The sequence below is a fragment of the Uloborus diversus genome, chromosome 1, assembly GCF_026930045.1.
Source record: "Uloborus diversus isolate 005 chromosome 1, Udiv.v.3.1, whole genome shotgun sequence".
In the NCBI taxonomy this organism is placed as follows: Eukaryota; Metazoa; Arthropoda; class Arachnida; order Araneae; family Uloboridae; genus Uloborus; species Uloborus diversus.
Genome location: NC_072731.1, coordinates 243398753 through 243470841, shown reverse-complemented (window position 1 = coordinate 243470841; position 72089 = coordinate 243398753). Strand labels below are relative to the sequence as shown.

General features: G+C 32.8%; 1 protein-coding gene across 1 annotated transcript; it reads left to right on the top strand.

Moving 5' to 3' along the window:
- The first annotated feature begins 37376 nt into the window (after window positions 1-37376).
- On the top strand, window positions 37377-71537 carry LOC129226331 (elongation of very long chain fatty acids protein 4-like). Its single transcript, XM_054860935.1, has 10 exons — window positions 37377-37536; window positions 46594-46678; window positions 48606-48700; window positions 51780-51967; window positions 55323-55403; window positions 55516-55687; window positions 55774-55901; window positions 58525-58683; window positions 60555-60624; window positions 70154-71537. The coding sequence occupies exons 2-9, from the start codon at window positions 46674-46676 to the stop codon at window positions 60567-60569; spliced, it is 843 nt and encodes a 280-aa protein (XP_054716910.1). The 5' UTR covers window positions 37377-37536; window positions 46594-46673; the 3' UTR covers window positions 60570-60624; window positions 70154-71537.
- The last annotated feature ends 552 nt before the right edge of the window (window positions 71538-72089 follow it).

Sequence of the window (72089 nt, the reverse complement as noted above, 5' to 3'; positions counted from 1 at the left end):
TGCCACCACCGAAACATAAAATGGTTCATTGCTCGAAATGTTTGTCCAAGAGGTTCATTTGGTACTGTCCTTATTTGAGAATTTTTCCAGATTTTTTGCTTGAAGTTATCTTAGTAAAAAATACTACGTTCACATGTGCCCCCTTTTCCCCTACACCCAGCCGATGGACCATTGCACGGAAAACGGTCTCGCACGTGACGCCTCATAAATTTCATAAAAAATAATACTTTAAAATATTAATGGACAAATTTCTTCTACTTAACAAATTTCAAACTTATGTGTGATTTCTATCGCAAAAAATTTCGTCATTATCCTTTCAAATTATTCCATTTTAATGAAATACAGTGGTGATAAAAAAAAATGCATCACCCACGCCGCAAAGGAGAGGAATATCATCTCGACTGCATTCAACACACAGGCAAGCATCCGTATCCCAGATGATTTGGGGATGTATTTCCGATCAAAGAGTTAGTGGGCTTCACTTTGTGCAAGGAACAGTAAACGCTCAGGTGTATATTGGCATTTTGGAGGAGAAATTGCTTCCTACTATCCGGAATCACTTTACTTCAGTTCCAAACGTCATTTTCCAGGATGATTCTGCTCCGTACCATAGGGCAAAACTGGTAAGTAAGAATTTAAAAACCTTTATCCTGCCATTAGACTTAAATAGACATGGGGTTTAGTAATTTTTTTTCTCTAAACTCATACGCAGGTTCAGAAGTGGAAAAAAGAGCATGGGGTCAGCAGTTTGCCTTGGCCCGGAAAAAAACCCCGATCTATGTAAACAATTATCGGATTCCTGCTGTTAAATGTTTATTTCATAAGTTTTGCAGAATTTCACATACATTCATCGTTAATTGATCGACCAAAACTTCTCACATAATCCCATTGTTGTGAAAATGCGAGGGTGATGCAATTTTTTTTACCAGAACTGTATATGAACCGTCACGTGCGGGACAAAAGGTTGACTTTTTCGAAAGATTACCGAATTCAGTTCTGCATAATAAGATGCAGAGCTGCATTATACGATGTATTTAAATATTTGCCTAAAGTTGATATGATCAAAAAACTAACTTGGTTATTGAATCATGGTTACTGATTTTTCCTTTTTTAGCCTACTTTCCCAGTAAAAGTCAGAAAAAGAAGAAAAAAGCATGAAAGAAGGCTTAATGCATCTTAAAAATATCCCGAAAAACAAAAAAAAGTCAAAAATAAAAAAAATAATTAAATAAATATCGAAAAATTAAAAATTGGAAAGTAGGGTATTGAGATGGGGAAAAATGTCTGTCGGTCTGTCTGTCTGTCGGTCTGTCTGTCGGTCTGTCTGTCGGTCTGTCTGTCTGTCCCCCCCTAATAACTTTTGAATGAATAGTCCGATTCGAACAAACTTTTTTTTGTTCGAAAGATCTCGGCAAGGACACCTCATTCCCATATTTCACTTTTTGATTTGAACCATTTTTTGTTCAATTTTGAACAGTTCAAAAAAACTTAACATTAGCTCCTACGGGGAAATTCAAGGCAATTCCGAACTGTGAGGCGAATTTGCTTCAAACAATCTTTGTAGGAAAAAGCTTTTGATGAAAAACTTGTATATAAAATATCTTTTTGATTTGAACAATTTTCTGTTCAATTTTGAACAGTTCAAATCCCTTAACATTAGCGCCTACGGGGAAACTGAAAGTCAATGTAGATTCCGTACTTGAAGGCGGATTTACTTCAAACAAATTTTGTTGGAAATAGCTCTTGACGCCGAACTCCAGACTCCGACTCCGAGAATTTAGGGGCACCTGAATCCGAATCCGACTCCTGTGCCCGACAATTAATCGGACTCCGACTCCCCGACTTCGACTATGACTTCCTAGCTTTGGCAAAAATTTATACACGGACAAATGACTGACTCCGATTCTTGGATATTCGACTCCGACTCCTTCATCCCAAAATTAGATTGACTCCGACTCCGACGCTATGGTTTTAACTGTGAAATAATTATTGTTGATGGGATTTGTTTTTATTTCAACGCTAAAGTTTTTATTTAGGTATTCAGTTTTCGGTGAATAAACTCGAAGTCATTTATGTTTCTAGAAAAAGATACGCGCAGACGATTTTTTTTTTTTTTTTGACAATGAAAAGTATTTCTTTACGTTGACATTTTATTGTTTTTATTTATCTTGATAAGTGCATTAATTCATTTAAAAAATTATTTTTGGCAACAGGGGAAAAGAAACGATTTTTTTTTTTTTTGATAGGATGTATTTATTTTAATGAGCTTATTAATTTTTATTATTTTTTTTTCGTTTTGAAAGCTGTTGAAGAATTTTTTTTTAAATGAAAAAAAGTGTATTAGCTGCTTTGTTTAAAAGTTGCAGCTATTTTATTTGTTCGTTTTGTTTTTTTTTCTTTTTTTTACGCATCTAATTTTTTTAGATGAGTGAGGAATATTTTATTCCTAGAAAGTAGCTTAAAATATTGGAAAAATATGTTTGAAACAATTTGCGATGTTAGCTATTTTGAGAACATTGATCAGGTACTAGAAAGTAGTATGGGTATACGGGAAAGTAGGCTCGTCTAGTTCTAGACAGAACTTCTTGTTCAAATCTTAATTTTAGACCTTCACTTCATAAACTGATCGGATTCTTCGTAGTTTCGAATCTCCGGGAGTACTAGATGTCTGAAGTTCTATTGTTATTTTAAAACTGTTGAGAGCAGTTGGGCTACAGACGATACATTGCAGGATTAAGTAAGATTTCCTGCCAAACAACTGACAATTTATTTGTCAGCATTTTTATTAACCAGAAGTAATTTTCAAGTTCTGAAGTACAATATTTCTTATTAACTTAGACAAAAATTACTGAGTTTTTTTAAAGTGAGTATTGGACATATTCATTTGTTTCTCCTCAATTCTATTCTTATGATACAGTAGAATACCTTTACAACGCCGACCTGTATAATGCAATTCTCTATAAACTGCACAACTTTTCAGAAGTAAACAATAGATTTTGAAGTTTAAGAAATCTCTCTCTTTTGCCATGCAAGCATAAAAATCATTAGGAAAACAAAATTAAATTTTGAAGCAGTTTTTCATCTTTCCACATTAATTCAAAGCTTTTAAATGAAAACTAGCATTCTCGGTAAAAAGAAAATACCAGATGGCTATTGAAAATGCAGCTGTTATGCAAACGATGAAGCTAGCAGAAGTTCAGGTCAATTGACATTCTTTTATTGTGAAACATATTTATTTGTGAAAGACTAATTTTATAATTAGTGCTTCAATATTCATTGCAGATAAAACTCATTCTGAAGTGCTAATATACATATAGATATATTCTGAGTATTAGCTTCAAAATTTGTGAAATGATCTATAATAATGCAAAAACCTGTATAACGCAAAAGCTCTGGTCCCAAGGTGTGCGTTGTAACGGTCTTCTACTGTATAGTTATTTTTATAAAAGAGCAATGAATTTCTCTTAAATCATTTTACGTTCTAGTGAGGAAATCAGACTTCTTTATAGCAAATAGCATTTTTGCGACAGCAAATAGTAAATCAAATGAGACCAGATATATTTTGGAAACTGGAAATAACTTTAAACAGCAAAACACTTCATAAGCTTTATACGTTCAATATTCTTTCTTATATAATTTAGTCATTCCGATAAATAATTGGAATAAAAAGTAGAAATAGGAAAGTTTTATAGGTAACTGTCTATGAACAAAAAATAACAAAAAATAAATAAATAAATAAATAAAAATAAATAAATAAATAAAAAATACTAATACAAATGTGACGATCAGCAACAGGTTCTGGGCCCAACTAGGCTAGTCCTAGTCAATTTATTAGTCCTCAATGAAGATCAATGGTCCTCTTAAAGTTATCCACCCCTTTGCTCATTACCACCTCTTCCGGTAAGCTGTTCCAAGTGCCCACAACCCTACTAAAGTAGTAGTTTTTCCTAATTTCCAAATTTGCTTGATATTTGAATAGATTAAAACAATGACCCCTCGTCCTGCTTTCAGTGAAAAAATTTAATCCATCAATATCTTTCATTTGGATAAATTTAAACAACTGAATCATGTCCCCTCTGACTCTCCTTTGCTCCAGGCTATACATATTAAGCCTATTAAGTCTGGTATCATAATCTAAATCTGAAAGTCCCCTTACTAGTATAGTTACCCTTTTTCGAACCCTTTCAATACAGAAATATCTTTCTTCAGGTAAGGCGACCAAAGCTGAACAGCATACTCCAAATGAGGTCTTACTAAACTCCTATATGAAGGCAGAAGAATCTTCTCAGATTTGTTTGAAATAGATCTAATGATAAAGTCAAGCATTCTGTAATAAAATCTCCTCCTTGAAAAACACAAAATCATCGTCTTGAAAATTTTTGAGGTGATAACAAATTGAATTGTAAAATTGAAATTTTGGGGGGATCTCGGTAAAAACTATGTTATAAAAAAAATGTGCAGACATGTTTAACATGCATGTGCACATTTGAGGCAACAAGGGATAATAAGGATAGGTAAAAGTAAAAAAGTTTCTTTCAGCTTCGAAACACGTGCATGCAGTACATTTTTGTTTGTATTGTACGTCGTACTGTTGTTATCGCACATTTAGTACACGCACAAAGACAAACGTTTTTTTTTTTAAATTTAAAAGCTAGTTTCTTTTTTTTTTCATCTAATAACTACTATATTAACAAGTCCGTCTCCCTCTCTCTCTCTCCCCCCTCCTTATCCTTATCCCTCCATCGCCACAAACATACATGCATGGATAATGCACACATACATACACACAAACGTCCAACATTCATAAGTTTAATGAAAAATAGTTGAAACAGAAGTTTACTGAATTACTCAATCTTATAAGAATATTTTCTTAGCATTTATATTTCAATTACAAACCAAGAAATACTGTTCTCATTTCATAATAACATATTAGAGCCTAACAAACAGAATTGTCTTCCAAAGATTTTTATTTAAAAAAGTTAACTCATTAATTTAAAAAATATTCTTACGTGAAACAGGATTCTCCTTCACAATCCTTAATCTTTTGTTGACATATTTGCAGTCCTGGAATTAAAAAAAAAATTGGTCATCAAGCAATTGTTGGACAACCTAAAAATTAATTCAATAGTTCCGGGCTTGACTGATTCATCCCTTTCTATTAATAAATATTTTAAGGCATTTTGGCAGAGTATATATGGACGCAAAGTTTACTTGTCTCATGGCCTTGCGTCTTGAGAGCCTTAATCACGGATTTGAAGTATAAAAGTTGCTAAATTATTATTTATTATTTTTATTATTATATAGACTAATAAAATAATAGAGTAAATAATATAGAATAATATTTTTTACATTGCAAGCATAACGGTCCTTTAACAATATTAGATCCCCCATTTAATTTCTTCTACCTCATGAGTTGTGTCGAATGAGCCCACGTTTTTCCTACATTTTTGGCCTTTTCCCCCCCATTTCTCTAGTTTTTGTGTCTTCTTATAAAATTTGTTTTCCAGGAGTATCACTTTTAATGGTGCTTTTACCCTTTTTATGCTCTTTCTTTATTACTCAACTTTTTCTCTCTTTGGTTTTTGGATATCCTCTGAAACTCTAAGAACCCAAGAAAACACTCACTGCTACACTATAGCAAGAGGGCTTTTTTGTATCTCTTTTATCTATAATTTACAGATTATTATGATCTACTTTTCTTAAATGTCACTTGGAATCAGAACGTAAGTTTCAAATGAATTTATCATGGAATCGTCAGAAAATGTTCTTATTTTCGCCTTACGTGGTTAGTCATCATTTTTGATGAAGTAAAAGTACCTGCAAAGTGAAAGTGCGACTGTCTCACTCTGCCCCAACTACGACTGTCTCACTGTACCCCACTCCGTCTTTTTCTTCTAATTCAACATTTTAAGAAGTTCATTTAAAGTTCAGCCTAAATGTTTTAATGATAATTAGTTAGAACATGAAAGGTAGAACAATGAAAGTGATCAAATGGCTAATTTTTATTCATAAAAGAAAATGTTATAAATTGATGCATGCGAGATTTAAAAGTAAAACATCGCTTACCTGAAATCAAAAAAAATAACGATCATTTGGTAGCAAACATTAGCAACAACTTCATATCCCAGAATCCACCCGGTCAATTGCTGCAGATTCATGGGTACCTAGCATCATTTCCTGATTATAATTTAAAAAAAAAAAAAAACAAAAAATAGCTTTGTCTCACTGTATCCCTCGCATCACTGTGCCTTACCCTCCCCTAATGAGTTTAGTTTTCATGTTTTTTTTTGTTTTTTTTTTGTTTTTTTAATACCAACTGATCTTTCTGAAAGTCTTAATAGCTTTTGTAGAACAAAATAGGTAGGGCAAATTCTGTTAAAGGGAGTCAGCAGTACCCCCTATACCGTCAATGTTAATTTCCACAGGTTCATGTACCTTTTTCTGAAAATCTATTAAAGATACAATTATGAAATTTTTTTCTGTACCTTAAGTACTCTTTTATCTATACTGAAGTAAAGTTTTGCAGAAAGAAAGCTTAGATTTTTTTTAAACAATTCTAATGTGTAAGCCAATGCATTTTTTTCAAAAAATGTAATTTTTCAACACGAAATCAGCTTTGTAAAAAATATTTTTGGAATATGAGAAAAATTTTACTTCAGTATATGCAATAAGATGCATGGATAGGTGGTAAAAATTTCATAGCTTTACACAGTTTAGTTTCTGAGAAAAAGGAGCATTTAGTTTCAAAAATACCATTTCGAGAAATTGCAATTTAAAGGGGAAAATCACACCTCATCAAAATAGTTTTACATTTTTTTAAGGCATATTTTAACTTACTTCTAATATGAGCACGTAAAGATTTTGTATCATTAAAAAGGTGTTGAAATGGAGTTTCAAAATACATAAAAATAAAAAAAATCGAATAGTTGATGTACGTTATCTTAAGAACTACTTTTAGTCTAAGTATTTAAATATTTTTCTGAAATTTTCAGAACATACTAATTCATTAACACACGCGAATTCATCTAGCTAACAATCATCATTGTAACGGTCATGTCAAAGTGAAAAGATCACGCCAGATGCTGGCTAATATGTAAAAATGACTGAAGTTTTGGGATTTTAACAAAAATCCAAAAAGGTCTAAATTTAAATTTTGAATCAGAAAATTGCTCTTTTCTACACATTGACGTGAAATTATACATCTTGTGTTTCGCCTTATTGCTAAACATGCGTCACTTGATGCAACTTTTATTTTTGAGGTAGACCGTGCAACTGCGGGTAATGCAACTTGTGACGTATAAATAAAAGAATTTTTTAAAAAATTTAGAAATGTTTTCTATGGGTCTTTTTAGAGTTATGTAAATTTTACGCACCTAGGAGAGGGTGGCCCAAAGCGGGTAGGTTTTCAAAGAACGCTCGAAAATTGTAGTTTTTAGATTTTTATGGTTACAATTTCGGTTTTATTTCCTAGCAGGATTCTTGAACTTCAAAATAAAAAGTGATTTTTGTATTATTTCAAACCAAATATTTATTTATTATCAATTTTTACAAACATTTGAAAACCCACTTTGCCCTACCAGAGAGCCTAAAGCTGAACTAATTGTGGTTTGGTACATTTGTCAATTAAATATGAAGTTATAAATGATTAAAATAGTTGACTAGCTATCTGCCATTTTATAAAAAAATGTAAAACAGTTGTACTTATCCAATTTAAAGCTCAGCACATTTGTTTATAAAACATAAAGAAATGACTGATTAAATTAATAGACTAACTAATTAGCATCCTAAAAAAAACTTTTTAAAGCTATACTTATCTTATTGAATTAGAAAATAGAAGTCAGCACACGAGTCAAGAAATTATAAATAAATATATAATTTAAATTTTATACCTGCTTTGCCCGACCCGCTTTGCCCAAAGGAAAGTTTTTATGTCAATAATTTTAACCTTAAATTTAAAAAAGAAACAAACGAAATGATTGTCGTAGTTTGTAGGTGGATGGTGTCAGAATAACGTAATATTATTGACAATTAAAAAAACAAGCTGGTCTTTGACTAATCACAAGTTTCAAAACTTAATTTTTTTTTTAGAAACGTATCATTTTTTTTTTTTTAATTTCTTTTATTTTAAGCCTGGTCGCGCCATGCCGCTTCACTGCTACTTCGCTGGGACTGATAAAAACTCGGAAGTGTTCATGTAAACATGACATACGTATGCATCACCACTTCAACATCACGGGGGGGGGGGAGAGATGGCGATTGGGACTGAAAAAAGGGAGGGGAGGGCAAAAAAAAACCGACAACTAAGAACCATAAGACTTTTAGCGGCAGCAAAAATAAATAAATAAATAAATAAAATGAAATAAAAAAGAGGTGAAAAATGTACAAAATTTTGCTAGACCTGGTTTTGAGAGCAGATGAGTGGCAACTGATGTCTACCCATACCCAAACCATAAGACTTTTAGCGCAGCAAAAAAATAAATAAATAAATAAATAAATAAATAAAATAAAATAAAAAAAGAGGTGAAAAATGTAAAAAAATATTGCTAGAGCTGGTTTTGAGAGCAGATGAGTGGTTGAGTGGTAACTGATGTCTAAAACCTTAATTCACGTTTTTATTGAGATTTTGATGAATTTTGAACACAATAACTTTCCATGAAGAAACACTTAGGCATGAATTAGACTTACATTATTTACCCCAAAGTATTTTGAGATGTCACAAACACTTGGTAATCATTTCATTGAACAAGTATGGCTTGTTTTTGTTGAACAATTGATTTACTAATATCTAAACAGTGAATACATAAACGAAAAATTACTACTTGTGCTAAACAATGTTTCATAAACAGATATACAATGTAAAGCAAGTAATTATGTTCTGAAACTTTTGACATTTCTGCTTATTTTATAATTTTTAGTTTTGGTTTCTATATTGGAAAAGAAGAACCATAAAAAGTGGGGGGGGGAGCGGTTGCCCCTCCTTGCCCTCCCCCCGAATCGCCACCACTGATGGGTGAAGCATACGAAAGTCTACCCGCTTTGGGCGACCTACCCACTTTGGGCCACCCTCCCCTATGCAATTACTTTTATTAAACTATTCTTCGATGCTAAGCATAATATTCAAAGAATATTTCAGAGATTATATGAGTAGGAAGTAAAAGAAACTCACGCAGGATGGAGATATAATAAACGAGAAAAATAATCTTCGGAACTCAAAATTTTTACCATTGAGCTTTATCTAGTCTGAAAAATTATCATATCCATGAGAAACGTTGCATTAGTTTAAAAATAATTATTACTATTTAAAAGTTTTAATTAATTAAAATAATGGATCAAAAAAGGTCTTTCCTCCTTCCATACATGAGGCAGTGAGAAGCAAAGGCATGTAAGTGCCAAAACTGAAACTTTAAAAATAACCAGTAAAAATGATAGGTGAACCTCCCCTCTGCTTTGATGAAAGAGATAGTTAGCCCTGGTAGATGCAGAAATAGGGTATATATACAGAATGATTTAGAAAAACTTTTCAATAAAAGCCTGCCTAGGACCGGAACTTTAAATGTGTTTTACTCAAAACTTGAAAATGTCCACTTACATCCCTTTGCTTCTCGCTGCCTCATATGTGCTCAATAAAATTTCTTTTACTTAGTATTCCTTTTAGTACAAATTGAGAACATTGCTAAGCGAAGGTGTTGCATATCTAAACAATTAAATTACAAAGTGTGCAACTCTAAGATCAGCATATATTCTGCTCTACTTTCAAACAATGTTGTGATTTTCTTTTAATAAAGCAAAAGGAAAACATGGTTTCTTCTACGATAAAAAGAAATAATCTGCCTTGTTCTAATAAATCTTCAAACGTAAATTTCCCCGAATCAATGCCTCCTACGTGCAGTGCCGAATAAATGATTTTTCAGAACCCGGGAAAAAACTTTAAACTTGCACCCTTGCTTATCTTCTTTTAAGTTTTTCTATCAAGTTTCAAAGAAAACTAACAAAAATACGGTGAATTTGCCGCCGCCTGTGGCAGGCACCCCAGCTTGCTTCCTCCGAAATCTGGCACTGCCTATGTAATTATAATAAAGTGGTGCACAGGAGCAAAAGTTCAGTGCATTACGTCTTAATACCTGTGCAACGCATATATTTATATTAAACAAAAACAAGAACCTTAAAGCCATTAAGCAGCAAATGACAACCCTTAAGTCAAGGATACGACAGAACTACATGCTATATACCGAGAGCCCAGTTATCTCATAGAGTGACTACAGTTCCGTCCAGCTTCAATAAGATGACATCTGTCTCCAGCTCAGTTATTCACTAATCCAGACTGATGAGTCCACAACATAAACGAAATTGCAGTCTCAGGATGTGATAACTAGGCTTTCGGGACACTGCATGTACCTTAAAGATAGATTAAACTGAGATTTTTTTTCAGGGCTCAACACTAAACTACATTGACAGCAAAAATATTAGTTATTTTTAAAATTTAGTTAATGAATAAAATTTTAATTTAACTTTCTACTTGAAGCTATGACATTCTTAGTTTTTCTAATCAATGTAAAAATATCCAAAAAGAGCAATTTAGCTTTTCCGCGACTCACCTTGAGCGATCACAGCAACACAAAACAGGAATACAACTTTCTTCAGCATATTTGTAATGTTGTTGTTCGAAAATTCTTCAATGTCTTCGTGACCAGTTGTTGTCTAGGCACGATGCATGTGCCCGTTTAACACTAATCGTCATTTTTTCATTCGCGGGCGTTGTCTGTGTTTAGTTGAAGATGTTACCCTGGTAGCAGAGATTTCGTGCGTGACGATCTCATGAATTTGTTAGAAGAAATTCATTATTAGCACCGTTTTAACAACTGGGGCTTGTCCTAGGATGGTGCTCAATTGCAGGAGCAGCCATTTTTTTTTTTTAATTCGATGCTTTTGCGAAAATGTATTCGAAAGGTCACTTACGTAACCTTGAAATGAAGATTGATAGTTGTTTTGGGTCTTATAATATTCTCAGTCTCAGAACAATCTACAATCTGTAATAATGTGTAGGCAACTTTTTGAGTTCCATTTTCTTATTTTTGAAAAAAGTTAGTCTGTTAGAGTAAACTAATTATTCATGTCGTAAACTATTCAAGTGGCGACACCTAATTGCAGCAAAACCTATATTTTTCCTAGTGTTGTATAGCATAAACATGCAGATCACTTTCAATCTTGAAAGGATACTGATATTTATTCTGCATTCTGGTATGGTCACAGATAAATCGAAACTGTCCGTGAATCAATACAAAAATTTTAAATTATTTTTCTAGTTTTCATCATGGTAGATCTTTAGGCGCACTTCGCTGTTCTCCCCAGGAAGCTTGTCGATGTCTTGACCAAAGGAGCTCCCCCCCCCCCTCAAGGGTGATTTCGCACCTCCTTAAATGCTGTGGGACGTTTCCCTCCCAGGATTCTCCCTCGTGGGCGCCCCTATTTTAAGTCTTTACAAGTTAAGGTGTGGTGTCTTACACACCAGAAAAATTGAACTTTTGCATTAAGAAATTTTGCATTCTTTACACATAAATGGCTACTTCTGTATGTATGTATGTATGTCCAGGGTAATCTTCAAAACTACTGGACCGATTTCAACCATTTTTTCACCATAGATAGCTACATTATCAGGGAGAAACTTAGGCGATAATTTATTTCTAAAAAACCTAGTTTAAAAACGTTATGATGGAAAACAGTAAATGTCATGTAATTTCCCCATTAAATGATTAAATATAAAACCCATTGTTACGAAAATTCGTTGCCTTACAGCGGCAATATCAAAAATAATCATAATGAAAATTTTGAATCAAGACTTCTCCGGAGCAACATGAGTTTAAAGTCATTTAAACATTTGGAAACTCTACTTTTTGCACACTTAGGGAAACATAGTAGAGAGCTTTTTTCTTTCTTTTTGTGTATGTGTACTATTTAGTTAAATAAAGAGCACGGTTTTTTTAGTGATCTTTGTTTTTGATAGTTCATTTTTGGAAATTCTTCAAATTTTTATATGCTTCAATTCGTGCTTTTGTTTCTAACTGAATATTATTTCGTTCTTTATATTTATTGCTATTTTACTTTTAAGGATAAGGAGGAAGCTCGATTTTTAATCACCTCAAAGCGGTGTGTTTTGAGTTCTTTCAGTTAAAACAGAAAACGAAAGAAAGTAGCGATTGTTTCTCACAATTATTACTGACTCAGGTAACGCCGGGTATTTTTGCTAGTGTTTGCATAAATGAGTTTTTCACTTACGGTACTGTTTCAGCTGTTCTTATGTGCACAAGAATGTAAAAATATTAGAAATTTTCATAATCTAATTTGCTAAATTTTGTGGAGTGTATGAGAAATAAAACGTTGGCGTTGCATACACTCCATATTAAATTCTTTTTTATTGAAATAGTTTGCGTTACACTGATGTTTCATGAAACTAAGCACAATGGGATTGATGTAATCTGTGACTAGCTATGGAGCGCGTTTCCTTTAAATTTATTTGGACATTTCTTCGAATCTTGAGGACACCAAATACTTAAGTGTGGGTCAACTTATTAGGAAATTTATGTCAGTTACGAAGATAATTATAGGTAATGGTCATTACAGGGATATCTTTTTAAGAAACTAAGTACAAATGTAACTAAGAAAAATGTGCAAATGTAGGAGTAAGAGAAAGAGGGAACTGGAATCTTCACTCGAGGAAGTTGCATGAAGAAAAACAGATTCTCAGAAACCTGGCACATTAAATTACGGACACGTGTTACCAAGAACTTTTTCACCAATGCTCGGTAAATTTCATAAAAGCGAATTTAATTCGTTACGTAGCACCAAATTTTCATTTCAAAAGTTTTCTCAGGAACCTGGCACATTAAATTACGGACACGTGTTACCAAGAACTTCTTCACCAGTGCTTGGTAAATTTCATGAAAGCGCATTTAATTCGTTACGTAGCAGCAAATTTCATTTCAAAAGTTTTTCCCTTTGACTTTACTCATATGAGTTTGTTCAGCAGCTCTATATACTTGTACATCGATAAAGGAAACCCTTACAACCCTTAAACCAGTGGTGTAGGACTGAGGAGGGAAAAGGTGAGACAACGCTTATTCCGAATAAAGGGTTTAATGAAATTAAGACGTAAAAAAGTGAGGAGATAAGGTCCCTATAACGAGCTCTAGGTGATGTTGAAATCCCACAGCGTCCTCTCTCCACTAACACCACTACCCATAGTTATTTTTAACACCTCTACTAGAGTGTTTCACACATTCAAACTTCGTAGAATGTCTTCAAAACTTAGTCAACCGTATTTTCATGCCTTGTATTATAAATAAAAATGTAGTGCGTAGTAAAATTCACAAAAGAACAGTCGAAGTTTTAAGCTGCTGCAGTTGTATTTTTTTTTCTTTTTGAATTTTTATAATGTATATTTTGTAAATTATAACTAGTAAAAATTCTAGGTTTTGAGAATCAAAACTGTACCCATATCATCTTCCTCTTCCATTTCCCATTTCATGATCAGATAGTTTTTTTATTTAATGAAATTGACCACTGTTATGAACTTCTCTCCTACTACTAGCCAAAAGCATTGCAAGCTTGAGAATCTTAACATTTTTACAAAATAAGGCCATAATAAAAATATTTTTGTTAATTAAATTGATCTTTCTATAGTACAAATCTAGTAGTAGAGACATTTAAAGTAGCAAAATTTAAAGTTTGGCATCATGAACATTCGAAACAAGTAAAGTAAGAAAAACAACGTTAAAAAATGCACAAATTTGCAAATTTGTGCTTTTTTTTAACGTTGTTTTTCTTACTTTACTGTTCAGCACAAAGGTATTCATTTATCTTATTCGAAACAAGTGTTGAAAAATCTTTGGGATTACATTTCTAAAACAAAGGTTGTTGCGATCAAAGCCAAAGCCGGGTCAAAATCATATGAAATGTGTTTCGGTTCATGGAACCGAACGACAACGTGAACTTTTTTTTTATGTTTTTTTTTTTCAGCAATTAAATAACTATTTTGCTCAATAACTAGACCAATGTCTTAAAGTAATTTAGTATATTGAAACAAAAAAACATAAGTTAACTTGAAAATAATCTATTGATATTACTTTTTTTATCCTTCATTTTACTCTCGAAAAACTCTTACGTATATCTCTCAATTTCTTCGCCACCCTTTTGGACAGTACTCTGCATGTATCTCTCACTTCACTAAAATGAATTTCCCTCATCTAAAAAGGTCAAGGAGCATTCTCACTCCTTGAAAAATTCTAGCGCTATCTCTGCTTCTCTGCCACTACCTGAAATACGTGCAAACAATTTAAATTGCAAATTTGTGCTATAAAATATTATTTCCTCACTTGGGTTTGGGGCACTCACAAAAGTTTTTTCTCACGTTTTCAAGCCTCAACCACACAAAGCCAAAACACAAGCCAAGCCGCAGCCGATTTTCATGAAATTTGTGACAGAATCAGTTTGCAGCATGAAAATGTGCACCTCGAAGCGATTTTTCGAAAATTCGATTTTGTTCTTTTTCCATTCCAATTTTAAGAACGTTTTACAGAGCAAATTAGCAGAACATAGACGAGTAAATTACCATAACATGGGCGAGCAAATTAACATAGCATATTGGCAAGAAATTCATCATCCATTATTTCTAAATATACAGGCGAACCAAATTACCTTTGAATTTTCTACTACAGGCAAAGCCGTGCGGGTACCGCTAGTTTACTAATGATTCCTTAATCTTTTTTTTTTTTACAATTAAAAACCGGAAGCAAAACGCGGGGATTATAACGAAAAAAGTAAACTGAGAAATTTTCATTTAAAGGAGACTGGACTAAATGCCACTTAATTTCAATTGATATAAAAGTATTAATCTCTCCTCTAAATCAGAATCTGACTTTTAATTTTCGTTACAACTCTACTCATCTGAAAGTTATAAATGGTGCGGAAAAAAAAAATCGCACAATGAAGATAGAACCTGGATTTCAGAATTTTTATGCTTCTTATTTTGTCGTAAGTATCATGTTAAATCCAATAGGTATATTTATATGAACTATATTAATTTGTGGTCCGGAAAATTAGGTTTTGCAATTCTTTTCAACTTTGAGCGAGTTTTAAGTTTTTTCAGGGGGCTCGGGAAATAAGTTGATTAGCCATTTCATGTATAGCGCCAATAATTCAATTGGTAGTAAAAAGATAGATTTTAGTTTAACTTCATATATTATTATTATTGTTTAGAATTCCTCTGACGACCATATTCTCTGAAGTAGGATGCAAAAGTTAGTGCTGTTTTCAAAAAATAAATTTTTTACTAAACAAGTAATAAGTAGGCCAGTAGTACAAGTAATGAGATGTTTATTTTGGAGATAATTTTAACTCAAGGCTTTTATTGTAATAGGAACTTTTTCTCAGTTCGTGTTGAATCAACATAATGTTTCATTTTACTAAGTTAGTTGACAGTCTTTAGTATTTATTAGCAATGTTTTACGTTCCATCAGAACTGCATTAATTACGTATGCCTTTTAGAACGAAGTTAACAGCTTTTATTGTGACTGATATTTTGTAGAAATCGTCTCGTTTAATAAAATGAAATCGTTCTGAACAATTTTTTTACGACTAGGCTTTTTACATCATTATTATTTAAAAACATAAAAATCTTCACAGTTCACCTTCATTAGCTACTTTTTTCAGCTATAAAACTTATAATAATAAGTACAAAAATTGTTTTAGTTGCGTATCTCAAAGAAAGTGAACTGTTGCAAATTTAAGCCTTGTTGGGGAAAAAAAAAAAGACAAAAAACTTGAGCGTAGATTGACGTAACCCTATATTTCAAAATTTAAATATTCAAAATTTTCTAATGTAAGGGTTTGTTCAAAAGAAACATAATTTAACTGGCTCAGTGGTTGGAAGTAGCGCGCTACTAGTAGCGACGCTACTGTAGTAGCTACATTTTTGAGTAGTTTGTAGTGTAGCGCACTACTTTTTTAAAAAAGTAGTGTAGTGAGTAGTTAACTACAAAAAAATAGTAGTTTGTTGCGATTTCTGGAAACTACTTTTAAATAAACTGAAAACAAAAAAAAAAAGGTTCAAACGAATTTGATTGGCTCAAATTTTACACAAGTACATCAGCGGATGCAATGAGAAATAAGACTTATAAAAATACGAGCTGGCCTCAGGCATTTCATTTTGACGCCATACGTTCTATCTGTTTGACGCCATTAGTTTTTTTACCGTTGTAATTTTCATATTTCACTAATATTCATATTGCAAAAAGCACTTATTTTCGCGAAAATAAAAAATATCGGTGATTTCGCGAGTTGAAAATTTGGTGAATTTTATATGAACTGACCGAAGATTAAAAAACAAAAATATTTTAGCGAGGCCTAAATTTTTGACAGTATTCACCAAATAAAAAGAAGCTACTTAAAATGTTATAGAAAAGGATGAAATTGAACTGTTCTGGAGGACTTACAATAAATACGAGCATTACAGTGTGTGAGAGTACGATAACGGACATTTTTCTTAATGTCTACTGATGAGCTAATTTATCAATCTTTTTTGTTCAATTCTCTTACGGTGTGTGTGTGTGTATCAGGATCCCGCCCCCCCCCCGCAAAAAAAAGAAGTCGAAAATTGATTTTTCAAGTCGCACACTCTCTTATATTTTATCCTTTTACATCCAAAAAAAAAAAAAAAAAACATATAATTTGAACAACGGCAGCAAGTGCCGATTATGTCTGAAAGTGTGAATCAGCATATGTGTAATGCTAGGCCAAATTGAAAAAAAATGTTTTTTTAGAAACTCAAAATTTCTGTTGATAAAACGTTGCTCCTCTACCCACATATGCGCCACAAAAATATTTATTCAAATTAAAAACCATTTAGATATCCTACACGTGCCTAACATTTATAATTTTCTTCAAAAAATTAAGTTTTTGATACATATTTTCAGAAATGTAAGATTTTACGAAATTATGAAGCTGAAAAATATAAACAGTAAAGTAGAAAGAAATTTTTGTTTTCCTGCAATTTTTAAGTCTCCCACATAGTACTCAAAGATCTGGTTTTTTTCCAGGTTGAGTTAAATTTTTCATTTAAAATATATTATTTTTTTACTATTCGTTTGTAATTGTTGATCTGTAAATGTGTTCGTTATTAATTTTTAAACTTGATATTCTATTTAAATTTATATGTAATTTTTTTAAAAGATAATTGAAAAAAAATCAATTTTTTAAATAAAATTATAAATTTTAGGTCAAGTGTGGCATATCTAAATGTTTTTTTAATTTGAATAAATATTCTTGTGGTACATGTGGGGTGTTGGGTACAGGGGCAACGTTTCCCAACAAAAATTTCGAGTTTCTAAAAAACTTTTTTTTTTTTTTTTTTTTTTTTTTTTTTTTTTTTGCGATTTGATCTAGCATACAAGTACTGTTTTACACTTTCAGGTGCAAGTCGGCACGGGTTGCCTTTGTGCAAATTATATGAAACTTTTTTTCACGACTGTTTTGACAAAAGAGGAAAAATACAAGAGTGTATGCGACTCGAAAAATTGACTTTCATTTTTTGAGGGACAACCTATTGTGTATGCTTTTTATTTGCTTATTTTTTGGAAAGCAGCGAAGTAGCGACTACATTTCAAAAGTAGTTTGTAGTTACTACATTTTAAAAAAAGTAGTTGTAGCTATAGTTAACTACATTTGTAAGAAAGTAGTTGTAGTTGTAGTTCGCTACAAAAAAAATGTAGTTTTTCCAACCACTGAACTGGCTACATTGCCGGCAGGATCACGCGTAAAAAAAATGATTTTTTAGAAAAAGGATTCGAATCAAGTAAAATTATTTTTCATACAATATTTCTGTCAGTAAAACAGACTCAATTTAATTTTTTAATTCTGTGAAAAAAGTTAAGATTTCTCGTTTAAAATGTCAGAAAAAGTAGATTCAAAAAATAATTATTTAAAAATCAGTGAATAATAAAATATTGCAAATTAGTAGATTTCGTTGTGTTTTGACACTGAAAAACCTGGCCGAAAAATTCGAAAACTTTACTTTGTGACAAAAGACTTCCTTCTTTCTTTCTTTTTGCTTTTAGAACAAGCCGAGATCACATGCTTTCGGTTACCAATCTTCCGATCTCGATGGCTCCCATAACCGACAGGAAACTGGTGACGGTTTTAGAAACGTGAAAGGATCCTAGTACGGTTACACGAGAGCTGGCATTGGAGGACCCATGGGAGCTGGCATACGAGGACCCATTGGAGCTGGTATCGGAGAACCCATGGGAGCTGGCATCGGAGAACCCATGGGAACTGGCATTGGAGAACCCATGGGAGCTGGCATCGGAGAACCCATGGCAGCTGGTATCGGAGAACCCATGGCAGCTGGCATGGGCGGCATCGGAGAAGGTATGGGTATAGACATGGATGGCATTGGAGGAGAAAAAATGAAGCAAAAAGTATAAACATAAATTTTGAAAATAAATTCGCATTGCCAAGAGAATATTTATGTACAAACGGAAAAGAGAAAACATTGCTAGTTTCACGATCAATTTTATTGAATCGTTTATTCTTAAAGACAGTCGAAGCAACAAGCAATATACAGAATCAATATTTTAATACGAAAGAGGGAAAATTCTTCGCGGCATAAGATATGTACTTGAGAACCAAAAATCAATTGATTGCTAACTTTCAACTTTTCGAGTTCTTATCTTTGCGATTTCAGTAAATCCACATATTAGTAAACTGGGACACTAAAAGTAAAAGTACGGGTGACATGGTTTTACATCCATATTTAATAGGGAATTAACGTGATGAAGAGGGAGTTAACGTGATGAAGGTCAGAGCTTAATTTCTAACGAAAGAAGTGCGAGAGTCAATGAATTCCTCAAAACTCAATTTAATGTGCAATTATTCTCACTTACGTTTAATTTCTGAAATTTCACATAAAACTCCAAAGAAGTGCATCAGCTCAGCGCCGTTAAGCTCCCGTGAAAATAATAGTCCAAGATCCCACTAGACTTTACCTACCCTCAACGAGTTTCCTAAAATTGTTACCATAGATGAAGAGTAAAAGTTGTAAATAAAACTTGAAAGTAAGAATTTCTACCTCTTACATGTGACCTAATCAGGGTTGCCAGAGGTTGAAAGGTGCTTAAAAATGAGTAATTTACCCTCATCGAGTTTCTGAAAATCGTTATCATAAATGAAGAGTAAAAGGTGGAATTAAAACGCTATAAGGATGATTACCTTTTTCCGGTCCCTAAGCAGGGTTGTCGGAGGATAAAAGGTTTTCAATGAGGAAGATAATTTACCCCTAATCGTGAAAATATTATAGCCTACTTTTTTCCGGTTCCTAAGCAGGGTTGCCAGTGTTGCAAATTATGCTAATTTCTTCAGATGGCGCTGCTACGCACAGCTATATAAGAAAGCTTGCTTCGTCTTTTGTTGGTTGTTGTTGTTATTGTAGTTCTGTTGTCGAGATAAGTATTTTAGATAAAATAAAATATGGTTAAGCCAATAAGAGTCTGGTTTCTTACAAATAAGAACTGCATCGTAAAATGATCAACAAATTTTGGTGCATACCCGGGCCGCATTCTACCACCACTGAACCACCGAAGCTTCTGTTTATCCGCTATATAATTAGAAATAGTCTCGCCACTATTTACAATTACTTCGGATTTGTTAGCACTACGAATTTTATTTTCGTTTTGACCTACCCTCTTATTTTCTTGTTGGAAACAAATAGCTTGATTATGACGTTTCCTACACAACGTGCAAACTTTCCCGCTTTTACAAAATCTAATTCGACAACCTTTTTGCAAACATAAGAAACATCGATTTGAGCTAATCAACCTATTTCTTTTTTCATATAATGTTAATAAGCTGCATTGCTCCGATTTATGATTTGAAACGTTACAAAAGACACAAGTATCAGATTCTGTCGAAACAACCAATTCCGTAGCTGAAGAGCCGTTTCTTTGAAACTTATCTACACCGTATTGTTTCGACGAAAAATTTCACCGAAATAACATTAACTCATCCAAAGAATGACTACTAACTGGGTGATTTTTACTGAATTCTTATGCTAAATCCGAAGGAAAAAGTTTCATTAGAATAGTTGATAAAAGCGTACTATAACTGTCCGATTTGATTCCTAAAGACTCAAGTGATCGGATTTTCCTAAAGACTCAAGTGATCGGATTTATGTTTGGCATTCGAAATACAAATTACGCAATCCTGCTAAATTGTTCGAGTTTTTTACTGGACCTAAATTTAATAAATTAGAAGTATGCGCACTGATTAAGACATCTTTTTGTCCCAAAATTCAATTAATCAATTTAATCGCTTCTTTGTAATTTTCACTCGAAAATGCGAATCCTTTGATACAAGCAAGTGCTCTTCCGCCTAACAAAGATTTCAAATACGAGAATTTATCAACATCCGAGAGAGACGGATTGTTGTGAATTGAACTTTCGTACTGATTCCAAAAATCTAAATAATTTGCCGGATCACCATAATACTTTGCAATTGTTAATTTTGATAATTTAGGCAAAATTCGTGGCTCTGAACTACTATTCCTCAAATTAACTGTATCGTTCGCATTTGTAAAGGATTTAATTTTATTTTGCAACTTTATTTTAACGATAATTATTTTTTCTTTATATTCATTAATACGGTGTATTTCAGAATCAATTTCGTCTAATTCTAAACTATTTTCTAATTCAACGTCTAAACCAGTTAAAATTTCATCTTTTATCAACAGTTGTTCTAATGGCCAAACATGAGTACAGAAGTCAAACATGATGTCGGAGATCTTGAGTTTCGTAAAGAGTTTGCAAGTACTGTACAAAATAGTTGTGTTGTAAATCCTCCTAAATATTTATTAGATTTAAATAAGTATAGTAGTTTGACAAAAGTGTTAAGAATAACTGTGTTTGTTAAAAGATTTATTGCTAAATTGAAAAAACATGTATTAAATACAGGACCTATTTCTGCAGTTGAAATGAAAGACGCAGAAGACTCCTGGATTAAGTTTGAACAAAATGTTGTCTATTCTTCGGAATTACAATGCATTGAAAATGATAAGCAAATTCCTAAAACTTCTAGTCTTTTTAAATTAGCTCCCTTTTTAGATGAAAATAATATTCTACGCGTAAAGGATAGACTGGAAGAAAGCCAGTATTCAATAGATGAAATTCATCCTATAATTTTACCAAAACAATCTAAATTATAACTGAATTGTTAATTATTAGGGAGCACAACAAGATATTTCATGGTGGGGTGTCTGCTACCCTTGCCAGAATTAGACGTAAATTTTGGATTCCGAAGGGTAGACAAATTGTAAAAAAGGTTATAGGGAGATGTTTAATTTGTAAAAGGTATCCTTAAAACCGGCAAAACAAATAACGGCGTAACTGCCGCAAAATCGCATTGATACTCCTCCTTTCAGTGTGACTGGAGTGGATTTCACTGGTCCAGTTTTTGTTAATTCTGAAAAAGGTAGCCCTCAGAAATCTTAACTAGCTTTATTTACTTGTAGTGTAACAAGGGCAATTCACCTTGAATTAATCACGAATATGACTACGAAAAGTTTTATTTTAGCATTAAAGAGATTTATAGCTAGAAGGGCTAGTTGTAAATTTCTAATTTCTGATAACGCGAAGACTTTTAAAAATACAAATGACATTTTAAAAGGGTTTCCTAAAATTGTAATAGCTAATGAAGTTAAAGATTTTATTGCTTTAGAAGGCATAACATGGCAATTTATAGCCCCTCATGCCCCATGGTGGGGTGGATTTTATGAAAGGTTAATGAAAAGTGTCAAAGATTCATTGCGAAAAACCCTTGGCAGAGCGCTACTTATAATTTTGAGGGAAATGTTAACTATTCTTTTGGAAATTGAATTTGTTTTAAATAACAGACCTCTTACTTACGTTACTAACCATATAAATGAACCAAAGCCCCTAACTCCAGCCCATTTTTTGTATCCAGGACAGGAAAAACCTAGTTATCCGATCTATTTTGCTGAAGTGTTTAGTGAAAAATCAAGTAGAGAAAATTTAACTATAGAAGGAAATTATTCATGGCTAGAATTCTGCGTGAAGTTTGGCGCAAAATTAAAGAACAATACCTTCTTCAATTAAGCAATGCTCATAATTTCTTAACTCCTCTGCAAGAAATTAATTTGAAGCAAAATGATACAGTATTAGTTGAAGGGTTAGAAAAATCAAAATTACTTTGGTCACTAGGTGTCATTGAAAAAATATTTATGGGTCGTGACGGAAAGGTACGTTCCTGTATGGTGCGTACTTCAAAGGGACTGTACAGAAGACCTATTCAACTGCTGTATCCTTTTGAAGTTTAAATTTGTTCAATTATATTAATTTATCATGTTTGTAAATTTATTCCATTTGAAGTATTAACAAAATTTGTTTAATTGGTTACTATTTGTTGATTTAATATGAACATTTTAATTCTATTTATAAGTTTGTAAAATTTAAGTTTGCAACACATTCAATTAGAATTAAGATTTCAGTTATTGTTTGAACTTTTATGTGTACAGTGTACAGGTGGGGTGTGTTGCAAATTATGCTAATTTCTTCAGATGCCGCTGCTACGCAGCTATATAAGAAAGCTTGCTTCGTCTTTTTGTTGGTTGTTATTGTAGTTCTGTTGTCCAGATAAATATTTTGGATAAAATAAAATAGGGTTAAGCCAATAAGAGTCTGGTTTCTTACAAATAAGAACTGCATCGTAAAATGATCAACAGCCAGAGGCTAAAAAGTGCCCAAAAATGAGTAATTTACCCTCATCGGGTTTCCAAAAATTGCTGTTATAAATGAAGAGTAAAACCTGTAAAGAAAACGTTAAAGTTTGGTTGCCTACCTGATGCGTGTGAACTAATCGGGGTTGCCAGGGGCTTAGAGGTGCCCAAAAATGAGTAATTTACCCTCATCGAGTTTCTACATAAGTTATATAAAAAAAAATGTAGGAGAAAATATTACAAAACCGATGCTATAGCGTTCGATTTCGATTCCGAGACACAACTGACTACAACTGTATTTATGTCGAGGACTGCATACTAAGTGCCTTGCCTCCATTATTTTTTATACCGATAGATGGCAGCACCATCACCGAATCGAACAGTTAATGAGAATTTAGAACTAGATCAGGAGCTAATAGCTACCTGGTGCTAGCACCCCCAGAAGTATCGTTTCACTTGGAGGACATTGAGATCACGAGCATATTTAACGTCGCCCAGTCCCCTTTAATGACGACGGTGGGTCTTCGACCATCGAGGTTCGAATTCAGGACCCTCCAGCCCCGAATCTGACACTCTATCGATCGGGCTACCAGGGCCCTATGCTATACGGTTGCCTAAGCAAAAGTGTTTCAATCAGTGTTGCCATTGGTCGAAGTTTCAATGTTGAAACTTTTACTCTTCATTTATGATAACGATTTCCGGAAACTCAATGAGGGTAAATTACTCATTTTTAGGCACCTTTCAACCCCTGGCAACCCTGATTAGTTCACTTGAAAGAGGTAGAAATTCTTACTTTCACGTTTTATTTACAACTTTTACTCTTCATCTTTAGTAACAATTTTAGGAAATTTGATGACTACAACTATGAGTCACCTCATTTTAATTTAGAAAATACATTGAAAACTTGATCTGCCCTATTGTTTTCTGAGGCTACAAATTGCCCTCTGCTGAAAATTTCATTTACGTTTTTTTTTTTTTTTTTTTTTTTTCAATTTTTTTAGATTTAATCGTCAAGTCGTCTCAAGTGATTAATAAAGTTCAACATGAAAAATGTAGGTAACTTTCTTTATTGTCTGCCTAGTTTTTGGCATAGAAACATTTGAAAACTAGAAAAATCTCACCAACTATAAAGTCAAGGTACCTATACTTAAGTCTCAGAAAATACGTTGATCTGACAAGTTTTAAACGAGATCAACAAACAATTTGAAAACTGAAATGTGAAGTTACATTTCACATTCCAAATCTCATCAAAATAAATAATTTTCAAAAATTATCTCAGTTTATATTTGATTCGGATTTCAGTCAGCACCTTCTGCAAAAACTTCTATGAATACGGGCGATAGGGCGACCCCCAAGCTTTCTTGTCTTTTCTTGCTATTATTATAATAAATAACACAAAATATGACGAAAATATCCTGCAGAGAATAAAATGAAGCCCCAAGCCACTGAGGGGTGGATACAAGGAGGGAGAGGGGGGTCATGAGGGTCTCGGCCCCTTTCCCTTTAATCTGCGACAATACTTTGTAATCATTATAAGGTTCATTGCATTTGCGTAGTGAAAATAACTGCTTGAAAAAAAAAAAGAAGTCTGAACGAAACCATTTGAAAAAGTAAATAATTTTTGAATTCCTTTTTTTTTCATGGCATTACATGCCAGTTTTCTATTGATATATAGCTTTGCTTGAGACAGTTTTTCCACGGCGCTATCTTTAGGCGCCAGGAAATGAAAAGTTACAATGAAGTGTCTGCCGCCCGATCGCTTTTTACGCAACAAATTTAAGGCTGTTGTCCCAAGAGATTGGCGCCAAGGGAAAATCAATCTACTCCCGTAATCAAAATCAACAGCAAATAGCCTCCCGATCTTTGTTGCATACGACGTGATTTTCAGTCTAGAATGGATTGAAATAATATAGTAGAAAAATTTTGCGTTTTTTCAATTTAAATTAAGTTTAAATGAAAATCTCGCTTGGCGACGGTTTCAGAATAGTAACCATACACGCACTAAAAAACTGAACAACTTTGCGTCCTACTACAAATTCTATAATAATATTAGAAAAAAAAGCAGTTATCGATATTTCATAAGACTTTGAGGGTCTTAATGATTATTTTTAAATTTCATTTTCATCAATTTTTAACCGACTTCAAAAAGGAGGCGGTTATCAGTTCATACCGTATGTATGTTTTTTTTTTTTTTGTTTGTCCACTCATAGCGTCTCACCTAGTGATCCGATTTTGATGATTCTTTTTTTAATGGATAGGGGATGGCTCAACTTAGGTCCCATTACTTTGTTTGACCATATTTGTTCTTTAGAAAAAAAGTTATGGGCAAAAAACAACAAATTTCATGCAATTTCCCTATTAAATGATTAAAATGATATTGTAGCGAAGTTCGCACTGTTCATCCGTGGAAAACGGTGACTCAGTGGTAGAATTCTCGCCTCCCACACGAGCGACCCGGGTTCAAATCCCGACTAGGACAAAGTGAATTTTACTAAATTTTCGTTTCTACTGTTTCCCGTATTTTCTCGAATGTTCTATTAATTTCTGTATCTTTCCAAGTCGGGAAAGTTCCAGCACTTTCTCAAGTTGTATATAAGGAGATGTAACGTTCATTCGTGGTTCTGAATAAAGATCTCGAGTTGAGACTAACGAGTATTCGCTTCATTTGGCTTTCACATTGTCTTCGCTATCTTCATCTACGCGACAATATGAAACTCATTGTTATAAAAGTTTGGTGCCATATAACAGTAATATTAATAGTAATTGTAATGATAATTTTGAATGAAGGCTTCTCTGAAGCAAGCATTAAATTTCTTCAAGGGATACTTCGATAATGAGGAATCTGGCGCTGTCGCCTCATTTTTGGCGTAAATAATTTTATTTTAGTAACCCTGCTGATTTATAGTAACCCTATGTGAATTATCAAAATCTTCCTTTCTTCAGTGCTATTGCTCCATAGTAGGGGTAAAACCTAACCTGGAAGCGAGGTGATGCAGTGATTAGGATCTGCTTAGCCTTCACAATGCTACCATTAGGTTTGCCTCAACTACTCTGTAGTATTTTTATCGTTATCGTCTATGCCGATAACAGATGATCGGGGCTAAGTAAGAAAATACAGGATTGCATCATGAGCAACTTAGATGCTGTGGAACGTAAATTAGTTAGGAAAACAGCAATACTTTAATGGTTATAATTAAATTAACTACGCATGATTTCCAGAGATTAACAAAGATAAGTTTTTAGTGCTAACCGCTTAAAGTTTAACACGTGTCAATAGTTTTTTTTTTAGTATGGAGCATTTTTAAGAAAAAAATGTGAAGTTTCGTGATGGTAACTTCTTACTATTTCTGAAATACCTACATTTACACTAAAAAGAATGAAATAAAAAAATTTTGAAAAAAAATAGAACCGACTTCAAAATTGCTCTAAAAAGTGAAAAATAATTTTATTCTTTAAACACCATCGATAATGCTTTTAAACATAATTTTTGAAGTTGGCGCAAAAACGATGGATAAAATCATTCACAGCCATAACTCAAATACAACTATAAATTTAACCAGGCCCAGTTTCTTCACTATCACATACATTATGCATTGATGACAGCAAATTTGAATAACGATATAAATGTTTCGTTCGTATCTTTGGATGCTTTTCTGAAAAAAAATATGAACGAAGCATGGTTACCCTGGATTTTATGTTTTGTTTTTGCGCCAACTTCAAAAATTATGTTTAAAAGCATTATCGATGGTGTTTAAAGAATAAAATTATTTTTCACTTTTTAGAGCAATTTTGAAGTCGGTTCTATTTTTTTTTTCAAAATTTTTTTATATTTTAAAGTGTGGATGTTTTAGAAACTTGTCCAATTTTCGGGCATTTAGTTCCAATCTTCTCATGCAGGTGTCGCTAAAATAAGAAATCTGAAAAATGTCAGTCTTTCCCACTTTTCCTAAATTAACTCTACTATAAATCACTTTAGCTTTCTCCCCTTTTCCCAACGCGAGCCACTTGCCTCAGGACTCACTTGCCTGGCCACTTGCGTGCTTGCGTGCTCCTCCTTTCTTCAAAGTCTGATAACGATGTTTCCCGGGGGCCCAGGGAATCGACTCCCCATCGAAAAGTGGTTGAATGCATTCCTTAGCTAATTTCAGCTTTTCACTGAGGCATTTCGCAATTTTTTAATTTTGTCGGTCTGTATTTTGTTGTTGTGAATGCCATTCTTTAATAAAATGAAAAATAAATAAATAAATAAAAGTGATTTTTTGACTATTTTGAAACGAAAAACATTTATATATGTTATTTTTTTAATTATAATTTATGAGATAAATGAAAAAATCATAGTGTATTCTATGGTGATCGATGGCGTAGCTACATTTTCTGCCGCTCGGGGCGATTCCTCAATTTGCCACCCTTTGGTTGAGAAACAGTCAAAAGTATTTAAAGGAAAAATAAGAATTTAATTACGAAGAAAAATAAAGAATATGCTCTGTCCAGAAAAAATTCTAAAATTAGTCCTAAAAATGCATTTTAAACTTTGGTGACCCCAGGCAGGAGCTTAGAGGTCGGCGCTCTGCGCAGGAAATTTTCCTAATTTAAAGATCTAGAAACATAGTTTTTATGGTTTCTTTGGGCTTGTCAAAGAGGGTAATGATTTCCTTTTGGATCCCTTCTTGGGTGCCTCCCTTAATGTTGAAAAACTCGGAAGTCGCCGCTTTCCTAGATCCGATACTGCTATATTACAGAATTTGGATGGTTTTCTTTTTCACTGATACAGGAACGATTAAAGATACTGATTCAAGAGGATGAAAAGTTGTGCATCGAAAGTCATTACTTTCTATGTGAATGTGAAAGATTTACTTAGACTTCAATTCATTAATTAAAAACCTTCTGCTTAAATGAATGTCTCAGTTTGAAACTCACTGTTTATAGGAAATTTGCTGATATAAAACAGTAAGATTAATCGCAGTTATTATTTGAGTTGTGAATAAGTACTTTTATAAAATAAACATAAAATTCATTCTGGTCTGAATAAAAGTTTTGTAATAAGTGACCAAATAAGGGGAGTCAGTACCCATTATACCATCAATGTTGATTTGCACAGGTTCATGTACCTTTTTCTGAAAATCTATTAAAAATACAATTATGAAATTTTTTCAGTACCTTAAGTAGACTTTTTTCTCCGTACTGAAATAAAATTTTATAGAAAGAAAGCTTAGGTTTTTTTTTTAAATTCTAATGTGTAAGTTATTGTATTTGTTTCCAAAATTGCCATTTTGCAACACGAAATCAGCCCCATAAAAAATACTTTTTGAATATGAGAAAAAATTTAATTCAGTATAGGCAGTTAGATGTATGGAATAGGTGGTAAAAATTTCAAAGCCTAACACAATTTAATTTATGAGAAAAAGGAACATTTAGTTTCAAAAATACCATTTCGAGACATTGCGATTTAAAGGAGAAAATCATACCTCATCAAAATAGCTTTTACAGTCGACTCCCGCTACAACGCGATCCGACTTACACGAAATGGCTATAACGCGATTTTTTCCCCCGGTAAAGAATTTTAGACCTAACGCGAATTCTCCGCCCGCAACACGAAAATTTTCCGAAGGGAATCACGGTGTGTAATGGATCTTCATCCCTTTGGCATCACTGAGAGCGGAAGTTCCCACACCGTACTAGTTTAAACATCGCTTATACAAATAACTACTCCTCATTTTCCATTTTTTTTTTTTTCATTCTATATGGGAAAGTTGATGAAATATAATGACACATAAAAGCACTGTTTCGTTTAAAGATTGAAGATAGAATGAAAAGAGAACGTTTCTGACAAATAAAGAAAAGCTAAAGATTATGTGCTTGAACAATTATAAAATGCGTCGAAGGTAGCACGACAATTAGTTATGAGTGAATTTTCCATATCTGCAATGCAATTAAAAAGCAAGAAAAGGAAATCCGTAAAAGTTCACAGAGTAGTTTCTAAGCAAAATGCCAAAATTATGAAAATGGAAGCTGTTCTTGTATTGCAAATTTAAGAAACCAGGAAGAATGGAAACGTTATGAAATCACATAATAAATATCACATAAATCATCACCATCTGCGTCATTTAAAGTTAAATATCATTCCTGGATCAATTGTACAGTTTACAGTACAACTATAGTGCACTATTTCAATTGTTCATTTATAATTACTATTTTAATTTTTTAAAACAACGAAGAGTTTTCCGTTTTCTTCGTTAGTTGCATCCCTAAAATGAAATTGTCGGCCGCACTTCTGAAAAACGGGGGGGGGGGGCTACGGTGATAGCCCTGAAGTGTAAGCGGAAAAAGTATTATTAATGCATTTATTTCTTGTTGAATGAGTTTGACTATTTTTTCTTTCCAAAATTAAAAAATTTCATGTTCTAAAGAAAAAAAACCTTCAGGAAAAAAAAATCCCCCCCCCAAATTTCGATGGCGCAACTTGCGCCATAATCCCCCCCCCCTCTGGGCACCGCTGCAGTTTACCACTTTTATCGGCTGATTTTTCATCCTAAAATTCACACATTGAAACTAGCAATGGGATTCCTTCGTACCATGCACTACGTAAGTTGGTTCTTTTTAGAATTGCCTCTAAGGGATTGTACACAATGCACTGTAGTTTATGCAGTAAATATGCATCACACCGTGTGATGCATCTTTTCACACCTCTCAAGATAAATATATACATATCATACAAAGGGGAAAATGTTACATTTAACCAGAAAATAAAAACAAAATAATACACGAGATTTATTCACTTCAATAATAAAAAAAAGACGGTTCATCGGATACACAGTAAATAGAAAAATATCATAATTATGAAATGAACTTACTTAATATTGACAATTGTTTCACATACAATTTGAAGAGCAGAAAATGTTTCACTAAACTGGAATTGATAATTAAATGCTGCTCGTAATTCATTCACTTCAATAAAAAAAAACGGTTCATTGGATATAAAATAAATCGCCCCGGGCGGCAGAAAGTGTAGCTATGCCACTGATCACCATAGATCATCTAAAACTGCATTTTTCGAACTAAAATTTTCAGATTTTTTTCGGGAGAGAGCCCCCAGACTCCCCTTTACGTGTCACAATCACGAATAATTCACAAATGGGAATACGTGCTTGAAATTTGCATTTTGAAAAATTATAGAACGATGACCAAGAGTCTCTTCCTCCCTTTACATCACCATAGGTCGTCTAAAACTGTGTTTTTCAAATAACAATCTTTAAAATTCCCGGGGGTGAGCCCCATACTCCCTCTTCTGAACATAATTAAATATAACGTACGATTGTGTTGAGAACTTAAATTTGGAAAAATTATCGGGAGAGGCTATCTTGGACCTCCTCTAACCCATCCTCCCAAACTTAAAATGTAATCTAAAACTGCGTTTTTATGCCTTCAATTTCAAAATAATGCAAGAAGGTAGCCCTCCGACACCCCTTAATTCTGATTGAATATTATCCTTACAATTAAATTTATAGTACTAGTACTAAGGTCTAGTAATACGACTATCCCTGCTGAACAGGGCCGATCCTAGGGTGTCGGCCGCCCGTGTGCAAAGACATAATGTGCCGCCCCTCAAGAGTAATTTGCATATTTTGACTAATCTTTAACGTCTACATAAATCTTTCTTTAAATTTCTATGCCAAGTTCGAATTTAAAAAAAAAGGGCGGGGGGGGGGGGAAGAAGAAATATCTTATAAAAGGAAGAAATTTTTTTATAGTAAGAAACTCCTTAGGTACAATTTATATCTTTGAAGAAAGTAATAGATACCAAAATTTACTAGTCGTAAAAACGCATTTTATAGTCTTTCTTCGGTGACATCAGAGAAGAGACGGAGGAAGGGAAAGCATGGGGGGAAGTGTCAGGGGTTCAGGGGAGGAGGATTGCTCCAAGAAGATTATCAAAATTGGCGTATGAAAAATATTTTTAGTTAATCTTTAGTTGCGTTTGGTTGCAAGGACAAAAGAGTCAAGTATATTCAAGGTGCATGGAGAAGTTTTCGAAATCGACGTCAAATATCGCAATTTTAGGAACTTTTTCGAGACTTTAGGTGAAAGTAATGTTGCAGCTCTTTTCTAAAATTATTTCAAAATTGAAATCAATTTGAAGCTATTTTTTAAGACCGTAGCTTAGGAAGGATCGGCGTTCTTACCGAAAAATCTCCGAAACTGAAATTTTAAACCCGCAATTTTGGGTTACCTTTGTTGACGTTGCAAGAGGGAGGGAGATTCAATCGTCTCCCGTCGAAAGATTTCGAAATATAAGTTTAAAACGCAAATTTAGGCCGTCTTTGGTGACGGTAGGGGATCTGCTATCCTCCGGTAATTTCTCGGCACTATTTTTTCAAAAACCCGTTTTTGGCTAGATTTGAAAACAATAGGGGAAACGTGAAAATATTCTGAACCAAAATATTTTTCGGAACTGAAATCCATTATAGTCTATTTTTGGGAAGGAAGGATTTTGGAGCTCTTAAGCGGATATTTCTAAAATCGCAATTTTATATTATCTTTGGTGACGTTAACAAAACTGGGAAGCTTCTACGGATCTTTCGGATATTTTTCAACATTAATATCTGAAAAATATAACTATAGATTTTAGTCCATCTCACCGAGACGATTGATACGGCCCTAGCGCCGTAAAAAGTTACATAAGCCTGGCTGTTCTCCTCCGGAATTCTTTAGAAATATAAGTCCCAAAATCGTATTTTAAGCATTGTTTGATAACACGATGGGACTAAGAGCGGGCGGGGGTTCAGTGTGCCCTCACGAATTGTGTTTTTGAAACTGAAGTCAATTTCAGGCTAGTTTAGGCAGGAAGCTATGGCTCCACGGAACCGTCTAAAAATGAAATTTTCAGGTATAGTGATTGGGTTGGAGAAAAGGGGGATCCGGGATCTTTCCCCAAAAGTTCTTGAAACTGATGTTTGAAAAACGCAATTTTAGTTTGTTTTTCAATACGTTAAGTGAGAGGGGGTTGTATTAGAAGCTTCTCTAAAGACACTAATTGAGACTGTCTTTGGTAGTAATGTTTGCGAATGGATTTCGGAGTCCTCCACTGCAAAAATTTCGAAAAATGTCAAAGCAATTTTATATGACGTTAGTTGATAGGAAGGGCTGTCGTCTGAAAACATATTTTGGATTTTGGAGCTAACATTTTTAGGCAATGTTTGATTAAGTTAAGGTGGAAGAGGTGAATCAGAGACTTAATTGGGTCCTTAATATCGATGGTTCAACCAGCGAAATTTTCCGAAAGTAAAGTCCTAGAAACGCAATTTTAAGCCTTCTTTAGTTTTGTCAAAGAGGTAATGGCATCCTTTTGAAGCCACATTTAAATTTGCTTCCCGGGGCAAGGGCCCTGTCCTCCTACCTGATCTGAAACCGGGCAGTTCATTCAAGATTTTAATCAGAAAAATTGTTGTAAAGGGGGAAAAGTACAACATTTTAGTTCGTCATTCATATTTGTTACTCTCAAGGGAGTCGTAATTTTCCACTTTCTCTCCATGCATCCACGATTGTTAAACACAGAGTTTGTTACATAGTTTGTTGTTTGAAATGCTTGAGAGAGTATCTAATCAATATAGTTTTTTTTTAATAAATAAAATATATCTTCATTGTAGTGGCCACCCTCGGTGCTTCTTTTAGACGACATCATTTCATGCATCAGAAGGGGGCCTTTCCCCTCCCCTGTATCCATGCCTGATCACACAAACAATCTTTGGTTGCCGGTTCTGTCACAAACTTTGCGACCAAATGAAGCATGTGTGTTAAGAGTAGATATTAATGGACAATGAACCAAATGTTCACTAACATTCTATTTTTCTTAAACTGTGTATGCTATGCTGTTAGGAAATCGACATATTTTGACAATTGAACATTTAAAAATCAGCATATTTATTCTACTTATTATAAGTTATCTTGTGAGAAATTCTTGAGGAATTTTGTTTGATTATAAGAACTATATGATGCGGCCTGCGGCCGCCCCTTGCTTTGGCCGCCCTTGTGCGGCGCACACTCTGCACACCTGCTAGGATCGGCCCTGCTGCTGAACCATAAGCCAAATCTTCTCTCTCTCTCTCTCTCTCTCTCTCTCTGCATATTGGAACATGCGTTTGAAATAATTAACGGACCGCCGAAAGCGTACTCCCCCCCCTCCCCAGTTTTTTGACCTAGCGACGGCCTACCGACGATTCTTTCCAAAATTTAATGACCGTGTCTCTTTTTCAATGAAGGGAACATCACAGACGGCATGGAGTTGATGTCCGTTTCAAAGCTGGATCAGACGATTTGATTTCTTTTCAATTTTTTTATAAATTTTCTGGAAGTAGTACAATTTTGCATGTTGAATGCGTGTTTTAAAAATGATGAAAGGGAGAGAGGTCAAAAATGTTTTATTGTTTGTGATAATTCTGAGCAGTATGCTCCAGTCTTCCATTGATTCATTTGCACCTCGACAATCGTTAAGAACTAGTTTTGAATTTTGTGAATAACATATTTTTTATCCCTCCAATCGGCAATTAATGTATTGTCTTCATTAACGAGTTCAAGCTTATGAAGAATTTTTCATTTCACTTTGCTCCCGTCTTCTCTACCATTTTTAAACTGATTGTTTCAATTTATCATTAGATGATTTTTATTAAAAGTTTCAGTGATGTTGGTTTTCGCTGATGGAGGTAGACCAGTCTGTTCTTAAAGTGTTCAAATTATTTTTCGAAAATCATATTTACTTTCTTCTATATCTGATATGTATAAAAGGAAGGATACTTGATTCATGAAAATTCTTGAGTTCTGATTTTCGATGTGTACTGAATAGCTGAATCAATTTTTAAGAATTTCCGAAACATATCTGTCACGGGGTGTCTGATTCATCTTTTTTTGGATATGCAACTTCAATTTTAGAAAAAATATTGGATTTTGAAAAACTTCCAGGAGAGCGCCCCTCACCGTAGCGCCAGAATAGCACCCTCTTTGTCATTAAGAGTCATCTAAAACTGCGGTTGTAGTACTGCAATTTTGAAAATTTTTTAGGAGAGATCCCCTGATTACCCCCTCTTTTCTTACCACGATTAAAGACAAGCCTAGAATTGCGTTTTTGGTGTATCAATTTCAAACATTTGCCGGGGGAATGGCACCGAAATTCAATTCCCATTAATATTATCGAGATCTATCAAAACTGCGTTTTCAAAGTTACAAGTTCGAAAATTTAAGTGGAGTACCCCTCTCCCCCACCCCTCCATTCTCGTCAACATTATTAAAATATCGTGTTAAATTTGATTTTCAGGGCTTCAATTTCGAGAAAATTCCGGAAGAGCTTCCGAAAACTCTTTTTCTTAACGTTACAAAGGTCGGCTACAATTGCGATTTTAGAGCTTCAATTTCAGAAAACTGCTTTTCCCCCAACCATAGATAGCATTTTTAAAACTTTAATTTTGAAAATTTTCCTGGGGTGAGCCCTAGGATCTCCTTTCCCTAACATTATCACAGATAGTCTAAAACTGTGTTTTTAGAACTACAATTTTGAAAACAAAGGAAAGCCCTTTTTCAAACAACGTTAGACTATCTACAATTGTGTTTTTAAAGTTTCAATATTGAAAAATTTCCGGGAAGGGCACAACAAACCTTTTATCCCCCTAACATCACCAGAGATCGTCTAAAACTGATTTTAAAACTACAATTTTCCCCCTATCTTTTGACCCCCTATCTAAGGGACAATAAAATCACATTCATATTGCATAGATTCATATTGTGTAAATCTAGTAATGCTTCCATCCCAAGCCAGAAAGTTGAATGAACTCTTCCTGTAATTGTTCATGCGTTTGAAAAAAAAAAAGTTGTAGCAAAATTCAGGGGTACCCAAAACTTGTTTACTCAAGGTGCACGTTGTAAAATTTGGGAAGGCAAGGTGGGTCAACAATCCAAACAATATTTCAGTTCAAAATGCTATTTGTTAGCACTACCCCCCCCCTCTCCCCCCCATGAATGTGATTGGAAATTAAACACTCTAAAAACTGTTATATTTCACCAGATTCAAAAGCGAGAATTTATTTGGGGGGGGGGATTTGCGCCATTGAACTTGGGGGGGGGGATGGGTACCCCTGTGCAGATGGGTGAGTGCTATCATCTAGTAGTGCAAGGAAAGTCAGTTTCTACAGGCGGTTAGTTTTAAATTCGAATGTAACAGCTTACCCCGGTCTCCCCTACTGCTCTTGGGAAGTTATCAAGCGATTCACATAAAAACAATTTAAATAATATTTACAATATGTATATTTATTTGCAATTATCAATTAATAGAGCATAGTTTTTTTTTTTTTTTTTTTTCCAGGGCCCTATAGTTTCATAAAACATGTTTTCTATCATTCTTTGAAGTTTTAAAACATTTCCTTGTAATGACAACGCACATGAATTACTGAAAAATGATACAGACTTGAGTTAAACTTATAAGGGAAAATATAATGATAGAAAACGGGGAGATAAAGAGTAACCGAGATTTTTCTCGAATGCTAAGCATGTTAGTATGTTTCACATGAGACAGCATCTTTATTTTCAGAGAAAAAAACTTTTTTGTTGTTTCATTGTTTGCTCAAAAAGACATTTTGAATTTAGAATTAAAAAAAAAAAAAAAGAACACGATTACATTCCGAATGAATTCTGTTACTTTTTGAAAAAAAGTTACTTTTACGTGCTCTTTTGATCAAAACTGTGTTTTAATCAAACCTAGCTTAATTATTTAATATCTATATCGTTGAATCTTTGATAAGCACTGAACTTTAATGTCTTGTGCGTTAACCATTTTATCAGTTGTCATCTTTATTTATAGCAGCATCTTTATTCTATTTTTTTTTTTTTTTTTCAATCTACGAATCAACGATTTGAATAATTTACTCTGTTATTACGTTCACTCTCTTGTGTTCTTACCACTCCTCACTGTTCAATGGTATTTCATTAGTAAATTGTAGCTGGATTACTTTGCAAAAGTTTCCGCTTTTGAAAACTGCCCATTTGAAAAAAAAAAACATATCATGTTTAAAAAAATTTTGATGACTCTTTTTTGTTTTTCGGTTTTTAATGTTTATTAACATGTTTCCATTCAGCATGTTTCCTTTATTTAAAAGCAGTCAGCCTTTTTCGCTCGTCATTCATTTTTATTTACCTCCGAGACTTAATATTAACAGAAAACAAATTTTAAATATTAATAATGTAAAAAAGAAAATAAACGTCAGTCACTCAAGAAACCAGCCCTGAATAAACCTAAGTATAGCACTAAAATCATAGTCAAACTCCAATCTTGTTGCGACTTCTGGTTAAACGCAACGACACTTTCTGAAATTAACACATGCTTTTCGTCTTCACTTACTATTTTACGCTGATCAATTACCATGATTGAAAAACATTTGATTTTCATAAGATGTGTGAAAGTAATAATTATTAAATGATGAGAAAAAATATCTTCGAAAAATGAAAAAATACTAATATTTTACTTTTAAGACCAAAAAAAGAATTAAAAAAAAAAAAAAATGTGTGGTTAAAGCAAAATTTGCCGCCCAAGAAAAATTTGCCGCCCTAGGCAGCTGCCTACTCTGCCTATTGGGAAATTGGGCCCTGGTGTCAATACCTTTCAGAAAAACTAATTCCTATAACTGTATCACTAAAATCGCTCCGAAGCTAAAATTCGACATTCGACCATTTGCTCCTCTAGAGAAATGTTGAAAGAGCAAACCGGTCTTCGTCTTTGCATTTGCCTGAAGGGAGAGGGGTTCGGTTCCCGTGATAGCTATTAACGCTTAATTACTTCCCACTGTGTGAAGCTGTTTAGAGAGGGACCTTTATTCCCCCCCCCCTTTAAAACCGAGTGAAATTCTGCGCCATTTACATTTGAAAGTTGGCAAATGAAACTAGAAAACTCTCCCTCGACGATAGTTTTTGTAAAACTGTTTCTAGAGCTGCAGGCATCGCTTCAATTGATAATCATTTGAGTGTGTAAATATTTTTTATGTGGAGTCTCTGTAAATTATTATTCCTTTCTGTTGTGATTTTTAGACAGTTTTGTTTTTATTCGTGACGAGTTTATTTGTAAACGTGCTGTAAACAGTTAATTAGTTTAAATCAGTGTTTTAAGTTTTGTGTCGTACAAGAAATGTAAAATTTAAAAAAGTAACACTAAAGAGAAAAACAGTGACACTTGCCAAGAAGTTTTTTGGAATTTTCAAAATTGACGGCACCATTCTAGACTAAGAAAAGGGTGCTTTGAGGGGTATTTTTCACTTTTTTTTGGGGGGGGGGGGTCTTTTGCTTTTGGGAGATCTTTGCAATCTTTAGGGGGTGCGCTTTTGCTCTTAGGGGGGGGGGGCACCACTGCATGCTACCATATCATCCAGAAAATTTCTCATCAGTTAAATAAATACGTTTTCATGTAGGGACTCTAGTCAAACCTCCCTAGTTTTCCCGAACTTCTATTCAGACATGTTTCATTCTCCCACTTCTTTCTTACTCCGTTAATAAATTTAACTGCTTAGAAATGTTCTTTTGCAACTGTAACTGCTAAATAAAAACATAAATAAAACCCGTGGATGCCGCTGAACTTTTCTAAAAAATGTGCCTTGTGGAGTATAATTTTAAAACATTTAGCAACATTGAACACACTGAAAATTGTTTTAAACATTCATTGCATGATAAATACTCTGCTGGTTTGTGTTGAATCATCGAAAATCTTCCTACTGTCTTCCCACATTAATGAAGCAAGTAAAATTTCTCAACAAAATACCGTATATACGTATGATTATTTAAAAATAAATTTTCTGATCATATTGTTTGGAAATTGTGCAAAAAATTTTCATTTAAAAATGCTTTGCCTTTCTTGTGTAAGACGGGTTTTTCTTTCTTTCTTTTTCTCTTAAATGTATTGATTCGTTTTATGTGTAAGGCGTGAATTGAATAGAATTTAAAGCAGTGTTTATGATCTTAAACCCTGTATATCTTTGATATTCAAACCTTGGTAATTGAAACGACTTAAAATTGCGAAAAGAAGTTTAATTCTGTGTATTATTTAAAGTATATGCAGATTTTAATGTTGTATGACTTTAGGATCTTACCAACTGCCCCCCCCCCCAGCCATTAGTGGCCTTTAAGACTGTCCCATTTTATGAAAAAAACTACCTTTACCCAATAGATGGCGCAAAATGTTGCACCCTGGTTGTGACGAAAGCATCATGCTCGTTGTACGTTTTAGCCGCAAACTAGTTTTACAACTGACAGGATTTACGCGACATCCAGAAAAGGGGACAAACCGGAATTTGTGTGGAGATATTGTTCTTCAGAGGAGTCAGTGAGGAATGTCTTTCATTGTTCGAAACACACCCCTCAAGTGCCTTCAGGCATTGACAGCGCGAAGGAATCGGAAAAGCAAACAAAACCGCTGCAAGGAAATGAGATGAGAGCATTTTTGCTTCGATTTGAAGTTTAGATCAGAAATGATTTCGTTATACTAAGGGTTCATCTTTTTAACCGCGGAAACTTCGGTAAATTTATCGCAACATATTTTAGAAATGTCTTCTTTTTGGCTATTAAATCTACTAATAAAAGTTGTCAATCTAATGTATTTTTTTTTTTAAATATTAATCTTTAGAAGCTTTGTTTCCTTCATGCTGCATTTATAGAAATTGCTAAATAGTAATAGAAAAGACTGGAAAGTTTGTTAAATCAGACTTGGACAGTTTAAAAGAAAATTGTGTTTGAAAGGTCACATTTTTTTAATCTTTACGAGGAATTTTACCTTTTGTTCATGACAAAGGTCCACAAAAATTACCATGGAATTACAGAGAAAACTTGGTGGTACGAATCTTTTAAAATTTTGAAGAAGAAAACATAGTTTTTTACGGCATTTAACAGGGCCCAGTCGTGCAAAGAGGGGGAGGAACAGCCCCCCCCCCCGAGATCGATCTTAGTTTTCGCCTAACTTGGAAATAGTCGGGGGGCTACGGGGGAAGAAACTGCAAATTGTGATAAAATTATGAAACTCGGCATGCTTGTAGACATTGTATAAAAAAAAATTTTACAAAGGGGAGGCATTCCAAAATCCCCCTCCCCCGGCTGCCATTTCTGGTCCAGAACCAAAAACGGCGATTCTTTTTAAATTTTCGTTATTATAATTTTTTTAATCATTGGTTGTGTCATTCCATGGATGTTTATTACATTTTTTATTATTTAAAACTCCAAAAAAATCTAATTTCAGAAATAACTTCACAAAAAATGGTTTTTTAAAAATAAAATCAATATTTTTAAATTATGAGTTCTCTGAAGTGAATTTTTCCCCCATAACAGAATTACAGGTTTCTGAGTTTGAAGATACATTACATTTGTGTTATATCAAAGTAGGATTCCAGTTATCCAAACTCTAATTGCCCGAACTGTCCAATTATCCGGTCATGATGCCCCTCGTTTTAAATGACTGAGCACGCATAATTGAAACTATTTGAGAAGGGTATAATAGAATAAGGACTTGAAGAAAAAAGAGAGAGAAAAAATTAATTTTCAGACAACATAATTCTAATAGAAAGAAATTTAAAGTTAATTTTAAATTTCTGTTCATTATTATTATCGCTATTGTTGCTGTTTTTAATTCTCCGTCACCCAATTGATCATCAGTAAGCTTTTTCTCATTTTATAATTAAAAAAAACAAAAACATATATATATAAACAAATTCAAGTTTTGGAGCACCGTATCAAAGCTGGTGCTTTTAAAATTAAAGTTTATTAGATCATAGATTTCAACTAACTTTAGTATCGTTACTGAAACTTTGAAGGAGTTGATTTTGTGTGTGTGTTATATACAAATATACGTGTACAATATACGAATTTTGTATTAACTTATCCAATTATTTAAGACATTTTTAAACACCCTTTAAACTGTTCCAGACCATTTCTTAACAATATATTACCGTTTCTTGCATAAACAGCTGAATTTTTACCGTATTTTAAAAAAACAGCAGTATTCAAACGATGCACAATATCAATTATCAATGGGAGAGAGAGACATGAAAAAAAAAAAAAAAACAGTACGGTACATATACAGTATGCAGTAATAATAAAGCACTACACTGTAATAGTACTATACAGTATTGCTGTGCTATCTTCGATCAGTGGCGGATTTACATTCTTTTCAAGGGGGTGGCGGTTGAAAAACGTGGAAGCCATATTTCTCCCCTCAACCCACTATGTAGGGGGGAGGGAATCAATTGCCCACTTTTAGCCTGTATTTTAAATTTTAATCACCCCCTATCGCCCCTCACAAACTTATCGCTCCCCTCAAGAGTTAAATCTCCCTTTTGGTGGCTATCACCCCCAGGTTTAGAAACCACTGTTCTAAATCATAGCAAAATGTATCATCATACCAGTATAGTGTAGTCCATGGAAGAAAAAGGTTGGAAGATACATATAGAAATATAAAAATTATTAATGTTCAAAAAAGAGGGGAGGGGCGAGCTTCGGTTTCAAATTAAAAAGTGGGTAATGCTGTCCATCTTCGACTACACTGTCTCAACTTAATTTAAAGCAAATTTGTGGAATGTACTTGATTGAAATTAATAGCAAAAGCTAGTAATTCCTTTAATTCTATATTATTGGTTTTCGAAAATGACAGTTACGGAGGGGGCGGTCGTCTCCACCACCCCCCTGGTAAATCCGCCACTGCCTTCGAACCATTTTTTAGAGTTTCAAGCGTTCAAGAATTCCTTATCTTGTCACAAATTTTCACTTTTTCTTTCTATCTTCACAAACATAGCATGAAACAGCGTGCTTTGGTGCAGAATATTTCATCACCTTTCATATTTAGAATTTAAAATATTAAAAGAAAATTGTGGAGTTGTTATTTATACACACTAACAAAGCGATGTTTTGACTAGCGCTGGGTGGGAACTAGAGCAGTTAGTGATGCTAAAAGGATGAAAGTATATTCACGAAACTAATATTTAGTAGTAAATAGCGAAGCCGTCATTTTGCGCCACGATTCCTTTCCAAAAGTTTTCGTGTTGTGGGTGAGAAATTTGCGTTAGCTCTAACATTCGTTACTCGAGAAAAACTCGCGTTATAGGCATTTGGCGTAAGTTGAATCGCTTTGGAGCGGAAGCCGACTGTATATGAGAGATATAAATGTTCAATTTTGATTGGGGAAAATGTAAATTTATCATACATTTCACGACAGTATATTTTTGAGTATTATAGTTTAAAGTTGGTTGTATTCAAAACGTTGATCAGAATAAAACATGCGTCTTGTTTTGCCACAATGACTTGAGCAGAAAACGGACAACCAAGTTAGAAAAGTTACTTATTGGATTTAGTTCAAGCACTTCTCTGCTTCCCAAACGTGATGAAATTTTAACTAAATACTGATTTTTTTTCCTTTTGTTTTAGCAAGATTAGTGAACTCCCCCCCCCCCTTCGATGATGAGTAGTCATTTGATTGTCATCATTTTTATTTGGAGGAGAATGGAATATATACTATGACTACGAGCATTCTTCGGAAGGGCTAGAGAGGTGAAAACCAGGAAAATATGTAGCAAAAAGGGAGATCCAATGGGGTATTCCCCCAAAAATATTTTAAAAATCAATAAAACGATCTATCCTTCCTGGATTTCGTTTCAAAGTTTATTTCAGGTCCGTCATTTGGGAAATCAGGGTGAGGAGGGGCCATTGGAACCCCCTGGATTTTAGAAATATTTTTAAAAAAAGTAGTCTTTTTGTTCGTATTTTTTGTTTGTTCCTTTAAATATTAGGCAAATGTTTGGATAGGTAGCCTCTCCCCCGGAATTTTTCCGGAATTGAAGTTACCAAAACGTATTTTAATCAAGTTTTAGTGATTGGGGGGGGGGGGGGAGAAATGATTGGGGGTAATATGAAGGAAACTTTGGAAATTTAAGTTTCAGAAATAGAATAGTAGATTATCTTTGATGGCAAGGCGAAACGATCGGAGACCCTCACCCGGAATTTTTTTTTTAATTTAAATCCTGAAAAGGAATGTTTGTACGGTCTTTAATTATGCAAAAGGAATAGAAGGCACTCCTGTGAAATATTTCCGAAATTGAAAGCTTAAAAATCCATTTCTTTGCTATTTTTAGGGAATGGGATAGGGTTCTAGGAACTTCTCGAAATATTTCCAAAATTAAGTCCTGAAAACGCAATTACATGACATCTTTCAGGATGAGGGTTGGGGTTAAGAGACTGTCTCACAAAAAAATTCGATATTGAAGTTCCAAAAACGAACTTTCAGACAATTTTAGATAATGTTATAGTGAGGTTTTTTTCGACTCTTTCGCGGCAATTTGTAGGGATGCAAGTCCGTAAACCAAAATGTAATAATGCTGAGGGATCATCAGGCTCTTTAAATTCGCCACTACGCTCAAGTATTGATGCTTCTCTAAAATGATTTTTTTCCTCTACATATTTTAGTTTTTAAACTGTTTAATGATATGTTTTTGAATGTGTTCTCTTATAAGAAATTCTTCGCGACTCCCTTGGAAGTCACAACATGCTGGTTGGGAACCGCTGATCTGGAGCATTAGTAATTAACCAAGCTAGTCAATTAATGGTTAAAATATTTTTTTTCTCAATAAAAGTTGTACTATACACATTCATATCTTTAGCATAAAAATGTTTGTAATTACTTTGGTATAAAGAAAAAAGCTTTAAAACTAGCATTTAACTATGTCATTACTACAGGTAGATCGTGTTTGTCAATTACTGGCGTTGAAGGCATTTTAGATCAATGCATGTAATCGACCAACCTTCAATAACAAACAGCATAAATGGATAGTTATTAAATGCATTTTTTTTCCTTCACTGAGAATAAGCATTGATCAGCATATCTCAGTAAATGAACCTGTAAAATTAAATTTAACCTAGAAAAAGGTGATTCAACATTTTATCTGATAACAATTTGCACCAGTAAGAAAAGTGACTTCCTTGAAAACTTCTAGATGTCTCTGTAAGTATATCGTACGTAACCTTCATAATGGTCAAATCAAAACCTTTGTTACAACTTAGTTCAACTTACTGGCTGATGGTCAGTAACTCGCGGATCACACTATAATACTTCCTGTGCAATTTAAATAAACGCTTATCAATATCATGTTTACTTAATCTGTTACTTTTCCAAGTCTAAAACTTTAAAGTATAAAATTGAGATGAAGATTTACTTAATCCATTTGCACAAATTTGACATTTTTATGCTTGTATTTGCAATTTATTCCCAGAATTTTAAGCTTTGTCTTAAAATTTTGATACATTCAAATATAAAAACCATTAAACGTTACATAATATACGAAGTACCTACTTTCTAAAAAAGTTTCGTGTCTACAAGGTAATGATTTGAGCCTATTACGCGTACGCACACAATATGTAAAAATCTTTACTTTTCAAGTTCAATTTTTTTTTTTTTTTTTTTTTTGAAAGTTCATATATTATCATACATAATACTTTGCTCTTTGTTATAAAGGGCAAATATATGCACAAAGATGTCACACCTGCGCAAATGGATTGAGCAAGGTTTTTTTAATTAAATAAGAACTATTTTCAGATCATCTTTGTCCTTCGTTAACATTAGAAAATATTAATTACTTCTTGAAAAATAGTTAAAATCGTTGTTGAAATAAAATATCACGAAATTTTAATGATCTCTGTTGCGTCAATTTAGAAAGATATTCATTGCGGATTAGGAAAGATTGTGTGGCGAGCACTCGTAGGCCAACCCTCCAATTCTAGTTCACCCACCTGTTTCTAATAACACGGAAAATACACACGGGGACGTCCTCCCTCCCCCCTTTCTCTTTCCTTGACTACAATCACTGCCGCCTCGAGCCCAAGCTACAAGCACTGACATCCGATACCACTGGCCATCACTTCGGGCACACGCATGGAAAGCCTCACTTTTTCGCAAAAATCTAGTTCATCTGCAAAACTGACTGATGGCGATATTTGTCCGGCGGGATCTCCACGCGATCACGAACAATTGGTTTTAGAGAAAAAAAAATCTAGACTGATTTATGAAGAATATGAAGGAATGAAACTTGTTACAGAAAGTTTATGGTCCATATGGAATCATTTATTAGCATAAAAATGAGAAAAAAGCCGAGCTATTAATAAAATAGACCTTAATTTCACGTATCCTTACTTATTCGAGTTTTTGACGCCATCTATTGGCACTTTAGGCAACTATAAGATTAGTGGACAGAATCGAGTAAGTTTCAGAACACGTGAGCATTGAAAAATTTTTTAATGATATTTACAAAATATTTCAATTGCAATGCGTCTACATTGTTTCTATGGTTCAGAGAAAAAAATCTCGAATCTCTGTGTTTAGATGATTTTTCATGAATGTGTTTAAGAGAAATATTTCATATTTGACAAAAAGTACTTTTTAATATCATTTTGTGATAAATGTAGGTAACTCAGCAGCAATTTACTTCATGCACGTTGTTTTTTACACATTCATCTGATATAGTAAAATGTTTCATTGCAATCCGGCGATTAGATTTTTTTTGTCGCTGTTCCCAAAGAGTCAAGTTTAGCATGTTTTTCTACCGGAACAGCCTTAAAGGCTAATCCATGTAACCCGTTATTACATTCAATGTTATGAGTGGAAAAAAATATGGTCCAGAACCTTCCGAAACAGCCAATCATCTGCATTTGGTATCAGAAATGATTTTTGCTGATTTGCTGCCAAATAGTCGGAACTTGCGTGCAAAATACGAACAACCTGGCTATGACATCCAGAGACTGCAGTTTTGTCCTTGTTATGGTCTTATCCGTCAGTAATAGTCGGTAAACGAGCAGGAAACAGGCGTTCCCTCAATAAAGCTGAGGTTACTTACAAACTGGTAGCTAAAGCGAATTTAGCTCACCATCCACAGTTTGCAATCTATGGTGTGGTTCTACTCGAAAATTAAATGTAAAATCTTTGAGTAATTAAACCGGGGCTATGGCTAAACTGCGAGCAAAATAGCTTAGGCATGGCTTAAGGTTGGTAATCTACTTTTTATGACCTGAACTTTTATCTTCAAATTTTGAGTTGAACCTTACCATTGCTTGTACTCTCGCTGATATTCGAACTGACTATTCCAGATTGATGAGTTCATAACAAGGACAAAACTGCAATCTCTAAATGTCATAGCTGAGCTGTTTATATTTTACATGTAGTTTTGCCTTATCCTTGGCTTAAGGTTGCTAACTTACTGCTTAAATCAGAAATATGCTTCTAAAAAGCAAATGGAAACTTCGTACTAACGAAATAAATAAGTAGTAATGATATAACAACAGTTATCATCTTCTAATTTTCTTTCTTTTTCATTGTTTTCCGATGTTATCTAAAATAATTTAAATAGATTTTAATTTTGTTTTTGTTCTGGCCCATGAGATTTGTTTTAGTATGAGGCAGGCCTGTTATTTGGGCAATCAAGGGGGAGGGGTTGCAATTGACCCCCTTTCCCTCCTGAATTTAAAAAAACATACTGTAATTATCTGTTTGCTTGCATCTTAATGTTTTTTTCCTATAAAATTCATTAATTTCAAACTTTGCACTCCAGAAAACTTGGAAATGACGGGCCTGGTATGAGGTGCGGCTCTCCAGTAATAAAAGATTGGATGCCACTGCTGTATCATCCTGCAGCTGTCATATATCAATGCAATCCCCCCCCCAACTACACTATTGCATGTGTAGGACATGAAAGTATTTTCCGTATAACTACTCTTAAGATGACAGCAGTTATATGTTTTCATTAAATGAAAATTATGCACTGAATTTCACTCATTCGCCAAAATACATTTTCACTTTAAAAAGTTATGCTTGTTAATAGAAAACTTAAAACTTTCTTCTGTCATTGAAGCAAATCAAGGGGATCTTCATGAGCACCCGCTGACTTAAAAAAAAAAAAATAATAATAATAATTAATACTAATTTGTTTTTTTTAGTATTAAATAATAAATACACTAAATGAATAAAATTAAATTGATTTTAAACAAAGAGCAAACTACAAAATAATTAAACTAGGAAGTACGTCAAAAAAAAAAAAATCAAAGTTATGTTCATGCTTATGAGTGCTGGGAGAGGGTGTAAGAAGGTATGCTTTCATCCCCTGGCTTTTAATTAATGAATATAAAAGTTATGAGAGTAAAAATTTAAAAATAAATCAATTAAGAAAAATTTAAATAAAAAAATTGATTCAAAATTTGTTTTGGGTGATTTACATGCGAATGCGTCCCCTTGTAATATGCGTTCACCGACTCCCAAGGGCGTCTTGCCCCTCCCCCCCCCCCCTTTAAATCACCAAAGATAGTCTAAAGCTGCATTTTGGAGACAAAATGTTTTTAAAAATTGCGAATAACTCCTTAATTATGTCCAAAAAAAAAACTTAAGGCCCTCTCCGAAACCAGAACCTGAATTTGCCCTCATCCAATATCAAAAGTGTTCAAAACGTTATAAATAACTAAATTTTAAACTAGAGGATTCACTTTTTTCTTTTTTTTTTATATTGTTTCTGTAATAGAAGAAATATTTTCTTTTAAAGTTCCAAAAAGTAATCACATTAATGCCCATGAATCTTTCTAAAGATAATCAAATGATAAGACATTATTTGCAGTTTTGACCAATAACTTTTCTTCCTAAGCGACAAACTCAGGCCCTTATTGTTACCTTATCTTTATACTTTTATTAATGTCACAATTTCTGCTCAGGAGTCTTAGATAACAACATTGTATAAGTTTTCAAAAAATACTGAATATTAAAATTTAGCTTTCATATTTTTTAGATGAAAATTACAAAGTGGAAAGTTTTAATATAGAACCAATTCAAGTCGTCTGCTGATATTAATGAAATTTATGTCCTAAAATGAGGTATGCCATGCCTGGAAGGCTTTTTTTTTGTTATTAAAACAGCTTTCTCTTTTATTAAGTTATACAATATGTATTTCATTCAGTTCTATTGTAGCCGATCATCATATTAACAAATGGATTTGGACTGGTGCATCAATGCCAGCTGTTTAAATAAATAGCTGTCAGTATTTTGGAAATAATTACTCAAACCTTGAAAAACATGTTAAGTGCCAATGTTTTTGGTAGATTGAAAAAAAAAGAAGAAAAAAAATGGTCCCTCACTTTTTTTACTTTACAGTTTGGGAGGAATTGACAATTATATTTGGGAGGAATTGACATGCAAATTGAAATTGGACTACGCAAGAGATTCTCATCTGTGGAAGATTTGAAAATACAATTACAATGCAAATACAAATGTGACGACTAGCATCAGGCACAGAGCCCAGCTAGGCTGATCCTAATTAATTTGTTAGCCCGCAATGAAGATCAATAGTTCTCTTAATTCTATCTACCCCTTAAATCTAGCGAACCACTCCGAAAATCTGTACAAATAACATAAATAGTTGCTTTAAAACATAAAATAATGAAAAAACTTTAGTTTTTTTTCTCTAAACACACCAAGTACAAAACTCACCCTACCGTAACCCAGTCGATTAGCGAGTGAAGCAAACTCCGATCGATTAGCAATATGACCTTTTCTTCGAGAACGTTTAGGCAATAATCCCGTTCTCTCACCTTCCTTGCAGAAAAAAGAAGGTAATTAAAACACATTTTATTTAGAACGGAAGGAAAATCTCGCTCCTCCATCCCCGTAGAAAAAAAGAATTTATTTCATATACCCAACACAATTTATATAAACGATCATTCATGCTCTAGAAGGAAAAGTTTTGAATTTAAATTTGCACTGCAAATGCAGCAAAACGAAAAGAAAATCAATTAAAATGTGCACAAACAATTTGATCTAAAATAAATACAGTTAAACATGCGTAAAAGCTTTGGGTAAGAGAAAGAATTAAAATAAAATACCATATGCTAAATTTTCCAGATTGCTTCATAAAAATACCAACTTTTTACAAAGGAAAAAACAATACTAAGAGGTAATGAAAATAAGTACAATGACATTTATGCATGAAATATAAATAAGGACATGTTGTAGGGAAAATTCAAAAAATAATCGCATTAAAGAAATGTTTTTAAATAATATTAACAACAAAACTACTTTTCCTTTGTATTTGTTTTATTGAACCCTTGTTATTGAGGCTTTGCAAAATATTTCATATTTTTTAAAGTGATATTTTAGGGGACAGTGTGATCTGGGATCTTTTAAATTCGGTCCATGGAGCAGAAAAAGACTAAAGATCAACCTTAACTTAATTTTCCTTTGTATTCATACACTTTACACTCCTCATTTATTTAAGTTAAGATATAATTCGCTCATCTTAATTGGGCAAATCTAATCTTTATATCAAGTTGTTACACATTTAGTTGTTACACATAATAGATATTACCAAGTAATATCTATTATGGCTTTAATAAAAGAACAGAATAACATGGGATCATATTTTTATATATTATGAGCTTATTTGTGACGCAGAGGTATCCCTTATGTTTGAACTTGTTTCTGAAACAAATGTACTCAAAAAAGAAAAAAAAAAGTTCACAGAAGTACTCATTTTAAAATACTTCATTTTTAACAGTGTGTAAAACTATCTGCTCTTAAATTCTCTCTTTGTACTTTGGCCAATCGTTTATAGCCACTTTGCGAATTGGCCGGTCAAAACCCGAAATCAAGAAAAGATCGGGCTGTGGCCGGTAAGTTATCAGCAATGATGGCCAGTTCGCGAGCTAGCCGATTTCGGACTTTGGCCCGAATTTTCGGGTTTTATAACATATATATATATATTTTTGTATTCGTCATGTTCCTTTTTCAATTATTATTTTCTTGCAGTAGTATCATGGAGTTTATTAGTCATCATTCAAATCTACTTCTCAAGGAGTTCTTAAGATTGTACCGAAACTATGAATGGACTCTCAGTTTTTCAGGTTAGTCCAGTTCACTTTTATAATGTATTTCTTTAGTTACAAATCCAAAACAAAGGCACTTTAAGAGATCTATTGAATCTATTATTTTAAGTAATATTTGTAAATCATCAATTAATATTAGTAAATTATCTTTCAAGTCATTATGACATTGAATTGTTATTTCTCCAATTAGTATTGTTTTCCTTGAATCAGAACATTTTTAATTAACTATCAATTTTGAACTCAATCAAACTTTTTGTGGGGTTGCAAGCATTGCATTGAAATTTATTGCTGATTTTTAAAATATATATTTAAGGTTTTTTGAAGCTTCCATAGTTCTAATTGTAATCTTGTTCCTTAAATTCATTCAAAATAGAAATTGAGCTCAGCCAAGCAAATTAAGTTCTAAAGTTTTGATCAAAATCATCTGTCATTAACTTTTAAAACTTTTTAAAATAGATTCATGTTTTCATTTAACCAATTAGATATATAGATAACATAGAACATGCGACTTTGCTTCAACCTAAAAAGTTTTGATGCTCTGGTTAGATGAAACTCATCTAAATTTATTGCAAAATTTCTAAATGTAGCTATACAGTAAACTCTCGATTATTGGCGAAATTGGGTGTCACAAGTGCCGCAGATAATAAAAATTGCAACTAAACCAAAAAAGACTGAAATGAAGGACAAATAAGGTAAAAAAATTCAATAACATAGCTGCATTAATACTGTCCGACCATGACGAGAAAAGCCACTGCCGAAATGTCTGCCCCTGTCTACTGCTATAGCAACGAGGCATGTCTCATTTTTCCAAGGGAAGCTTAATGTTGGAAAAACTCGTACGACTGCACAAAGGCAAGCAGACGAGTGACGAAATGGCGGAAAAAAGCCTTCCTGCTAACCCTTGCAGAAAATGAACGAAGTCCGTTTCTATGGCAGTAGACGGCCTCAGACTTGACAGCGGAGACTTTTCTCATGAAAGCCAGACAGTACATAATACTTTTTTCAAACAGTGGTGATTTTGTATTTCTTCACAACAGAACATAACAAAAATAAAGATCAGGTGTATGTACGATGAAGAAAGCACAAGAAATAAATAAATAAATAAAACAAAAAACTGAGTTTCAATTAACACTTTTTCAGTAAAAGCACAACCATTGGTATTTGCTTTTTACTGCGAAAATACGTGTTCCTGATTTTTAATTAACTCACGAATAATCGGGAGTGCACTGTAAGAAACTTTTCTTTACTGAAGAAAAAGGCTTCAGAAGACAAACTAAAGTGAAGATGAAAAGGATAATGAACTTTAAAATAAATAATCTCCAGGATAATTTTTACTCACAGCATACGGAATTTTTAAATATTCAAGATTCTGCATAACTTGTTCCTGATTCCTGATTGACTCACAGATAATCTGCTTGCGTATAATCGGGAGGTCACTGCAGATGAAGGTTTGAATATTTATATGATAAGTATTCATTTTAAAATAGGTATTCATCCATTTCAGGGTGCCAATACTTTTGTCTTAAACTGTGGTAAAGTCATTAATTGGTGACAACTTCGTCATACATTAGCCAATTTTTGTCACCACCTTTGTGATATGTAGCTCAGTTAGCAATAAACTTATTATAAGGAGAATCTCGCTAAATATCATGAAACTTGATCTTGAATTCAGCATTTCATTCTTAGTGCCAAATTTATCACCAACTTTACAATGCATCCCCTTTGCTGGTGACATTCCAATTTTATTTTTATAGCACCCTGAAATTGAAATACAGTGAAGCAGCGTTTATACGTTTTTTTTTTTAAATATGTTTTATCAATTATACGTTTTTTAAATTGGTCCTTGCAAAGTCTCATTAACCTATACCTATTACGCGTTTTTTCATTTGTTCGCTTTTTTCATACAGTCCCTACAAAAACATACAGTGCTGGCCAAATTATTAGACTAAGACTGTTTTAAAGGCAAATTCTTTATTGATTACATAACTATAGACACATTAACAAACAGTGAAATAATTATCTAATATTTAGTATGCATTCCCTTGTTCTTGATGAGCATTTTAAGTCTTTTTGGCATACTTTTCACAAGGTTTACAGCATTTCTTAACTTTTTAAAAAAAGGAGGCAAAAATTAGTTTATACTCACTATTATCTATACTCACATACACATACCCACTGATTTCCTAAAACTAACTTTAAATATAACATCACACTAATAAAAAGAACTAGTGAACTGTTGAAGCTGATTGAGGTTATGTTCCTGGTAGATACATAAACAAAGCAGACAGTGCTGCCACCTGCAAACATTAAATTATGCTAAAATAACGTAATAAGCAGTGTACAGTATGTACTGTACTTTAACAGTAAAATAAATAGTATTTTAGTACAAATACAAATACAAAAGTGACGACCAGCAACAGGCTCTGGGCTTAGCTAGACTGGTCCCAGTCAATTTACAATCCCCAGTGAAGATCAATGGCCTTCTTAAAACTGTCTACTCCTTTGCTCATTACCACCTCTTCCGGTAAGCTGTTCCAAGGTTCCACTACCCTGCTAAAATAATAATTTTTCCTAATATCCATGTTAGCCTGAGATTTAAATAGCTTAAAACAATGACCCCTTGTCCTGTTTTCAGTGCTAAACTTTAGCCCCGTAACATCTTTCGTTTTCATAAATTTAAACAGCTGAATCATGTCCCCTCGGTCTCTTCTTTGCTCAAGACTGTACATTTTTAGCCTTCTAAGCCTGGAATCATAATCTAAGTGGGAAAGTCCACTTATTAGCCTTGTAGCCCGCCTTTGAACCCTTTCCAATACATTAATGTCTTTCTTAAGATAAGGAGACCAAACCTGAACAGCATATTCCAAATGGGGTCTTCCAAACTTGGTGTACAAAACAGAAAAAAAACAATCTAGTCTAATAATTTGGCCAGCACTGTGTAAATGGTGCTTCACTGGATACCTAAAATAATAATCTCAGCCCTACATAGCTGACTTTAACTATGACCTTGTACTCAATATTTATAATTATGTCTGGGAAATTATTTGCTCTAACATTTTCTTCATTATTAACATTGATGCCAATGCTTTTCACCCAGATAAACGTGTTGCTGATTGGCCACTAATGAAATCTCCTATACCAACGGTGGCTTTAATAATTTTCTACCTTAACACTGTTTACTTTGGACCAATTATTATGAAAAATCGAAAGCCTTTGCAGATGCGTTGGGTGCTTCTCTTTTACAACCTATTTATGATGCTTCTCAATTTATATATTGGTGTGGAGGTATGTCTAACTCGCTTGTGTTTATGCCTGTAGCTCCTAGCAGCCCTTTGTAGCTCGATTTGCCTGCTGCAGTTCGTTATGCATGTAGATGCATGTATTTAGTTAGCAGAAGAGTGTTTTGTGGCAATTGTGAGATTTTTGTTTCCCTTATGCAGGATGAGAGAAACAAAAACTAATGTGCATGGATTTGCAAATCTTATGGTAAAATTATTTTGCAAGATTAAATATGACTGTAAATGATTCATCTGACGTTCATATGTAGTTTCATAATCTTGCTTACAGCTTGTTAAATTATAACAATATGTAAGAAAATCAAAACAAATGTGCTATGTGCTGTTTTTTTTTTTTTTTTTAATTTTTTTATTCATAGATCTTTTTCTGTACTTGTTCAACGTTGCAAAGCTCATAGAAATTTTATTTGGTATTAAATATCATTCTGTTTTTTACTTAGAGATGTGCAGGGTTGCAGAAAATGTTTTTAACTCCAACATTTCCCCCAATCTATATGAAAATTTCCTCAAAATTTTACAATATGCTTTATGTTTCAGATCTTTACTATAGGATTACTTTCTATTACTATAGGAAGAGATAATTTTGGGGGAAAAAAAGCAATTGCATCTTATGAACTAATGGCTTGTAGAACTCGGTATATAAAACGTAAATTAAGTAAATACATGAAAGTTTTAATTAAAATCTCATGTCTAATATTTATTATTAAATGTAAATTATTATCCAACAAATAGTTGATGAAAATATAGAGGGTGGTGATGCAAAAGAAAAATCATTCAAAAGACGCTTGCAGAAAAAAATCAGATTAAAAAAAAAAATATCGAATCTCTGCAAAATATACCCAGATGGTTCTAATTTCCCCCGATCCTAGATCGCCGGATCGGACATTCTGCACCCATGGAGATGTGTAAGAAATGTTGATTTCAGTAGCTGAATGGGAGAAATTGCATATATTTTTTAGTTTTTTCCATCTATCTAAACTTGAAGCATTCTTTAATCTTTTCAATATTTTGAAGCTGCTTCATTATCCCTAAAACACATTTCTGGTGTTTTTTTTTTTAATTTAGCAGCATTTCAAATAAAATAGCTTGAAAATTTTACTATAGGGTCATTCCATAGAAATGTCAACCTCAACCTCAGAAATTTTATTTCCACAAAGCCTTAATTGTGACCTATCATTTCATTCAGCATTCTTTCTAGTACATAAATCCAGTAACAGTTTGCAAAAGTTTCATTCGGTGTTTTTCTTCTGGCTCTAAACGTGCGAGGTTGTAGAAAAGGCTTAGCATGCGCAAAAAACATGTGTCTACGTTTTCTTGTGTAATGTAAAATGTTTTGCAAATTTTTAAAAGAACAATGTTTATTCTAAATGATAAGATGTTGGCCCAATAAAATTGACCATTATTTTTGCATACATTATAAGATAAGTATTTTAATTACTTCGGTTATTTCACTGAAAATATTTACGTTACGTTAGTCACGAAAAGGAACTATTTTCTGCTTAAAAACTAAACCAGATGATTGAACCAAACAGCACTTTTTATTTTCTTACATCAGTGTCTACTTAAAAAGTGCAAAATATTTATTTTAGTATTAGTAGATATAAAATAATTAGTGTGACTAACGTAACATTTGAGCTGTGACTAACGTAACAGTTTGCATGTGTCTAACGTAACATTTTAAAAATGACTGCTAATATTTAAAACTTTTAATGTACATTTTCATGAACAATTTTGTATATGTAGGCATTCTATATTGATTAAAAATATAAAGGGTGAAAAGTACCAGTAATATTACATTGTAGACCTTCTGTTTACTTGGAAAAATACTTTTTTAAAAAAGATACTTCCAATTTAAAGAATTATCAAAAAAGAAAAAAAGGTGAGTAAAACAAAATGAGTACTCTGCTGAATGTGCATTCAACACAAGATTGCATTTATTGCAGAATCCAAGCTTAAAAATTAAGATAATAGAAAGACCGTCTTAACAAAGGAAACGTCTCTATTTTTTAGGAAATACATCTCCACCTATTATTAAAATGAAGTAATGGCTGCTCGTTGGGAAAAACATTTGAAGGTGTTACATGATGCAGTGACAATAAGCGCTTCTGCCATATATTTCAGAAAATGAAAGAATGATCATTTAGAAATTCAGACATTTGCGGTGATATCTGAAATTAAAAAATGCATTCTGCAAAAATGTGCGAATATTTTTTATCAATATTACATTTTAATTCAAAAGGATGCACAACACTATTTGTTCGATGAATCAGTAAACCTTAAAAAATAATATGCCATTGAAAAGTACTAGGAGTTTGTTATGACGATAACTAGTATATCTGCAGAATACTAGAATTCGGTGAAATAATTAACTTGCATAAAGTTAATTTTTTAAAAGAGAGATATTTAGAATTTAATTAGCCCAAAATGATGTTATTCAGTTTGTAAAAGCATTTTTTTCCATTTGTTTATTTTTTTTTCGCACATTCAAATTGAGTAAATTGAACTGAATCCTTCCATTCAATTTCTTACACTAATGTAGAAAAAAAGTAAAGAAAGAATCATAATGCAACACAAAGAAGGTTCCTAAAAAGTTTAAAAGTAATATAGGAGCAAGAGATTAATTACAAAAAGTTTTTTTATATGCATTCATTACTTATTATTCGATGGTTACGTTATTCACATTACGTTAGTCACACAGTTTCTCGTAAAAGTACCATTAAGGTCCAAAAAAGATTCATCTGTAATAAATCTGTAGTACATTTTTAAAAATAGATTGCTTACCTATTACAAATATATCGGCCAATTTTAAATGCCTGCGTAAGTTTCAGAAAAATTTGCTTCGTAACATAAGCATTGTTTCTCAGGGTTGCAAAAATGTTACGTTAGTCACGATCCCTTTTTTGGTGAAAAAACACCTGCCAGCGCTTATTTTGTTTCAAATTCTTGGTAAAAATGTAAAATATTCACCTTGTACATTTTAAATCTGCATATTAAACCAAAACACATTTATTTTTACTCCCGGTGTAAGTAAAAAGAGTTTGAAAATCAGCTGCGAATGTTACGTTAGTCACTATAGAATGACCCTATATCAAAACAAGTCAATAAAATTTGCAAAAGCTTAAAAACTGCTTTTACTTTTGCCAATGAAGCTAAAGAATTACTATATTTAAAAGAGCCAAGTAGCTGTTTTTTGCTATCACTGATTTGTTTTATTTATTTATTTCTAAAATGCTGCAACATGTTTTATAATAGTTTGCATTTTATTTCAACTGGAAGTAAAAGTCTTCTCCCCCTACTCCCCCGACTTTTTTCAATGTTTTTTACAATGCTTTCTTCTCTTACAGTTGCTTGTTTGTGCTCTCCGTCGTAGCTATAATTGGTCATGTCAACTTGTTGACTTTTCAGAAAACCCACATGAAGTTCGGGTATGTGGAAATTTTTGTTGTGCTAAAATATAGTGTCATGCATGAAAATTCAGAAACATTAGAATGAGTCTTTTTTTCTTTTTCTTTTTTTTTTTTTTCTTTTTTTTTGCAGATTGCTAAAGCATTGTGGTGGTACTATTTTTCAAAGTTTCTAGAATTTTTTGATACTTGGTTTTTTATTTTACGGAAGAAAAACAACCAACTTTCCTTTCTCCACATATATCACCATTCCACGATGTTTGGTCTTTGGTGGATTGGCGTAAAGTGGGTTCCTGGTGGATCATGTAAGAGCAAAATTTTATATTTTGAATAATTCAGTGCCTTACAAGTACTTTTATTGTACTGATTTTTTTTAAATTTTTATCTTCAGCCCTTCCTGGAGCTATGGCCAACTCTTTCGTCCATGTATTAATGTATTCTTATTATGCATTAAGTGCTATTGGTCCAGCATTGCAACCCTACTTATGGTGGAAAAAATATCTTACAATAGTGCAATTGGTAAGCTTATTTGTTATTCATCGAAAAATAAGAAGGAAATAAAGGTAGCTTTAGATTTGTTTTTCAAATTTTGTTATGCAGTGGCTTCTCAGAAATTCAAGCTAATTGGGACCAAATCCTGTTTGGATTTACCAGACGTCCTAGTTTAACTCTTCTTATTAGCTCAATTGTGGTCTGAAAGTCTTTGTTTTTATTATAAAACAATTTTACCCGTGGTAAAGCATGAGTGTTTATTCTGTCATCTACGTTATAGTAGTAGGAATATTGTTTTGAGTATTCGCAACTCCAATAAACTATAGGAGGCGTTGCAGCCACTGTCTAATGGCAGATGAAAAAGGTAAAACAAACAAATGCCGTAACTTATAACTTGCTTTGAAGCTTAGTGAATGACAATATTTTTTTATCTTGTTTGAATGAAGCTTTCTTATCTTTTCTTCTAAAATCACATTACGCCACAAACTGTCTAAAACCTGTAATTTACCCTAAATTAAACACGTGGAATGGAATGTTTTACCTTTTTCGACAGTATTGTTAATCACCACAAGATAGCGTATTCGAGCTCTGGAGTTGCTAATGTAAAAGTGAGTGGTTCACGTAAGCATAATAATGTGATAATATTTTTACCAGTGTCTGCTCTACTGTCTTGTCATTCACACCAGTTCAGTAAAGTGCCAATTGTGTTGCGTACAAGTTAATAAATCTCCTACTGTTCTGCCTGTTTTAAGCTTTTTTTTAAAAATGTTCGTGGCAGATTAATTATGTAGCAATAAATTGGCAAAACGTAAACACTATGCCTGTACCTTTGAAGAAGAACTTGGGGTGCTCAAATGCTTAAACAAAGGAGAAAGTGATACTTGGCTGTTGCATTAGGTGTTTGTAGGGCTATAATCAGTTATTTGAAGTAAAATTGGGCTTAACTGGATTTTTCTTTGTTATTACTACTGATAAAACAATACCACAATTCAACAATTTCTGTTCATCTAATTTTAGACCTTCGCCTTTCAAACTGTGTGAATCATCCTCAATTTCGGATCAACAGGATTTTAATTTTAGAGTTTCCACTGTATGTTCATTCAATTATGATTTAAAACTGTATGAATGTGTTATAAAATTTTGGTGAGAATTATTGGGGTAATGGTAGTAAAAATTACAGTCGAGCCTCCATATATCGAAGTAGCAATATGCCAAGAAAAAATTTGATTTAAAGAATTTTCGATGTATAGAAGAGAATTTAATTTTATGATAATTGCTCCAAAAACATAAAAATTAAATCTAATTTTTGTGTATGAAACTCAATTTTTTTTTTTTTGTGTGTGTGAATTGTATAAAAAATGAAAGTTAATAACTAGAAAATGAATTAATGTTGACATTTATTTAGTACTTCCTTGCTTCTAAAAAACTCTACTGTATCGTAATTGCACGTTTTTTAAGTGAAAGTTTTCTGTAAGTTTCAATACTTTCATTACAGCATTCTACTTTCTTATAATGGTAGACACTCTGCTTGCAGGAATACTAAATTTGTCAAAAATGACATTTTTGTGCCTTCAAATATCTTTATTCTTCAGCAATCCAACTTTATCGGCAACATTAAGGGATTTTTGTTTTGATAATGTAATCGAGAAAAAAGCAAAAATTAAAAATAAATTTAAAAATGCTATTTTTATTCAAACAATTTTCACTGAAGCTAAAAAAGACTAGGAATGATAAGCAGGGGAGAAAAGGGATAGCTAGAAACTGATTTTACTATAGGACTGGTTACAAAAGAGATTTCAAACAAACTTGAAGGAAATTAAGAACTCCAGAACGAAACAATGACCTGTCTGCCCACCACTCTACAGCAGCTTAGGTTTGTAGCAATCTTTACTAAACTTGATTTTCCTCCCTAACCTTCATTTTTCATAAGGCAAGGGGTCTAAATTGAAAAAAAATCTTGGAATGCCTCGAAATTTTTTTCAATCAATGCAGATTTTTTCGATAATATAAATAAATTTACATGATTATGTACATGGAAATTTGCTGGTAGTTCAGTGTTTAGAAAATGTTGATATATGGAGGTTTGGCTGTATGTTATATTGATCAAATTAATCCTTTTTCTCCAAATCTTTTGTATTTTATTTCCTAAAATCAATTCATAACTTCAAGCAAAAGAAAAGTTTTTTTTTTATATATTTTTCATGTTAATTTTGTTTAAAGCAGCTATTTGTTTCAAATAAATTCTTCTTCAGAATATAGAAAAGGGCAAATCCAAATTTTTACTAGTAAGCTGTGGATATATTGATATCACATAATTTTCCCCTTTGGGATCTTTTCATGTGTGTTGTTTTAAGACATATTTTAAAGATAGAATTTCAGATTCGTAATCTTGTTTTCATGGTGCAATATCAATGCCATTTTCAGCTTAAGCCTACTGTAAAAGTTTCAAGTTTGTGAAACGTTTATTTTATTTACTTTTTTTAATTTTTATTTTCTAGTTGAAGTGCTCTAATCACAATGAGAATTTAAATAACAATACAAAAATGACAAACAGGGCTCCAGGCTTATCAAGGCTGATCTTTATTTAAGAACTTTTTTAGCATATAAGGCAGCTTCTTTAAAAGTAATAATTTGTACTTTTTCATTATAGATACAATTTGTATCTGCAATGGTGATGGGAATCAAAGCAATAATTTACAATTGCCAGTTTACTAGATGGATGCAATATGCTCTTGTAGCCTATTCCTTTTCTTTCATTGTATTGTTTGGAAACTTTTATAGAAATTCATATTCCAAGAAAAATATCCAGGTATGTTAATAAATGTTTTATTCTGTGTTTTTCATATGTTTATACTGATCTTTATAGAGAATTAGGAAATATTATGTGGTTAAATTTAAGTCTTGTGAGTGTAATATTTTGTTGCAAATCAACGACTTTCATTTGGGTGAATCTTAGTCGCATACTGAATGACTTTCATTTGGGTAAAAAACTGGCTGACCGGAAGGAAACAAAGGGTAGTTGTTGTAAGGGGAAATTATTCTAATTGGAGTGAGGTTTTAAGCAGGGTTCCTCAAGGATCAGTGTTAGGGCCTGTTTTGTTCATTATTTTTATGAACGATATTTACAAAAATATTTCTGGGAACATGAATTGTTTTGCCGATGATGTCAAAGTTATGGGGATTATAGAAAATGAAGAACAAACAAAACAGCTGCAAGAGGATCTAGATCATATTACGGAGTGGGCTGATAAATGGGGTATGGCTGTTAATGTTGGGAAATGTCAAGTGCTACATTTAAGGCATGGAAATAAGTGTACAAGTTATTATTTGCAAGGTTCAGTCATTAGTCAGGCAGACAATTTTACTGATCTGGGAGTCTTAATAAGTCAAGATTTAAAGTTTAGCCAACAGTGCAGCATTGCTAGTAACAAGGCCAATAAGATGCTTGGGTTTATCAATAGATCTATTTCAAACAAATCTAAAGAAGTTCTCCTGCCCTTATATAGAAGTTTGGTAAAACCTCACTTGGAGTATGCTGTTCAGTTTTGGTCTCCTTATCTTAAGAAAGACATTAATGTATTAGAAAGAGTACAAAGGCAAGCTACAAGGCTAATAAATGGACTTTCTCACTTAGACTATGATTCCAGGCTTAGAAGGCTAAAAATGTACAGTCTTGAGCAAAGAAGAGACCGAGGGGACTGATTCAGTTGTTTAAATTCATTAAAATGAAAGATTTTAGGGGGCTGAAGTTTAGCACTGAAAACAGGACAAGGGGTCATTGTTTTAAGCTATTTAAATCTCAGGCTAACATGGATGTTAGGAAAAATTATTATTTTAGCAGGGTAGTGGAACCTTGGAACAGTTTACCGGAAGAGGCGGTAATGAGCAAGGGAGTAGATAGTTTTAAGAGGGCCATTGATCTTCACTGGGGATTGTAAATTGACTAGGACCAGTCTAGCTGGGCCCAGAGCCTGTTGCTGGTCGTCACTTTTGTATTTGTATAACTTTGTTATTACCATCCTGCATCAAGATACCTTTTATGTTGACTGATATACGTGCTGAGCTGTTAATACTAGATGCAAAAACTGAGTATATTTGAGGCAGTGAGAAGCAAAGGAATGTAAGTGGGCATTTTCAAGTTTTGAGATAAACACGTTTAATGATTAAGTCCTAGGTAGGCTTTCATTGAAATTTGTTTCTAACTCATGCTGTACAGCAGCACCTATCAGGGCTGCTAGTACCATCTCTTGCCCCCAGACAGAGGAGAGGTTCACCTACCATTTGCACTGGTTATCTTCCATTTTTTAAAATTTTGCTACTTACATCCCTTTGCATCTAACTGCCTCATGTCATGTTAAACAAGTTACATTTTTTGAAAGTGTTTGTCAAATTTCAAAGATTTGTTTTGCTACAAGAGTGATAGAATTTAATATAACTATAATTTTATAGATATAGTTTTTCTTGACTTCCAATAAAAGTATTATGAGTGTTTTGCTGTCAGTTCATGTCAATTTATTATTTGATAATTTGTTAACTTTTAAATGAAATTCAAAGTATAAATTTTGTTGCATATTTGTCTAATAGTGCTATAGTAGTGTTTATATATTTGTTGTTTTCATTTTAAAATGACTCTGATATTTTCCACAATAATGATCGAAACTTTTTATCTCTTTATTTTAGAAAAAGCTAAATTAAATACAGAAATCCTTGAAATAGTTATTTCTGCTTGGTGGAATAGCTGTGATCTCTTGTAAGACATTATACTTAATTTCTTATCTTTATTCTATTTATGAAAATAATTTCAGAGCATTTATTTTTAAAGAGTTGCTCGTAACTAAATCAGAACAATTAAAACAAAAACTTCTTGCATATGTCCAGGGTTCACTGATATATATCACAATATATGCCCGATATTTATTTTGAAAATATCATGATATTTTGACATTTTCGATATTTATTTTTCAACCACTTTTATTTTCAAAATCATAGTAATATTGTTTATTTATTATTAAAAAATAACCAAAAACTTATTTACTATATTTTTATAATGTATAATGCATCACTTATATAACAAAGTGATATAATATTCCTTTTTTACTCGTGTTTTATATGGATAACATTATTAGTAATTTAACAATTTCAATTCATATTAAATTTTAAACATTGCTCAGAAAAAAAGAAAATCTCTTATGACTGTCACCGACTAATGCATATTATTTATTTCTGAATCATATAGCTGTAAAACTAGCAAACAGAAGAAAAATGAGTAAAACAGCTAATGCTAAATTAATTCCATTAAAATTGATAGAAATGTAAACTGCAATATTAGATATAAATAATTAAAGAAACATTAATTTTAAGGCTACATATTGTAATTATAATATAATGAAATAAAGAGTGATTTGAAGATGCATTTACCATTTTGAAGACTTTAGTTTGTGCTAATTGAAAATATCGGATGAATATCAAAATATCCGATATATATCAAAATATCTGATATTTTCAAACTCTGCATGTATCAGACTTGCCAACTTTTACGGATTATCCGTAAAATTTACGAATCTTTTTTAAATTTTATGGGCTTACGGATAGACCCCCGATTTTTACGGTTTTTAGCAACCGTCTGCTTTGAAACTGTTTTTTCAATCAAATCATAACTGTTTGTTCAAAAAAATCCTCCAAACAATTTTCAAAAAAACCTCAGATTCGCTTGAAACGTAGCCAAGTAAAGCGTTCCGTTCCTCAAAGCACAACTTTCCATTTGACTCGCCCTTTCTTCAGAGCATTTATGAGGCTGCGCTGTTGCCAGATTGTGTCAAAATTGCCTGATGAATTTTTCCCCCCTAGCTGGTGGCAGAAGAAAACTGTTTCATTTCAATCTGCTTGCTATTCTGGAAAGATCTGGCAACCCTAGCCGCTTCCAGCTTTGTTTCCGTGAGCTCATTGGTCGACTCCAGGGCTTTTTTCGATCCATGGGTGAAGAATGAGGCAGTGCAGAACGAGTTCTGAAACACAACGTGTGTTTGTTTATTTTGTATCACGTTGTACAAATGCGGTCAGAAAAAGAGAAGTGGACAAGGAGTCATATACTGCTGATTTTTCGCATTTAAAGTTAGATAAGAAACGGTGAAAATAGGTGCATTGGGAGATTTGTGTGGGTGACTTAATGATTTCTCACGGCGGTAGAAATGATGTAGATCGCCACGTGACTAGAGGGGTCCATTTGAGAAATGTAAAAGCGGCCAAGAAGAGTTTTTTCGTGAATTTTTTAAAAAAACTGCTGTTTCATTAAATTCAGCTGCATTTTCTTTACATAATGAAGTTGCTGATTTTGAAAATATTTTTCAACTATAAATGCCTTTTTTATCTTGTAAAATATAAATATTAGTATACCTTGTAAATATATATATGTATTTTTAATTTGAAGTATCATCTAACATCAGCATTTGTTTCATAAAAGTTTGCACAATACAGTAAATCAATGTGTGGTTTCAATATTTGATGCATTATTGATTGGATTTGAGGTTCTATAAAATTTTTAGTCCCAACTTGACCATTAAGAGATTGAAAAATAAATGTATTTTCAAGGAAGGGAAACTGTTTCAAGTTATTATTATACACGTCTAAAAGATTGCTATTGGCAAAATTATATGGTTATTCATTTATGTATATAGTTAGATTTGAATATTTTCCATAATCGAAAATTCAGTTGCATCAAACAGACATTGCTTTGTAATCCTTTAAAATCATTTTAGATTCCAGGCGCATAATCAGTGTTTTTTTTCTTAATTATTTATTTTAAATATGCTTTTTAAATGTTTAAAACTAACCTTTTCTTTAAATTCTACGAAAGGTTATGACTTCTGTTCTTTACCGTTCATTTTTTTCCTTTGTAAATCGTTTATCGTTTAGTTAGTACAATTATTTTTCTTTTGGAATGCATTTTATTAATGCTCATCATTATGTTGCCTTTCTTTGAGTAAAAGGCATTAATTTTAAGCACTGAGCACTTTCCTAAATTATTTCTCATTCAAATTCTTTAAAAATTACTTTGGAGCTGTCCATAAATGTCACTTTTTTCCAATATATTCAATCCCCATCACTGTCACAAAGTGTCACACTTCACCTTAGCCCCATCCCTCGTCACGTGTCACGCTATGTTTTTGAACATATTGTTGATAAAATTGCTTTTATTTCAACCTAACTGTGTTATGTCACAATTCTTGTTTCCCTTTCCCCCTCCCTCTTGTCACAAACTCACAATTTCTTGAACCCTCCTCCTCCCTCAAAGTGGGACATCATCTGTGGACAATCCCTTTTCTGATCTGATCAATTGATATTTGTTCTTACTTCTATCGATATTTACTCTTACTTCTATTGAAGAAAATAAATGCTTCGAACAACATGAAATAACCGAAAGGTACAGAAAAAAAAAACCCTGTCTGTCAGATTTTTCAAGGAAAAGGAATAATGATGCCATCTAGTGGTCGCTGAAGTATACTTTTGGAATTCCTATAATCTTTCACACAAAACACTGTAAGTCAGCTGAAATATTTGTTTGAAAATAGGTTGTACTGGGGGGGAAATCCCATTAATGGAACATTAAGATGTGTTTTTTGAGCAATCACGATTGCTAATTGTTTCCACTTGACCGTCCTAGAAGTTCCGGTTCTTTTTTCAACCCCAGGGTCCTCTGCAGGCTTCTCCTGGTTGGTGGCGTCCATGTCCTTCACACATGCACACTCATACACACTAGCACATGCGAACGTGCATACACACAGGTCTACGCACACACACAAGCCTACACATACACAACTATGCACACGTAACCGCCCAAGAGGAGGGGCAGGTTGGGGGGACAGGAGCCATTTGTAGAAAAAATAAACCCAATGAGTAGGGTCCTGTCGCAGCTCGTGATTGCAAAAAAACATAATTTAAATTCAAATCATTTTTTTAATTGAAATTAGCCTTTTTTGTGAGTGGCAGATTTTTTTTCCTGTACTTTTCAAATGTCTCATCAGAAAAATTGAGATCTTTTGTTATCTTCTATTCTGGACGTAGTTTTTAAAAGTAGAAAAAGATGTTATAAAAAATTGAACTACTTTTTTTTTTTTTTTTTTTTTGAAAAAGGTGTTGTAGACAGATTTATCAAAATAGGATTATTGCTATTGGCAATTCGAAAATACATTGGGTAATTAAGAGTTTTGCTAAGTTCAAAGAAAATCATTATAGAGTTTTATTGTCATAGACAGTATTGTTATACAGAGGTTTCACTGGATATCATTTTTTAAAGGATTTTGTAACCAGAATATTAAATTATGCGCATAACTTTTTTGTATATTTAATTTTTAAAAAGCCCATACATTTTTGATCCGGAAACCACCACTGCTTTTTCATTACTTTAATATACACATTTGAAGAAATTTTGTCACCACAAACCATCTTGATTTTTAGTTTTCAGCAGAAATCATGTTTAGTTATTGAAAATGTAATTTATTAGGCATATATCAAGGCATAAAACTGGTCAGTTAAAGTCAGTATTTTAAAAATTGGTCAGTATTTGTCAGTATTTACAGAATTTAGTCAGTAAAGTCAGGGTTTTTTTTTTTTTTTTTTTTTTTTTTTTGCAAATTTACCAAATAATTTTAAGATAATATTCACTGTCAATTTTGTGTTCATTTTCTGATGAACTTTTAAAAATGTTTAAAAAAGCAGTAAATTGCTAATTTAGCAGCCTAATTTCGCCAACCTGTTAGTCTGTTTTACTTGATAAAAATCTTTGCTATTCTTTTATTGGATTGGAATAATTTAGTTTTATAGAAAACCTCGCTCCCACTCCCCCTTTGATATTGGATATATTCTTTGAAATATTTTCCTGTTTTTGCCCAAAGTACAAGGTAACATAAAGATTTTTTCGAGCAACAAGGTATACATGACAGCTTTATTTGTGTATGATTTGGAGATGAGTAAAAGTTTGTTGAGTATAAATTCTTATTTTAATTTGTCGCATTTAACTTTCATCATAAGTTCTTGCAGTATAAGTGAACTTATACCCTGTCCCAAAAATTTAGACACAAACATAAAACACAATTCACGATATTTAATTTCATATATTTTCTCATAACATGGTTCGTACTTCCTTAAAAAAACCCTTAATTTCATCAAGCAAAATTAAGGTCCCTAAATAGCCTTGAAAAGTCTTTAATTTTTAAAAATTATATCTAGTTTTGTCCCCGTTTTCTTATTTTTTCTATTTTACCCCTTCAAATCTTCATCCTCTGCGATATCTGTCGGAAACGTATATAATGTGACATAAATCCCTCCATTGGTATTTTATTCTTTGTGTCTGTATTTTTGGAACAGGGTGTAGTTTTTGTTAGAGGTGCGACATCAATGTCAAAGCATCGATGTTTCAAAACATCAATGGTATTGATACATCGACTAAAAAACATCGATGTTTTCAAATATCGATGTTTTGAAACATCGATCTTTTTATCAATATATAACATACGTTTTTAAGTGTACAACTTTACAGACTTAAATATATGATAATCTCTAACAAATGTTTCTTAGTGGATCAGTAAATTCTTTTTTGGCATTGCATCAATTCATTTAATTATAGCTATTTTCCCGAAATTTCTAAGTAAAGCCAATATTAAATTATATGCATATATTCTCTAACCAATTACATACAACACCACATTTCGCAAGTCAACAGAAAAAATAAACAAATCAGACCAGAGAAAGCTTTCCTGTTGCAGTTTATGCTTATAATACACATTGAAAAAAAATCCCATGTTTATTTTGAATGCATTCATTTTATACACCGTTGAAGCTTAAATAGTTTTGGGAATTTTCAGATAATCTAAACACCGGCAGCAGTGAATTTACTTCCTTTGAATTTTTCTATGCTATTTTCCAAGCAATAACGATTCTGAGCCAACCTTGGAGAAACAATTTGAGGAGCATATGTGGTGGTTTTAAGAAGCATTTTGAAATTTTGCGGAGCAGCTCCGTATTTTGCATCAAATTCAATTAAAAAAACGAAAACCACTTGTTACTTTCTTCTATATCTAATATATAGAAGAAAGTATTGGATTCGTGCAAATTTTCGAATTTCGAATTTTGACGGATTCGAACGTTTTGAGGTGTGCTGAGTCCATTTCGACCATTTTTGGAAAATGTCTGTCTGTCTGTATGTGTGTGTGTATGTGTGTGTGTATGTGTGTCACGTCTGTGTGTGACCAGTTTTTTGTGGCCGCTCTACAACAAAAACTACCGCATGAAATCGAACGAAATTTAGTACACGTATGTGCCACTATGTGAACTTGTGCCCATTAGTTTTTGGCGCGAATTCCTCCAAGGGGGGTGGAGCAATGGGACGTTTTTCGAGTTACGCGTGCTTGCTATTCCTCAGGAAGTAACTGGCGGAATCAAACAAAATTTGGTCCATATGTTGGTATTAACAGGAACAGGTGCTGATTCAATTTTGGTGTCAATAACTCAAACGGGGGTTGAGCTATAGAACGTTTTTTGTCGTCAATTGTGACTGCTGTATCTCAAGAAATAATGAACGGAATGAAAGAAAAATTTATCGGCAAGTAACCCTTAGTGGGTATAAGAACTGATTTTATTTTTGTGTCAACAGCTAAAAAGGGGGGGTAGCGTAATCACCCGTTCTTTTTTTCCATTTTCAGTACCCTATCTCAAGAAGTAATGCTACGTTCTGGTTGAAATTTGGAATATATGTGAATCCATATGTAAACAGGCTTTGGTTCGATTTTGACGCCGATCGCTCCAAGAGAGATCGCTCCTTTTTTTGCGAATAAAAATATTTTTATTAATGCAACAATAAGAAAGATAAATCGTAATAGATTGTCGTCTGCGTATTTCTCGTGATTTTAATTGTATGGAAATGATAGGAAATATTATCTCAATGATTTAAAATTTTTAACTGTTGCCATCTTATGTTTGTTAATAAATAAAATATTTGTAATTAATTCAAGTTAAGCTTTTAAAGTAACTTTCAATTTTCGCTCTTTGTTTTGTTTTTACAATAATTCAGACATTGGGATGGTCGTCAAGTTTTTGCATGTGTAATTTTATTTTTGTTAGGAATATTGCTTCCTCGTCAAGCATGGGGAGGGATCAGAAAAAGGAAAAATATAGAAGAAAGTTTCGTGATGGCCACAACATACTAGTCTTAAATTGTTTTTGAGCTTTGTTAATCATTTTAAGCATTAGAATAAAAATAAAAAACAGCTTTGAACACTATGTCATGCTTAAAAACGCTCGGCCGGGAAATGCAAAGCAAAATAACTTTTTTGCAGAGCTCAGGAGCTTTGCAATTTTTGTGTAGCAGTTGGCATCCCTGTTTTAGCTTATTTTGAATGTAGCTGACAGGAGCTCACTTCCTACATTTTTCAAATTTAGGTGATGTAGATGTTTCCGAGAGTTTAACGCTTTGGAGTCGATTTATAGATACCATCGGTTTTTTTTTCTTTTGCTTATCTTGAAGATCGATGTTTTTCAATTGCTGTCGCTTCTCTGTAAAAAATTTTACAGTAGAAGACCGTTATAACGCACACCTTGGGACCAGAGCTTTTGCATTATACTGGTTTTTGTATTATATAGATCATTTCACAAATTTTGAAACTAATATTCAGAATATATCTATATATTAGCACTTCAGAATGAGGTTTATCTGCAATGAGTATTAAAGCTCCACTATTACAATTTCATTCACAAGTAAATATGTTTCACAATCATAAGAAAGTGAATTATCCTGCACTTCTGCTAGCTTCAAGGTTTGCATAACAGCTGCATTTTCAAGACCCATCTGGTATTTTCTTTTTACTGTGAACACTAATTTCCATTTTAAAACTTTGAATTAAGATGGAAAGGTGAAAAACTTTTAAAATTTAATTTGCCTAACAATTTTATGTTTTCAAAACAAAACAGAGGGAGTTTTTTTATCTTCAAAACCTATTGTTTACTTCTGAAAAGTAGTGTGGTTTATAGAGAATTGCGTTATATAGGTCGGCGTTATAATGGTCTTCTACTGTATTACAATTTTCAATTAAAATACAAAAACGTCAACATCGAAAGAACATCGAACCCAAAACATCAATGTTCCGAAAACATCGAAAGTAAAACATCGATGTTTTCAAAACATCAACATCGATGTCGCACCCCTAGTTTTTGTACATGCTGAAATATTTGCTTATTAGTAGTTAAAAAAATCTTCTAAATATGTTCTGAGTTTGAACTAAAAGATGTTTTTAACTATAAATTAACAGGGTTAAGTGTACAATTTATATATTTTTTTCCTCCTTAAATTTCCTGTTTTCAGAATTTTTCTTAAAGTTATTTTCCGCTGAGTTTTCAAAGAAAAAAAAATGTGAATTAAACACTGCTCACAATCGCTTAATAATATTTCAAACAATTGCAAGATTTTTAAATTTATTTTCCTAGTTTCAGAAAAGTTTTATTCATTATACAATAAATATAAATGAATTAACCTAAATTTTCTGTCAAAATTTGCCAAATTAGCTGTACATTATATTGCTGCACATTGCAAACAAAGCTAGTATCTATTTCACTAAGTATGATCCTCTTTTTTTATTACGCCAAAGTTTGTTAATTTTTAAAATTTTAGTCAGTATATGGTCAGTATTTTATAAATTTTGATCAGTAAAGTCAGTATTTTTGACCCTTGAAACAGTTTTATCCCCTGATATATGGAAGTCACAAGGACATAACAAATTTTTACCTTTGGTGATACTTTAAATAGTGATGACGTTTTACTTCATTTGAAAAAAATTAAAGAGACTAAGGCTCCGGGGCCAGATAATATTTATCCGAAAATTTTAGTTGAATGTGCAGAAGAATTAGCAGATGTAATCGCAAACATTTTCAATGCTTCTTATAATTCGGGGACAGTGCCAGAGGACTGGAAGCTGGCTAACATTACACCGCTCTTCAAGAAAGGGTCTAAAGGGCGTGCGGGAAATTATAGACCTGTGAGTCTAACTTCGGTGGTTTGCAAAATTTTTGAAACATTGATGAAAATTAAGATAGTAAATTTTCTAGAGACTAATAATCTATTGACTAGTTTTCAGTACGGTTTCAGGAAAGGTAAATCTTGTGCAACTAACTTATTACATTTCTATGACAAAGTTACCATGGCTTTGGACAATAAGAAGCCTGTAGATGTTGTTTACATTGATTTTCAAAAAGCTTTCAATAAGGTACCGCATGTTGCTCTACTTAGCAAATTAGCTGATATAGGAATAGGAGGGAAAACTTTCATTTGGGTAAAAAATTGGCTGACCGGAAGGAAACAAAGAGTAGTTGTAAGGGGAAATTATTCTAATTGGAGTGAGGTCTTAAGCGGGGTTCCTCAAGGATCAGTGTTAGGGCCTGTTTTGTTCATTGTCTTTATGAACGATATTCACAAAAATATTTCTGGGAACATGAATTGTTTTGCTGATGATGTCAAAGTTATGGGGACTGTAGAAAATGAAGAACAAGCAAATCAGCTGCAAGAGGATCTAGATCATATTACGGAGTGGGCTGATAAATGGGGTATGGCTGTTAATGTTGGGAAATGTCAAGTGCTACATTTAGGGCATGGAAATAAGTGTACAACTTATTATTTGCAAGGTTCAGTCATTAGTCAGGCAGACAAAGTTACTGATCTGGGGGTCCTAATAAGTCAGGATTTAAAGTTTAGCCAACAGTGCAGCATTGCTAGCAACAAAGTGGCTAATAAGTGGACTTTCCCACTTAAATTATGATTCCAGGCTTAGAAGGCTAAAAATGTACAGTCTTGAGCAAAGAAGAGACCGAGGGGACATGATTCAGCTGTTTAAATTTATTAAAACGAAAGATGTTACGGGGCTAAAGTTTAGCACTGAAAACAGGACAAGGGGTCATTGTTTTAAGCTATTTAAATCTCAAGCTAACATGGATATTAGGAAAAATTATTATTTTAGCAGGGTAGTGGAACCTTGGAACAGCTTACCGGAAGAGGTGGTAATGAGCAAAGGAGTAGACAGTTTTAAGAGGGCCATTGATCTTCACTGGGGATTGTAAATTGACTAGGACCAGTCTAACTGGGCCCAGAGCCTGTTGCTGGTCGTCACTTTTGCATTTTTATTTGAATTTGTAAAGGCCATTTTGTTTCATGTTTATCGTATTATTTTCTGTTATAAAATTGTGTCTTTTGTGTTTGAAGTTATATTAATCATATCTCCTATATACTATCTTACATTTAGCAAAACTGAAACTCACAAGCTTTGAATTTATGAAACTCCAGAGACATGTCAGCATGTACATATGCAATGGGAAGAATTCTTCAAATGAATAAGTGAAACACTTTTAGGTTTTATTATTATTGAAAATTATATTTGCCAAAGCACTTGCCTTGTGAGAGAAGCCCACTGAGACATAAAATGCTTTTGATTATCAACAATGTGATATAATTTCATGCTGTGTGCAATATATGTGTTAAAATTTTTATACATTCCATATTACTTATTATGCTTTTGCATTTATTAATGATAAATTTCTGCTAAATTTTTATGGAATTTCTAAAATTAAATATTCTGGATAGTTTTGCATCAAAGTGAATCAAATTTATTTATTTGTAATTTATTTATTATTTATTTTCCCTCTTCTTTATTTATTATTTAACCCCCCCCCCCTTTAAAAAAAATAAAGAAAGATTATTATTTGAAAAATATTAGGTACATAAAAGGTGAATTGCTGACAAAATATCATTATTGTGATAAATTCATGTCTATTTTAACTTCTCGGTATGTAAAGCTCCTTGAACTGTATGTTGAAAACAACGTCAAGAAAAAAAATGTGATGTAAAACTCGTGGCAAGTCATTGTGATTTTTTTTTCAGTTTATAATTAATTTTGTGAAATGGATTTTTAAAAAAATGATCATTCTTCTATATTGCATGTATGTTTACATATTATTCATTCTCTAACTTGCAATAAAAACAATTGTGTTTTATAATTTATGTTTTTAAGTATTAACTGAATAACATTCCTTGATGTTCTACTCCATCATTTGCAAAACTAATAATATTATTACTTAAAATTAATTTTTATTCTACTTGTCAAAAGTCAAAATTTAAGTTTATGACAAAAATATATGTTATATATGTTGGTGTGAAAACCAAACTTGTGTGTGTGGGGAATATCAACTTTCACCAGTGATTCACCAGAAATATTAGGGTCTTTTCGCAATATCTTCCGAAGGTGGATGTTTATATTCGCCAGCTTATGTTGACATATATACCAGATTTCAGGATTTTGCAGTAACATATGTAATATACATTTACCTGATTAAATATTAAAAGTATGTTGTTCTGCAATGACTTTACTAAATTGCATTCCATCTAACTTATTGTTTTTGCTGTGGTTCTACTTTTTCCAAATTAATTTTTCTTTTATTAAATCGATGCATTGTTTGTTTACCGATTCACTTTAAATAACCTATTTTGCTTTAAGTATGTTTGTATGTAAGCATTTTGAAATAAGGGGTGAATTATTTTTAATTACAAACTGCACCTTTGACCTGCCTAAAAACACTTTTTTAACTCTAAATTTAAAAACTATTGCAACTAACTTTTCACTAAAATTTACTCTTTGCGAGTATATATATATATATATATATATATATATATATATATATATATATATATATATATATATATATATATATATATATATATATATATATATATATATAGCCTTGAATGAAATGGCTAACTTGTGCTAGTTTATTACAAATTTTATTTTGTTTTAAGATAGCTATTTGTATCATCAAACTAGTCCATAGTGTGAAGTTTCTTCACAAATTTCATCATTGAAAGCTTTACGAGATTTAGGATTAGTGCAACTATAACTAAAACTGTAGCATTTGTTAATTTTAAAATTAGGATTTCTAGTGAAATATGATAAAGAATAGAAAAATATCTAATATGCTGTCATTTTTGTTAGTTCAAATGTAGGATATGTTACAGATTTCTAGCAGTAATTACTTGTTTAAACAATATTCCATTCTAAGTGGCGTGGCTGCTTCAGAATGATATTATAAAGCAGGTATTCTTGCTCAAATGTTATTTCATGGGTCAAATATTTCTAGTTTTTAATGAATCTCATGTGTTGGGATTCTGATAAGAGATTCATTTGTAGA

Excerpts from the sequence above, each read along its gene's own strand:
- LOC129226331 (XM_054860935.1), top strand. Across the intron at positions 51,968-55,322 it reads ATTTATATATTGGTGTGGAG|TTGCTTGTTTGTGCTCTCCG; the intron begins GTATGTCTAACT and ends CTTCTCTTACAG. Across the intron at positions 55,404-55,515 it reads AAAACCCACATGAAGTTCGG|ATTGCTAAAGCATTGTGGTG; the intron begins GTATGTGGAAAT and ends TTTTTTTTGCAG.